The 66115-nt window shown below is 67.8% G+C and overlaps 4 protein-coding genes across 8 annotated transcripts; 1 reads left to right on the forward strand and 3 right to left on the reverse strand.

Annotated features, from left to right (window-relative positions):
- Positions 1-12504: 12504 nt before the first annotated feature.
- LOC123351614 (cell surface glycoprotein MUC18-like) lies at positions 12505-19540 on the forward strand. Its single transcript, XM_044991085.1, has 8 exons — positions 12505-12657; positions 13092-13219; positions 13936-14137; positions 14525-14667; positions 15316-15481; positions 15564-15696; positions 18528-18641; positions 18739-19540. Exons 1-7 carry the CDS (start codon positions 12597-12599, stop codon positions 18616-18618), a joined length of 924 nt encoding a protein of 307 aa, XP_044847020.1. The 5' UTR covers positions 12505-12596; the 3' UTR covers positions 18619-18641; positions 18739-19540.
- A 1341-nt stretch (positions 19541-20881) lies between these two features.
- LOC123351607 (cell adhesion molecule 4-like) lies at positions 20882-46290 on the reverse strand. 5 transcript variants are annotated; one of them, XM_044991071.1, is made up of 9 exons: positions 46160-46290; positions 29025-29171; positions 27883-28035; positions 27423-27557; positions 26636-26797; positions 25584-25674; positions 24675-24847; positions 23272-23400; positions 20882-22280 (listed from the first exon to the last, which is right to left on the reverse strand). In XM_044991071.1, the coding sequence occupies exons 1-9, from the start codon at positions 46230-46232 to the stop codon at positions 22171-22173; spliced, it is 1173 nt and encodes a 390-aa protein (XP_044847006.1). In that variant the 5' UTR covers positions 46233-46290; the 3' UTR covers positions 20882-22170. The 5 variants fall into 5 exon arrangements, with proteins under 5 accessions (XP_044847006.1, XP_044847008.1, XP_044847007.1 ...); XM_044991073.1 differs by lacking the exon at positions 46160-46290 and adding an exon at positions 32328-32643; XM_044991072.1 differs by lacking the exon at positions 46160-46290 and adding an exon at positions 30663-30822.
- An 8892-nt stretch (positions 46291-55182) lies between these two features.
- Positions 55183-58347, reverse strand: LOC123351632 (40S ribosomal protein S19). Its single transcript, XM_044991119.1, has 6 exons — positions 58260-58347; positions 57326-57396; positions 56963-57063; positions 55881-56064; positions 55586-55640; positions 55183-55246 (listed from the first exon to the last, which is right to left on the reverse strand). The coding sequence occupies exons 2-6, from the start codon at positions 57394-57396 to the stop codon at positions 55220-55222; spliced, it is 438 nt and encodes a 145-aa protein (XP_044847054.1). The 5' UTR covers positions 58260-58347; the 3' UTR covers positions 55183-55219.
- Positions 58348-59683: 1336 nt separating this feature from the next.
- On the reverse strand, positions 59684-61065 carry LOC123351872 (adenosine receptor A1-like). Its single transcript, XM_044991556.1, has 2 exons — positions 60740-61065; positions 59684-60413 (listed from the first exon to the last, which is right to left on the reverse strand). Exons 1-2 carry the CDS (start codon positions 61063-61065, stop codon positions 59684-59686), a joined length of 1056 nt encoding a protein of 351 aa, XP_044847491.1.
- Positions 61066-66115: the final 5050 nt, after the last annotated feature.

The following is a 66115-nucleotide window of genomic DNA, read 5'->3' on the forward strand; positions in this document are numbered from 1 at the left end:
AGCACCAAGAATCGTTTTCTGGGGGTGCAGCTTAAAGGTTACAAGCAAAGCAAGAGCACCAGGGTTAGCACTGGGGAGCTCACGAGCCATGAAGAAATAAAAGGGACAAACCTGATTGCGTCAGCCTAGACCAGGGGTCGGCAACCTTTCAGCAGTGCTGGGCCGAGTCTTCATTCATTCACTAATTTAAGGTTTCGCAGGCCAGTCATACATGTTAATGTTCTTAGAAGGGCTCTTTCTATAAGTCTATAATATAGAACTAAACTATTGGTGTGTGTAAAGTAAACAAGGTTCTTAAAATGTTTAAGAAGCTTCATTTAAAATTAAATAAAATGCAGAGCCCCCCGGCCCGGTGGCCAGGCCCCAGGCAGTGTGAGTGCCGCTGACAATCAGCTCGCGTGCCGTCTTCGGCCCCCGTGCCATAGGCTGCCAACCCCTGTCCTAGCCGTTCCCTGAGCTACTCACATCTCTGGGGTTCAATGAGCAGTTTCTAGGTGTGACGCCGGGGACTTTTCATACCTGCCTCCAGCTTCTTACAGCATCAATGGCCTTGGCCCCTCTCCCTGGAAGAACAACAACAGACAGACCATAGAGGAGTCTTTGTTCAATTTTAAAAAGTTCGAGCCTTCCCATTGGCTCGTTCGGCCAGGTGCCCACACCCGCCTTCGGTCACGGCGAGGCCCCTTTCCCCAGCGAGCCGCTTCTCATCTCCTGAGCCACGTCCCGAGCTTGGCACCCTCCCCAAAGCCTGTCCTGCTGGGTCTGTTCTTTTCCAGGCCTTCCCGGGGCTGCTACACCCGGCTAGTCGCACCAGGGGGCAGCAGGGCCCAGTGCTGCCGACGCTCATGAGTGGAATCGTTTTCCTTAAAGCCCCAGCTCCTGGAGTCAGGTGGGTCTGGGCTGGTTTCAGCCTTAAAGAAAAAGGAAGCTTTGAACCCTCGTAGCTGTGGAGAAAGCTACAAAATGTGACCCCCCGGGGATCCTAACGACTCAAAGATCAGACAGCAAATAACAAGCTCCCCAGATCTCGTATCTTTACATAATCTCGTGATTTTAAAGCCAATCTCATGATTTCTGGGGAGCCTGACTCGCGATTAAGGATACGATTCTCTCACAGGCAGAGGTCACAAATTCCGGGACTTTCCGGGACCTCCAGGACATCTTTGGGGGCAGGGCTGGAGCAGCTGTCAGACCCGGAGCAGCGGCCAGGGTTGGGTCAGCCCCCCTGGGCCTGGAGCAGTGGGGTGGCTGGAGCAGCTGCAATCCCGGCAATGCTCTCACAAGGGGTGACCCAGGGAATTCAGACCGTTAATCCGGGGAACTGCAGGCGCCAGTGAAAAGCCCCTGGCCAGTCGGGTTCAGGACCACAAGCCCTTGTCACACATCTCAGGACTAACCGAGATCCCAGCGCGGGCGCAGCCGTTACAGGCCTGGCTGGGAAAAGCCTCACGAGGGACGCGGCGAAGGCAGATGGGTTCGGTGAATGTTCCTGCCCTGGATCGGAAGGACGTGGGTCGAAACATTCGGCTCTAGCAGCGGTACCAGGCTTTCTGTTCAGCCAGTGACTGGGGGCGGATGTTAAATACCAGATGCTAAAGTTACACATCTCTAAATCGGCAGGACCGGGTACCCTGTACGGAAGAGTCGCAAAAGAATTGGCCAAGGAGCTCCCTGAACCATTGATGTTGATATGCAACAAATCTTGGCATTCAAAGGAGGGCCCAGAGGACTGGAAAAAGCTCTTATACCAATATTTTTAAAGGGTGGAGAGGGCGACCCAGGAACCCCTGGGCAGTAAAACCCCTGCAGGAGGGGGTGAGCCCTGTGCGGGAGGGTCGGGTCGTGTTTACTCCTCACTTTCTGGGGTGGTGCCGCCCCTTTTCCCCACAGTTTAGCGTGAAACACAAGACGGGCTTTGTGTCGCGTGACGCTGAATTCCCGGCATCAGCTCCTGTTACATGAAGGGCAGCCGCTGGCCTGGCCGCTTTCAGTTTCCATTTGACACAGGGTGGGGGGGGAGGGGGTTTCGGGCCCAGCCACTTCCCCATGCCCGAACTCCGTCGCCTGGAAGCTGTTAAAGGGAATCAGTGTCCTGGTGCAGAAAGCGGCGGCGTGTCCCGGCTCAGAGACAGCGACGAGGAGGAGCCGGTGGTCTGTCTGCAGCACGGCAGAGGGACCCAAGGCGCTGTGCTAATACGGGTGGTTAATAGATCACGTAACAGGCTGGGAAAGAAAAGGGATCAATAGGGTGCTTCAGATTCACAGGAAAGCCAGAGACCCACACATCCCGCTCTGCTCTCCGGCACTTCCTAGTCACCGCCCCCAGCTAAGCTCCCTACCGCGAGCTGCCCCAGTAGCAAATTGCTGAGACACAACATTGGTGTATAGGGTGAAACCCGGTGGGCAGCTGCCTTTCAATCAGGATAAGTATCAAAGAAGCAATTAAGCTCCTTTTATGGAACCAGGCAGCTGAAACTAAAGAAGCCACCACCCAAACTGTGGGACATATACAAAGCCTGTCAGGAATCCGAGCTATATTGGTGTTGTTTTTGGTGGAGGGGGGTGTGTGTGTTTGAGGGGAGGGTGTGGCAGAGAAACAGCAGAATCACCACTGAAGCAGACACAGAAGGAAGCCAGCAAGCCCCAGAGATGTGCTTCTAACATGACCTTGAAAAAGAGAGACCTTTTGGGCAGAGTGCTGTCTGGAAAGAGGCTTGAGATGTAAGTAAAATAACCTGCCTCTTGCTGTGTTCTGGGGAACAGGACTTCGTAAATAAAGACGTAGCAAAGTACCACCTGACCCATCAGTAATGTCCCCCCTGTAACAAACAACACGTGAGACCCCAAATATGACCAGGCACTCAGGCTAAAAACGGCTAACGTTGGTGTGAAGAGTGAGATCCATTCTCCAGGAGGAGACTCGAGATTCCCGTTTGGCCAGGCTCGCGAGAGCCGTTTGACCCTGGGGCAGGGCCAGATTACCACTGGCCTGGCAGCTGACGGTGAGCTCACCTCCTCTCCTAATCGCATGAGCATTTCCCACCCTGCAGGGGCCGGTTTTATACTGTCCATTGCTGTCTTCGAAGGGCTGCTTGTCTGGCCCAGGCACAAAAGAGGAAGCGACCAGCCCCCTGCATAGACCGTCAGACCTGGAGGGCCCAGAAAAAGCCTCCCAGAGTCCTAACCCTCTGCTCCTTTCTCCCCCTCCCAGTGCTCAGCGCCTTGGTGAAAAGCGCCGTGGACACGACACACCCCGGCGGGAACCTGCCCTGCCTGGAGGACGCCGTGACACTGCTGGCGGCTGTGGAGAACGAGGCGGCCGTCGCGGAGGCGCTGGCTCACTACGTGGCTGAGATGGAGACGCGGGTGACGTTCCCGGTGGCCAGGATGGGGCTCTCGGAGCCTCACGGCAGAAGCCTGGTGGCTGCAGCTTTTCATGCCGCGCTCCTTCAAGGCTGAGAAGCCACGGTCTCAGCGGGAGCTCATGATAACGCACTGTCACCGCTCGGGCTTCCAGCTCTAGAGGTCCCTGGTTCGATCCCTGTGGCAGCAGGGCCAGGGCCAGTCTAGGATCGAAACCGCTGTGAGCTCGCACGCTCAAGGCGAGCTTGGCTTGAGCAGAGGGAGTAAGTTACCTGCTGGCGACAGGGCTAGAAACGCCAGGACTGGGGCCTTCTCTCCTGCAGGGCAGGGGCCACCCTGACGCTCTAGGCCAGAGCAGGCTGCGGAGAACAGAAATGAGTTTTTTCCTTTTGTGGGCTAGGCCGGGATAGCAGAAAACTTTGGCGAAGTCTCCGGCAGAGACGAAGCATCTCCAGGGAGCTTTGCCTCGTGCTGCGGGAGGAGCTCTCGGCCGCTGTGCGGAAGCAGCACCCGGACGGGCTTTACACGCAACCTGGCGGCTCCAGAGTCGACCTCCGAGACCAGAGCCGCGGGGTGGAGAATGTCGGGGCAGAACCCAGCCAAGGGGTCCAGGGGAGTGGCTGACGACCCGTCACTGGAAAGGGGGCAGGTGGGCGGAACGGGGGGCCGGGGGAAGGGGTGAAGCGGGGGCGAGGCCTCCGGGGGAAGGGTAGTGCAGGGGGCAGGGCCACGTTTCAGGCACTGGTGGCCCCCCCACTCTTAGGGACCTTCCCTCACCCCTGTAGCCACAGCTGCACTTTCCTACCTCATCCCCCCCAGGTTTGTTTTCAAACTCCCGCAACGGTCCTTGCTCCCTTGCTAAGAGGAAGTGTGTTTTAGTGGGAGAGGAGGGCAATTAGCATATTCATGAGAGCTCATGAATAATTCAACACCGTGTGATCTCGTCTTCCCAGGCAGAAGCGGTACTGGACCGGTTCCTGGCCAGGAAAAGGCGGCAGCAGATGCCATCTTCGGAGCGGAGCAGACAGCCAGGCCGGTGCTCGAGTCTGGAGGATTCCTGATCGAACCGGACCTGAAAGTTCCCTCATTTCCTCAGACGGCTGAGGAGTAAATGGGTCAGTGCCGTGCAGGGAGGCACAAAAGCAGAGACTCACCCCCCATTGCGTGGCGACATCCCCACGCACAGGAATAAATGGGTCCGTGTGTCCCTAGCGTTCCGGTCCCTGACCTAAGGGACTCGCCAGAATTTGAGGTCTTCTGGGTTGTTCCACTTGGGAGGGGAAATTGAGGCTGGAGCGTGGTGCCTTTGGGGCAATCCCGTTCATTTACCAAGCACGGACCAAGTCCAATTTTCCTGAACACAGGACGACTCGGAAAAGAGGGCCCCCTCCCGCCCCCCACAGAAAGGATGTGGATAAATTGGAGAGAGTCCAGTGGAGGGCAATGAAAATGCTTAGGGGGCTGGAGCACATGACTTATGAGGAGAGGCTGAGGGAACTGGGATTGTTTAGTCTGCAGAAGAGAAGAATGAGGGGGGATTTGATAGCTGCTTTCAACTACCTGAAAGGGGGTTCCAAAGAGGATGGATCTAGACTGTTCTCAGTGGTGGCAGGTGACAGAACAAGGAGCAATGGTCTCAAGTTGCAGTGGGGGAGGTCTAGGTTGGATATTAGGAAACACTATTTCACTAGGAGGGTGGTGAAGCACTGGAATGGGTTCCCTAGGGAGGTGGTGGAATCTCCTTCCTTAGAGGTTTTTAAGGCCCGGCTTGACAAAGCCCTGGCTGGGATGATTTAGTTGGGGTTGGTTCTGCTTTGAGCAGGGGGTTGGACTAGATACCTCCTGAGGTCTCTTTCAACCCTAATCTTCTGTGATTCTATGATTCTAACAGGAGACAGTTTCCTTGCTCACAATTCGAAGCCTCTTTCAGCCAGTATTGTGCCCAAAATCTCCTTCTCTGGGCTTCTCTCAGGCCTGTGCTATCAGTTGCTTGTTCAGGCTGCATCTCGCTTTCTGCTCCTTCTGTCTCTGAGTGTCTCTCCCCTTTTGCCGTGTCTTACACACAGACTTTTAAGCCAAAGCAATATTCAGTGACGCCCCTCCGCCCAGATGTTTGCAATTGCAATGTCTGTGAGTTGCTTGAGGCAATGACTGGTGCTTATCTGTCTCCTGCAGCTTATCTGAAACAAAGGGTAGCAGTTAAGCCTCTAATAACATGCTAAAAAAACCCTGCAGCTGGAATGAAGAGATTAAACACGTGTGTGTGTGTGTGTGTGTGTGTGTGTGTGTGAGAGAGAGAGAGAGAGAGAGAGAGAGAGAGCTCCCCATCACTTACCCTCGATTCGGTCTCTTAGGGGTCGCTGACCCAGTCTTTTCCACCCATGTGACATTCACTTACTATAAATCAATACTGCGCTGGATTTAAATCTCTCTTCATCCTTGAATTATTTGCTGCCTGTCACAAGGCAGCCGAGCGTGTGTGAACTGTGGGGCATAGATTCAAATACCGTGAAGGAGACGCAAAAACCAAGCAAACCTCAGGAAGATTTAAAAGAAAAGTAGGGGGAGAAAATATCCTTGTTTAATGTGAGGCCCCCCAGGAACTAATGGTGCGAGGTTCCCGTAGCAACTTCAAACGCTGCTCACTTGGACAGGGAACAAATCAAAACCAGAATTAGTTCTGGGGTAAGATTTTTCAAAAGCATCTAAATGATTTAGGGGCCTAGTTTGATCCCCCAGCCCAGAGTCTGATAAACCCCAGCCAACCGGCAACCGCTCTCAGGGCCAGACCAAGCCATCCAACCACTACCGGCAACATGCCCCAGGCAGGCCGGTCTCGGGGCTTAGTCCTGCGTGTTACATCATCAGCTGAACCCCCGGTCACGGGCTGTGGCAGGACGCTGCAGTGAGAACACGTCAATGTTTAGCTCCTTTGTCGCCCCTTGGAGCCCAGGGGTTCGCCAGGATTCCCCACCTTGCGGGGTTTGCTGTGGCGTCATCTGGCTGATTTATAAAGGATTTTCACAGTTCCCTTCCTCAGAAATCCCCACGCCTGCCTCTCCAGCAGGCTCTGTGCCCAAGAAAATCTCTCCGTGTCGAACTCCCTACGGCAGCTAGGGTGACCAGATGTCCCGGTTTTATAGGGACAGTCCCAATTTTTGGGTTTTTTTCTTGTATAGGTTCCTATTACCGGCCCCCCCCGGTCCCGATTTTTCACATTTGCTGTCTGGTCACCCTAAGAGCAGCCAATCTCCTGTCACCGGCGACCAGGGAAACCCCCACTCTTGCTAACAGACATTAGTAGCGTTGGAAGAAATTTTTGGTGCAATGTTTTTTTCCACAGATTCAGGGCAACCAAAGCTATTGGTATTTTAGGTCAATGTGTGGCCAGTCATTCTGGTCAATGACAGGATCTATTAGACGTGGGAAGCGTGCAGTGAAAGGCAGCGTGAGCGATGGGGGGGATGGAAGAGCTTCCATGCGAGGAAAGGCCTGGGACAGCTCCACCGGGCAAAGGGACAATGGGGGGATGTGACTGAGGTCTGTAAAATCTTGACGGCTGTGGAGACAGCAAATACGGAAGTGCTAGTTACCCCTTCGTGTAACACCCAATGAAACGAGCGGGCAGCAGGTTTCAGACAAACAACAGGAAGCATTTCCTCACGCAGCGCTTAGCCAGCCTGTGATGCTCGCGGCCGGGGGTGTGGTGAAGGGTTCAGCAAAGCACTAGAGCAGTTCCTGGAGGACGGGTCCATCAATGGCTACCAGCCGAGATGGGCAGGGACACAACCCCCTGCTCTGGGTGTCGCTAAACCTCTGAGTGCAGATGCTGGGACCTGACAACGGGATGGATCACTCGATAATGGCCCTGTTCTGTTCACTCCCTCTGGGGCGCCTGGCACTGGCCACTGTCGGCAGCAGGACACTGGGCTGGCTGGACCCTTGGCTGCTCTTATGTTCTTAACAAGAAGAAGAAGTCTGGAAATGTTAAAATATTTCAGAAAGACATTTTGTGCTGGGCTGACATTTTATTTTTAAAAATAATTTAAAACCACACGAAACAAAAAAGAAACAGGGACAAACACTTGTTTCGGGTTGAATGAAATGTTTCGTTTGACCCAAAATAACTATTTTCATTTTGCCGGGAAATCTGAACGTTTTTCGTTCCACTTTGATGCAAAACAAACATTTTTCTTTTGATTATTTGGTTGGGCCCCTGACCCAAGAACGTAGCTCGTCACTCGGTCCAGGCAGCGGCAGCTCCATGCCCGACAGGCCATAGGCAGGAAATGGGGGGGCTTCATGTGCCTGAGAATCGGACTCTGGCAGATCTGCTCCAAATGCCGCCTGTTCTCGTTTAAATGCGTCTCAGGCATCATGTCTGCGATGGGAGGGCGGCGCCGTTTCACTGACCTTTACATCAGAATTGTTCCTTTCAACCCTTCTGCCCAATGTGCAGAGGAGCAGAAGGCTGAGATGCTGGAGCAGCAGCGGAAGGCGGCGGAGGAGAAGCAGCTGCAGACGGAGCAGCTGCTGAAGGACCAGGAGCGCAGCCACCAGGAGAACGTGAAGCAGCTAGAGGCCAAGGTGGCGGAGGAGCTGGCCAGTGCCCGGCAGGAGGCGGAGCGGGCGCTGCAGAGCAAGCTGAAGGAGCAGGAGGCCATGATTCAGAAGGGCTTCGCGGAGAAAGCCAGGCTGATGGAGGACGAGATCTCGGGCCTCAGGGAAGATACGTTCAGCCAACACCTCCCATGCCAATGGCCCCACTGTTCCCTTCTGTGCCCGACTCCTCTGCCCCTGGGCCGCGATCGGCCTCTTCCTCCCACCCGTGTCTATAGCCCCTGTTCTCCCGTCTTCAGTATTCACCGGGCCAGACTCTCCATGTGCCACAGCGACCACAGGACCTGCTGCTCCAGTGACAGCGACAGCGACTGTCTTTCACACACACCAGCTGGGCCAGGGCAGATCGGCAGCTGCCACCGCGACCCAGCGCCCCATCCCCTCGCCAGCCCTCAGCCTTTGGCTTGTCTGAGCTCAGTCCCCCTGCGCTGTGGGTCTTTGGGGGGTTTTTACGGGAAAGAAAATCCCCAGTAAATAACGTAGCATGAGCTGACAGCCTGCGGCGGGGGTGGGGGGGGTTAGGGGATCGGGGCCCAGGCTTTGGCGGGCGGGGGGTGTCTCCAAAGCTGTTGGGTGGGTTGGGAGCGGGGGAACCACTGGCGCTCAAGGCAGGATGAGGCTGTTTTCCTTCCCGTTGGCCAGGGCCGGCGCTGCCATTAGGTGATGCTAGGCGGTCGCCTGGGGTGCCAGGATTTGGGGGGTGGCATTTTGTGCGCTCCCCACGGGGCGTGCGGGAGCTTCCGGTTCCGCTCCCATCACGCCGCCAGAGAAGGACCTTCTGCCGACGTGCCGCGGAAAACAGCGGCAGGCAACTGAGCAGCTCAATGACTGTCGCTGTCGCCTGCGGCATTTCGGCAGAGGGTCCTTCTTCGGCGGCGCGATGGGACTGGAACCGGAAGCTCCCGCGCGCCCCGTGGGGAGCGCACAAAATGCCGCCCCCCAAATTCTGCCTAGGGCGCCAGAAACCCTGGCACCGCTCCTGCCATCGGCCCTTGCGCCCCGGTTCCCAAGTGACCTGCCTGGCTCGGTACCAGGGCCGTGTCCTCGTCAGGGTTTCCCGCTCCCCCCGTTTAGGGGTTGGCTGCCAACTTTGTGTGTTTTCAGGGCCCAGCCCGGAGGCACGGGAAACGCCCGGCTCGGGCCGAGCCCCCGGTTACAGCTCCGTTATCTGGGGCACTTGGGAGACGGCTGCAGGCCAGCACCCTGGCTCTGGCCCGGCCACCGAGCGCGGCTGCGTGGCCGTGTTCTCGCGTTAGTGCCAGGGCGGCCCCTGCTCGACTTCATCCGTCTGCCAGCCGCTGAGGCCCCCTGACGACTGCACTGCTCCTTGGGCCCGTGCGCCCGGGGGGGGGGGGGCGGCAGAACCCCCCTGGCTGGGCAGTAGCTGCCCCGCGTTCAAGGGGTTCACACAAGCCCGAAACCAAGGACACAGTTGGGGGGGGCTTGGCTGGGCCCCTCCAGGCAGGTGGGTCCTGAGGGAGCCCAGTGGGGCTGATCACACCACTCCCGAGGGGCCGGAGCGATTCCCGGCCCCAGGCCCAGCCTGGCTCAGCCCGGCAGACACAGGCCCCTCCCAGCAGGGCCGGTGAGTGCGGCCGGGAGGCAGCAGGTGGGGAGTGGGATTCTGGGGGGTGCTGGGCTGGGGGGGGGGGAGGATCTGTGTGTGTTGGGGCACTAGGGAGTGGGGGGTGCTGGGCAGTCGTGGGGGGGCTGGGGGTGCAGGGCAGGGGTGGGGTGCAGGGCGCTGTGCATGTGTGGGGGGGTAGTGGGCATGGTGGGTCCGGGGGGCTCTGGCCATAGGGAATTGGGGGGGGTGTCCCGGGGGGGGGGCTGTGGGGCACGGCATGGACCCACCCCCAAGGGAAGGGGCAGGCTGGCAGCACAGGGCTGGCTGGGCCAGTGTGTGTCAGGCGGCTCCCGTTGTAACCAGTGCCCTGGGCTGGGCTGGGGGGATCGGGGCCGCCCCTGCCAGGCCCCATTGCCCCTGGCCGGCCCCTCGCTCTGGGGACCGACCTCCCCACACCAGGCCCCATTGCCCCATGGGGGCCCACAAACAGGTGTGGTGCCAGTTCCACAAAAGGTTAATCCGGCCCTGGCTGTGCCGTAGGGAGTGTGTGTGGGGGGAAGGGGGGCCCTCCCCTGGCTGCTGTGGGGGGGAATGGGGGGCCCTCCCCCGGCTGGGGTGTAGGGAGTGTGTGGGGGGGTGGGGGGCCCTCCCCTGGCTGTGCCGTAGGGAGTGGGGGGGACTGGGGGGCCCTCCCCCGGCTGCTGTGGGGGGGAAGGGGGGCCCTCCCCTGGCTGCTGTGGGGGGGGGGGAATGGGGGGCCCTCCCCCGGCTGGGCTGTAGGGAGCGTGTGTTAATCCAGCCCTGCACCCGCCCAGCTCCGGAGACCCTTGGGGGGGGGCGTCTCTGCCGCAGGGCAGCGTGTGGGGAGCCCTCGCTCCAGCCCCCTCGATGGATCCATTTTAATTTCCCGTTTGCTCCATTAGCGGGTTGGACGGGGCCGGACGCGGAGGAGACGGGAGCGAAGCTTCACTCAGCCGTCCAGGCCTCTGCCCCCCAGCTCTGCCCTGCCCCCCGCTCCCCCGGACCCGCCGGCGCAGACACGCAGCCGCCTCCGGGTTTGGCTGGTTCACAGAAACACGCCAGTTTGCCAGGGCGTGGAGAGAATCCCCAGTCTGGTCATTGAGCCCGGCTCTAACCACTCGACCCCACTCCCCTCCCAGAGCCAGGGAGAGAACCCAGGAGTCCTGGCTCCCAGCTCCCCCTGCTCTAACCACCAGCCCCCACACCCCTCCCAGAGCCGGGGAGAGAACCCAGGAGTCCGGGCTCCCAGCCCCCCCCCCCGCTCTAACCACCAGCCCCCACTCCCCTCCCAGAGCCGGGGAGAGAACCCAGGAGTCCGGGCTCCCAGCCCCCCCTGCTCTTACCGCTCGCCCCCACTCCCCTCCCAGAGCCAGGGAGAGAACCCAGGAGTCCGGGCTCCCAGCCCCCCCTGCTCTAACCACTCGTCCCCACTCCCCTCCCAGAGCCGGGGAGAGAACCCAGGAGTCCGGGCTCCCAGCCCCCCCTGCTCTAACCACCAGCCCCCACTCCCCTCCCAGAGCTGGGGAGAGAACCCAGGAGTCCTGGCTCCCAGCCCCCCCCCCCACCGCATCCGGGTCCCCCATAGTGAATTTCACCCTCTTCCCCAGCCCCCATGGACCCCCCCCTTTGCTCTTGTCACTTTAAGGCGGGGGGGTCACCCGGCCCCCACCGCTGCACTGTTGCGAGCGGAAGGCCTCAGCCAATCAGCGGGCCGGGGGCGGCGTTCCAGGGACCGCAACGGGCGGGGGGGGGGCGCTTGAGAGTGTCCCCTCCTCAGGCCCCGCCCCCAGCCGGCCCCGCCCACAAAGATCCCCCCCCGGGGGGGCGGGTCCCCGCTGCCCCACAGGTGCCCAGAGAGCAGGTGTGAAATCGGGAGGGGGGGGGGGCGATAGGTGCAGATAACCCCCCCCACCCCCGACGGGGGGTGTCCGGTCCCCATTGCAGCCCCCCCGCCCGGCGCCCCCCCCCGCTCAGCCCCCCCCCCCCCCGGTCTCTTGTTTGAGCAGCTCGCGGCTTGTCCCGCCTCTGCGCCCGCAGCCCCCCCGGCCCCGCCCCCCACGGGGCCCGGAACCGGCCGGACCGGTCCAGCCGCCGCCCCGCCCGCGATGGAGGTGGCTGGGGGAGGGGAAATTTACACCCACCCCCCCCCGCCAGTGCTCAGCAGGGGGTGACCGCAGCTGCCTAGTTCCCCTTCCCCGGGTCACCCCCGCACAGATCTTCCCATGGGGGGGGGAGGCCTAGGATTGCCCCAAATGCATGGGTCAGCGGGTGCCCCTCACTCCTGACCCGCAGCCCCTGCCCCCCCCCCCTAGCTCTGCCGGTGCCCCTCACTCCCGACCCGCAGCCCCTGCCCCCCCCAGCTCTGCCGGTGCCCCTCACTCCCGACCTGCAGCCCCTGCCCCCCCAGCTCTGCCGGTGCCCCTCACTCCCGACCTGCAGCCCCTGCCCCCCCAGCTCTGCCGGTGCCCCTCACTCCCGACCCACAGCCCCTGCCCCCCCCCAGCTCTGCCGGTGCCCCTCACTCCCGACCCGATGCCCCTGCCCCCCCAGCTCTGCCGGTGCCCCTCACTCCCGACCCGCAGCCCCTGCCCCCCCAGCTCTGCCGGTGCCCCTCACTCCCGACCCACAGCCCCTGCCCCCCCCCAGCTCTGCCGGTGCCCCTCACTCCCGACCCGCAGCCCCTGCCCCCCCAGCTCTGCCGGTGCCCCTCACTCCCGACCTGCAGCCCCAGCCCTGCCCTGCCCCCCTCCCGCACACACTTTGTGTGTTGTGTGTTGTGTGTTGGAATTGCACCATCACATGCAGTTGCTGGGAGTCAGTTACAGGCGGTTTTTTATTGACTTTCCGCCCCCGGGAGGGGCCTGGGCCCTGGCGTCTCTGCTCGGTTCCCCCCCTCCCCCCCCGCAGGTGCAGGGTTCGAGGCAGGCGGAACCCCGGCTCCCCCCCCCCCCCCCACTGCCTTCCTGCTTCTGCTGCGACACGGAAGCCGGACGCCAGAGTCTGCCTGGAGCCCTCGCCCGCTGCCATGGCCCTGCCAGGCCCCCTGCTCCTGCTGGCCGCCCTGGCCCTGCGTTGGGCCCACGGGGGTGAGTGGGTCAGAGCCTGGCCCCGTCTGCGGCCTCCCTTCCTCGGGGGGGGGGGGGGCTCCTCCCCCCCCCACCCGCCCTGTGACCCTGTTCTGCCGAAGGGGCCCAGTCGGGCCAGGGGGGCCTCTGGGATTGGGGGCAGCAGGGTGGGGGGAGCTGTTCCCGCACCAGCTCCCACCCGGCCCCAGGGCAGGGCCTGGCTGGTTAAAGGGGGGTGGGAATGGGGCCCATCCCCTCTAGGGGGGGAGGCTCCCCCCTGGCCCCAGGGCAGGGCCTGGCTGGGTCAGGGGGGCGGGAATGGGGCAGGGGCCTGTCCCCTCTAGGGGGCGCCGGCTCCCCCCGGCCCCAGGGCAGGACTGGCTGGCTCAGGGGGGCGGGAATGGGGCCTGGCCCCTCTTGGGGACGCTCACACTGTGCCCCATCGGCTGTTCCAGAGATACCCACCGTCCGCCTGATTGACCAAGAGGGCCCGATCCTGGAGGGCAGCTCCGTGACCCTGGAGTGTCTGACGGACGAGGCCGGAGCTGACATGAGCCAATTCACCTTCCAGAAATACAGTCGGGTCAGGACGCCCCCCACCCCCCCAAGCCCCACCGGGGACGAACCTGCCCCTCACCCGACACTGAGGGGTGCCAAGCTGCAGGGGGCGTGGTGGGGAGTCAGCAGGGGTGCCATGGGGCAGGCAGGGACTCTGTGCCACAGAGGGGAGGGAAGGGGGTCAGCAGGGGGTGCTGTGGGGCAGACAGTGGGTCTGTGCCTCAGGGGCAGGGGGTGCATACGGGGTGCCATGGGGCAGGCAGGGGGTCTGTGCCGCAGGGGCAGGGGGTGCATACGGGGTGCCATGGGGCAGGCAGGGGGTCTGTGCCGCAGGGGGTGGGGCAGGGCAGGTGGTCCATAGGGGGCACCGTGGAGCAGGCCAGGGGTCCGTGCCACATGGGGCAAGGCAGAGGGTCCATGGGGGCACCGTGGGGCAGGCCGGGGTCCATGGGGGCGCCGTGGGGCAGGTCAGGGGTCTGTGCCACAGGGGGCAGGACAGGGGGTCCATAGGGGGCTCCGTGGGGCAGGCCGGGGTCCATGGGGGCGCCGTGGGGCAGGTCAGGGGTTCGTGCCACAGGGGGCCGGGCAGGAGGTCCATAGGGGGCGCCGTGGGGCAGGCCGGGGTCCATGGGGGCACTGTGGGGCAGGCCGGGGGTCCATGGGGGCTCCGTGGGGCAGGCCGGGGTCCATGGGGGGCAGCCAATCGGGGTTTAACGGTGACACAGGGGCGTCTCTCCGCAGTGGCTCCACTCCTGGGTCTCGCTGGACAATCCCGACCGGCTGCGCTGCTGGTTCTTCGACGTGAACGTGACGCGGGCGGACGGGCGCCTCCTGCTGGCCATCGCGTCCCTGCAGTCCTGGCACGCCGGGGCCTATCGCTGCGTGGCCGCCAACAGCACCGGCACCGGCAACGCCTCCGCCGAGCTCAGCCTGCGCGTGGAGTGTGGGTGGCGCCCGCCCGGGCCCCTCGGCACACTCAGGGGGGCCCACCCACGTCTGTCTCTTGGGGGGCCGGGGGGGGTTACCCCTGGTTATATTTGAGCACAAGCCCCCCAATTTGCCCCTTGCCCCCCCAGGCTGGGTGGGAGGAGATGGACGGGGGGTGCTGCAGGGAGCCCAGAGTTTGGGGGTGCGTCTGTGGGGCAGGCAGGGAGGGGGCAGTTTGGTGGGGGGGTCTACTCCCCACAGCTAGAAGTGGGGTACAGAGGGACACCCCGATTGTAACCCGGGGGCGGGGGGGCGGTTACTCTCCGGCAGCTGGGCCGGCGGGGGAGGAGGAAGGATTTCGGGGTGCGGCGCCCGTGGGGCCTGACGCAACGTGTCCCCCCAGATCTGCGCAGCGTCTTCGTGACCCGGGCCCACACCTGGTGCGGGACCGTGGGCGACTCGGTGGCCGTGATGGAGGGCGAGGACGTGGAGCTGCAGTGCTCGGCCGACGCCTCCCTGCCCCCCGAGTACGAGTGGAGCCGCCAGGTGAGGGGCTGGGCAGGACCCCTGGGCAATGGGGGGGGATCATACCCCAAAATATCAGGGATGGATGTGGGGTGTCACACAGTAGACACAGCAGGGGGCGCCGTGGGGCAGGGAATGGGGCAGAGGGTCAGCGGGGGGGGGCGCTGTGGGGCAGGGAGCAGGGCAGAGGGTCAGCGGGGGGGGCGCCATGGGGCAGGGAGCAGGGTCAGCAGGGGGTGCCATGGGGCAGGGAATGGGGCAGAGGGTCAGCGGGGGGGCACCATGGGGCAGGGAATGGGGCAGAGGGTCAGCGGGGGGGCGCCGTGGGGCAGGGAGCGGGGGCTCAGTAGGGAGCACCGTGGGGCAGGGGGTCAGCAGGGGTGCCATGGGGCAGGGAATGGGGGCTCAGTAGGGAGCACCATGGGGCAGGGGGTCAGCAGGGGTGCCATGGGGCAGGGAATGGGGGCTCAGTAGGGAGCACCATGGGGCAGGGGGTCAGCAGGGGTGCCATGGGGCAGGGAATGGGGGCTCAGTAGGGAGCGCCGTGGGGCAGGGGGTCAGCAGGGGTGCCATGGGGCAGGGAAAGGGGGCTCAGGGAGCGCCGTGGGGCAGGGGGTCAGCAGGGGTGCCGTGTGGGTCCCCGCCCCCTAAGCGGTGCCCTCGTTGCAGGGGGCCGACTGGGTGGTGGCGTCCAGCGTGCTGACCCTGCCCCACGTGAGCCGGGAGCAGGCCGGGACCTACGAGTGCCGGGCCCAGCACCCCAGCCTGCCCCACCTGGCGCGCAGCCGGGCCGTGCGGCTGGACGTGCAGGGGCCGCAGAGCAGCTACCAGCTGGGTGAGTCGGGGGCTCCCCCACCACGTCCCCCCCACGGGCTGTGACCCGCCCGCCCCGCACTGACCCCTCTCTCTGCCCCCAGAGCCGGGCCTGGGGCTGAGCACCCCCGTGCTGCTGCTGGCCGTGGGGCTGCCGGCCCTGCTGCTCCTGCTGCTGGTGCTGGGGCTCAGCGTCCTCGTTCTGCGGCGCCGCCAGGCCGCCAAGATCCCGGCCGGGTGAGTGCGGGGGGCCGGGCGCGGGGTCTGATCCGCCCATGGGGCCGGGGTCTGTCCTCCGGGGGGGGGGGGGGCGGGCGCGGGGTCTGTCCTCCAGGGGGCACCAGGCCTGAGCCTCCCATGGGGCCGGGCGCGGGGCCTGCCCTCCAGGGGGCGCCAGGACTGAGCCTCCCAGGGGGCGCCAGGCGGGGGGACTGGGCGGGGGGTCTGCCCTCCAGGGGGCGCCAGGACTGAGCCTCCCATGGGGCCGGGCGCCGGGCCTGCCCTCCAGGGGGCGCCCTCCAGGGGGCGCCAGGCGGGGGGACTGGGCGGGGGGTCTGCCCTCCAGGGGGCGCCAGGCGGGGGGACTGGGCGGGGGGTCCGCCCTCCAGGGGGCGCCAGGCAGGGGGACCGGGCGGGGGGTCTGCCCTCCAGGGGGCGCCAGGCGGGGGGACTGGGCGCGGGGTCTGCCCTCCAGGGGGCGCCAGGCAGGGGGACCGGGCGGGGGGTCTGCCCTCCAGGGGGCGCCAGGCGGGAGGGCCGGGCGCGGGGTCTGCCCTCCAGGGGGCGCCAGGCGGGGGGACTGGGCAGGGGGTCTGCCCTCCAGGGGGCGCCAGGCGGGAGGGCCGGGCGCAGGGTCTGCCCTCCAGGGGGCGCCAGGCGGGGGGACTGGGCGCGGGGCCTGCCCTCCAGGGGGCGCCAGGCGGGGGGACTGGGCAGGGGGTCTGCCCTCCAGGGGGCGCCAGGCGGGGGGACCGGGCGCAGGGTCTGCCCTCCAGGGGGCGCCAGGACTGATCCAGCCCCATAGCGGGAGCTGGGGGGGGGCAGGGAATGTGACACGGGTTTGGGCCCTTTGGTTTATTGAATCCCCGGCCGCTGGCGCCCGACTCCGGCGCCTCAGTAGCTCGTGGTGTAGCGGGGGGGGGGGGGGGGACAGACAGTCCCCAGGGGGATCCGGCTGTTCACAGCGGGGGGGGGGTGGTCGTATATCTTCATTTCCTCTCCACCAGGTCGGTCCCAGGAAGATTCGGGGGCTGTGGGGGAGCTAATAGGGGTCTGCCCACAGGAAAAGTGGAATGGGGGATGGGATCCCGGGGGCTAGCTGTGGGGGTCTTTCCCCCTGCCTGGAGGGGGCTCGCTGGGGGGGTCTCCCCCCTGCCTGGGGGGGGCTGGCTGGGGGTATCACTCACCCCGGCTCTCCCCCCCTGCCTGGAGGGGGCTGGCTGGGGGTTCTCTCCCCCCCTGCCTGGAGGGGGCTGGTTGGGGGGTCTTTCCCCCTGCCTGGAGGGGGCTGGCTTGGGGGCTCTTTCCCCCTGCCTGGAGGGGGCTGGATTGGGGGGCTCTCCCCCCCTGCCTGGGGGGGGCTAGCTTGGGGGGGGTTCTCCCCCTCCCTGGAGGGGGCTGGCTTGGGGGGCTCTCCCCCCCCTGCCTGGGGGGGGCGGGCAGGGGGGGCTCTCCCCCCCTGCCTGGAGGGGGCTGGCAGGGGGCTCTCCCCCCCTGCCTGGGGGGGGGCTGGCTGGGGGGCTCTTTCCCCCTGCCTGGAGGGGGCTGGATTGGGGGCTCTTTCCCCCCTGCCTGGAGGGGGCTGGATTGGGGGCTCTCTCCCCCCTGCCTGGAGGGGGCTGGATTGGGGGCTCTCTCCCCCGGCCGGGGGGGGGGGCTGGCTGGGGGGCTCTCTCCCCCTGCCTGGAGGGGGCTGGATTGGGGGCTCACACCCCCCTGCCTGGCGGGGGCTGGATTGGGGGCTCTCTCCCCCCTGCCTGGAGGGGGCTGGATTGGGGGCTCTCTCCCCCCTGCCTGGAGGGGGGCTGGCTGGGGGGAGCACACCCCCCAGCCTGGAGGTGGCTGCAGGGGGGGATCTCCCCCCCTGCCTGGAGGGGGCTGGCTGGGGGTATCACTCACCCCGGCTCTCCCCCCCTGCCTGGAGGGGGCTGGATTGGGGGCTCTCCCCCCCTGCCTGGAGGGGGCTGGCTGGGGGCTCTCCCCCCCTGCCTGGTGGGGGCTGGATTGGGGGCTCTCCCCCCCTGCCTGGGGGGGTCTGGCTGGGGGCTCTCCCCCCTGCCTTGGGGGGGCTGGCTGGGGGGCTCCCCCCCAGCCGGGGGGGGGGGCTGGCTGGGGGGGGTCTCTCCCCCTGCCTGGGGGCTCTCCCCCCTGCCTGGGGGGGGCTGGCTGGGGGCTCTTTCCCCCTGCCTGGAGGGGGCTGGCTGGGGGGGGTCTCCCCCCGCCTGGGGGGGGCTGGCTGGGGGCTCTCTCCCCCCTGCCTGGAGGGGGCTGGATTGGGGGCTCTTTCCCCCTGCCTGGAGGGGGCTGGCTGGGGGGGGCTCTCTCCCCCCGCCTGGGGGGGCTGGCTGGGGGGGGTCTCTCCCCCTGCCTGGGGGGTCTCCCCCCTGCCGGGGGGGGGCTGGCTGGGGGGGGCTCTCTCCCCCCGCCTGGGGGGGCTGGCTGGGGGGGGTCTCTCCCCCTGCCTGGCGGGGGCTGGCTGGGGGGGGCTCTCTCCCCCCGCCTGGGGGGGCTGGCTGGGGGGGGTCTCTCCCCCTGCCTGGGGGGTCTCCCCCCTGCCTGGCGGGGGCTGGCTGGGAGGTCTCCCCCCGGCCTGGCGGGGGCTGGCTGGGGGCTCTCTCCCCCCGCCTGGGGGAGTCTGGCTGGGGGCTCTCCCCCCCCGCCTGGGGGGGCTGGCTGGGGTCTCTCTCCCCCCGCCTGGGGGAGTCTGGCTGGGGGCTCTCTCCCCCCGCCTGGGGGAGTCTGGCTGGGGGGTCTCCCCCCCCGCCTGGGGGGGGCTGGCTGGGGGGGTCTCCCCCCGCCTGGGGGGGCTGGCTGGGGTCTCTCTCACCCCGGCTCTGTCCCCGGTGCAGGGAGGAGCCCGGCCAGCGCACCCCCATCTACAAGGGCAGCCTGGAGTCGGTCCCGTCGGTGGCGGGGGACCAGCAGCCCCTGGTGCTGTGAGCTGGGCCCGGCCCCCGGCACAGGTAGGGGATTCGCTCCTCCCATGAGCCTTTGGGGACTGCAGCCGCCCCCACCCCGATTTCTACCCCCCCCCATTGAAATCTCTTTTCTCCCCCCCAGGCAGAACCGCACCGGCCGTCACAGACGAGATTCAGCCACTTCTATAATCAGCGGGGGGGGGGGGGTTATGGGAGGAGATTATTGGGGGCTCAGCTGCGTTTTCTGAGGGGGGGGCTTATTCTGGGGTGGTTTCTATAGGTAGTTGATGCAGATACAGCCACTGTGGGGGGTGGGGAGATACTCTGGAGGGGGGGCTGGTGTTATTTTGGGGGTGGGGTGGATCTTGGGGCGCTGTTTGACCAGCCCAGCTCCCCCCCCAGGTGGTCTCTTTTGGGGGCTCTGACTTAGGGGGCTGGGAGCTTGGTTTGGGGGATATCAGCATTCGGGAGCCAACCCCCCGTTTTGTAATGGGGGGGGGTTGTTCATGGAACCCTCCCAAAATGCAAACCTCCCGCCACCCCCAGATTCACTCTGCAGGGGTCACCGGTCCAGAGACCCCCAATCTCCAGAGGCCTGATCCCCGCCCCCAGCTAAACGGAGTTAATTTGCTTTGTTAACGGGGAGACTGTAATCAGTGTAGTGGGGGAGGGGTCAGAGCAGCCTGGGGGGGTCCCCCTGGACTGGGACCCCCCAGTGCTGATCCCCTGCGATCTGCTCTCGCCCCTTTGCTTTCCTCGGCCCTGCATGTCAGTGCTTGCGGGGCTGGGGGCTGAGCGTTATTTCGGGGGGGGGGATTTCTTAGGGCTGTTGCTTAAAATCTGGGTATTGTAGTTCTGTGGGAGGGGCCTGGCCCTTTAAATGGGGGGGGGCATGGGCCAGCCCCCCGGCTTAAACGGGATTAAAATGACACTTTTAAACTCTGGGTGCGAGTGCTGGCGTTGGAATCCCCCCCCCCCCCGCCATCGGGCCGGGATTGAGGGGCACCAGCAGGGCTGTGGGGCAGCCCTGGAGTCTGTCGTTGCCCCTAAACCCCACTTCCCTCCCAGAGCCGGGGAGAGAACCCAGGCGTCCTGGCTCCCAGCCCCCCCCCCAGCCCCCCACTTCCCTCCCAGAGCCGGGGAGAGAACCCAGGCGTCCTGGCTCCCAGCCCCCCTCAACCCCCCACTTCCCTCCCAGAGCCGGGGAGAGAACCCAGGCGTCCTGGCTCCCAGCCCCCCCCCAACCCCCCACTTCCCTCCCAGAGCCGGGGAGAGAACCCAGGCGTCCTGGCTACCAGCCCCCCCGCTTCCCTCCCAGAGCCGGGGAGAGAACCCAGAAGTCCTGGCTCCCAGCCCCCCCCAATGCCCCACTTCCCTCGCAGAGCCAGGGAGAGAACCCAGGAGTCCTGGCTCTCAGCCTCTCCCCCCCCCCAACCCCCCACCTTCCCTCCCAGAGCTGGGGAGAGAACCCAGGAGTCCTGGCTCTCAGCCCCCCCCAACGCCCCACTTCCCTCCCAGAGCCGGGGAGAGAACCCAGGAGTCCTGGCTCCCAGCCCCCCCCCCCCCCCCACTTCCCTCCCAGAGCCAGGGAGAGAACCCAGGAGTCCTGGCTCCCAGCCCCCCCAACCCCCCACTTCCCTCCCAGAGCCGGGGAGAGAACCCAGGAGTCCTGGCTACCAGCCCCCCCCTTTCCCTCCCAGAGCCGGGGAGAGAACCCAGGAGTCCTGGCTCTCAGCGCCCCCCCCCCCCCGCTCTCTGGGGCCCTGCCCTCTGTCCCAGCCGTGGGGAGGTTGCTGGGGGGTGGGTCCCGCTGCTCCTGTTCTCAGCGGCGAGTCTGGTGGGGGGGGGGTCCCTGTGATTGGGGGGGGGTGATTTTTCTTCAGCCCCCTCGGTATCTCACTCAACCTGCCTCCCACGTGTCTCAAGCCCAAGCTGTGATTTTTAGGCCCCTGAGTGACACTTTCTGAAGGGGGGAGACGCCCCCCCCCCCCGGGACGGCCCCACAAACCAGGTCTCTGCCCCCACTCGGGTTAAAAGAATTAATCGGGGAGTTTATTGAAGTATCAAAGGCGGTTAAAAGGCGACAGATATTTACATATATATTAACGTTCAGGCTGCGGCGGGGGCGGGGGCACAGTCTCGGGGTGGGGGGGGCCTGGCCCCCCCACAGAGCCCCCTCCCCGCACCCCGGTTATATATTAATTATTATATCTCCCATTCGTTCCCCCTGTCCCCTCCCCCGACACACACGCTAGAAAATAACCTCGAGCCAGAGACGGGGCTGGGACCCACGGGGGGGGGGGGGTCTTCTGGACAAAGGGCGGGCCGGGGGGGCAGTCAAGGAACTGGGGGGGTCAGAGGGGATCAGGGAGGAGATGCCCACACTGGAGATGCGGCCTCTCTGGGGTGGGGCGGGTTATGGGGGGACCCCTTGCCTGGTGCAGGACACGGCCCATCTGGGGTGCGGCGGGTTATGGGGGGACCCCTTGCCCGGTGCAGGACACGGCCCGTCTGGGGCGGGGCGGGTTATGGGGTGCAGGGAGGGGGAGGGGGTCCCCGCTCTCCAGCAGGCCGTGATGGGGAAGCTCTTTCCCAGTTTAACGGGGGGGGGGGAGGGAGTTCAGGGTCTGGCTTCTCTAATGCCCAGGGTTGGGGGGTGGCACTGACTACGGGGGGCGAGCGAGCCCCACCCCCACAGCACCCCCAGTGCTGGGGGAATCTGAGGGGCTGGTGCATTGAGGGGGCAGGAGGGTGAAATCTGGATTTGCCCCATTCACCCCCTCTGGGCCCGCGAGAGCCCCCAGGCAGGGGAGTTCTGGGGGGTGGGGGAAGACGCCCCGGCCCCCCCAGCTCCTCCGCCCCCCCCCCCGCCCCGTCTCAGGCTCTTGTGCTTGGTGAGGACGTCACATGACGAGGACGGACAGACACTGATGGACAGAGATACCCCGCCCCCCCCAACAATCATGGCTTTAAAGAGTCCAACCTGCTTTTAAGGCCCACAGCAGGAATTCGGGAGCCCTGGATGGAACCCAGGAGTCCTGGCTCCCCGCCACCACCCTCCACCCCATTAACTCCCATCACCCTCCCGGAGCCGGGGAGAGAACCCAGGAGTCCGGGCCCCAGCAGGCCCATCCCCCATCCAGTCACGGCCCAGTTAAGCTGTTTACAAAAGCACCCCACGGTCTCCACCCCACCTCCCTGGAGCCCCACCCCCATCAGAGGGGCGTGGTCCCCCCAATTGTATGGTGGTGAGGCCTGAATCCCCTGCTTCACCCCCCCGACCCCCTCCTCTGCCTGGGCAAAGGGCACCACCTGGGGACCCTGGAGGGGGGACTTTCATGGGTGGGCGGGGCCTCAGCCCAGGGGCGTGGTCTTACTACACAGGGGTGGGGCTTCTTGTAGGAGGCGGGGCCTCAGCCCAGGGGCGGGGCTTGAACCCCAGGCTGCTGGCACATAGGCCTTGGTTTCAAAAATTAAACCAACCCCCCCCCCCCCCCCAATCCTGTGGTTCGGCCGCTGCTCGATGGGCTGGTCCAAACTCTCCCCTGGCTCCGCCCCTGGCTCCGCCCCCGGCTCAGATGAAGAATTCCTCCTTGCGCTTGTGGCCGTCCCCGCCGTTGAGAAACGCCTCCCGCGCCTCGCCGTGCTCGTCCAGCCCGCTGGCCTCGTGCGTCAGGTACGAGCCTGGGGGGCGGGGGGGAGGTGAGGGGCTGCCCCGAACCCTGCTGCCCCGCCCCGTGCGGCCCCGGCCCCTCCGCCCCCTGCTGCCCCGCCCCCTCCGCCCCCTGGTGCCCCGCCCCCTGCGGCCCTGGCCCCTCCCTCCCCCTGCTGCCCCGCTCCTGCAGCCCCGCCCCCTGCTGCCCCGCCCCCTCCGCCCCTGCGGCCCCGCCCCCTGCGGCCCCGCCCCCTCTGGCCCCTGCTGCCCCGCCCCCTCTGGCCCCTGCGGCCCCGGCCCCTCCCTCCCCCTGGTGCCCCGCCCCTCCGCCCCCTGCGGCTCCGCCCCCTGCGGCCCCGCCCCCTCTGCCCCCTCTGCTCGGCCCCCTGCGGCCCCGCCCCCTGCTGCCCCCCCCCCCCACCCCCTGCGGCCCTGCCCCTCCGCCCCCCCACCCCCTGCTGCCCCCCCGCCCCCTGCTGCCCCGCCCCCTCTGGCCCCTGCGGCCCCGCCCCCTGTGGCCCTGGCCCCTCCGCCCCCTGCTGCCCCACCCCCTCCGCCCCTGCTGCCCCGCCCCCTGCGGCCCCGCCCCCTGCGGCCCCGCCCCCTCTGCCCCCTCTGCCCCACCCCCTCTGCCCCCTGCTGCCCCGCCCCCTGCGGCCCCGGCCCCTCCCTCCCTCCCTCCCCCTGCTGCCCCACCTCCTGTGGCCCTGGACCCTCCCTTCCCCTGCGGCCCCGCCCCCTGTGGCCCCACCCCCTCCAGCCCTGGCACCTCTCCCACTGCCCCTCCCCCCCAGTGTCCTGCCCCTCCTCTGGCTCTGTCCCCAACCCCACACTGCCCTGTCCCCTCCCCTCCCCTCCCTGCTTCTGTCCCATCCCCCTTCATCCTCCCCCAGCCCCTCCCGCCCTGTCCCCTGCTCCCCACTGCCGCACACCACACCCCATCCCCCCCTGTGCCCCCCCATGCACCTTTCTGCCGGATGGAGCACCACACCCCATCCCCCCCTGTGCCCCCCCATGCACCTTTCTGCCGGATGGAGCACCACACCATGCCGATCAGGACGCAGATGACGCTGAAGACCAGCAGGGCGAGGATGCCGCCCACGATGGCGTAGGGCACCGAGGTCTGGGCCTCCACAATGGCCCCGGGGTCTGGGGGCGGGAAGGAGGGGTCAGGGGGGGCCGGGCCCGGGTGGACACCGAGTGGCCACGTGGGCTGGAGCTCCCAGCTGCCCCGCCCCTAGGGGGCTGCGGGTCGGCAGTGAGGGTCCCCGGGAGACAGGGGGCTGCGGATCAGGAGTGAGGGGCGCCGGGGGGTGGGAGTGAGGGTTGCTGGGGGGGACAGGGGGCTGCGGGTCAGCAGTGAGGGTCCCCGGGGGACAGGGGGCTGCGGGTCAGGAGTGAGGGGCGCCGGGGGGTGGGAGTGGGGGTTGCTGGGGGGGACAGGGGGCTGCGGGTCAGCAGTGAGGGTCCCTGGGGGACAAGGGGCTGCGGGTCAGGAGTGAGGGGCGCCGGGGGGCGGGAGTGAGGGGTGCTGGGGGGGGACAGGGGGCTGCGAGTCGGGAGGGAGGGGCGCCGGGGGCTGTGGGTCGGGAGGGAGGGAGGGGCGCCGGGGGGCAGGGGGCCGTGGGTCGGGAGGGAGGGAGGGGCGCCGGGGGGCAGGGGGCTGTGGGTCGGGAGGGAGGAAGGGGCGCCGGGGGGCAGGGGGCCGCGGGACAGGCGGAAGGGGCGCCGGGGGCCGTGGGTCGGGAGGGAGGGGCGCCAGGGGCCGTGGGTCGGGAGTGAGGGGCACTGAGGGGCAGGGGGCCGTGGGTCGTGCGGGAGGGGGGCAGGGGGCCGCGGGACAGGCGGGAGGGGCGCCGGGGGCCGTGGGTCAGGAGGGAGGGGCGCCGGGGGTCAGGGGGCCGTGGGTCAGGAGGGAGGGAGGGGCGCTGGGGGGAAGGGGGCCATGGGTCGGGAGGGAGGGGCGCCGGGGGCTGCGGGTCGGGAGTGAGGGGCACTGAGGGGCAGGGGGCCGTGGGTCGGGAGGGAGGGGCGCCGGGGGCCGTGGGTCAGGCGGGAGGGGCGCCGGGGGGCAGGGGGCCGTGGGTCGGGAGGGAGGGGTGCCGGGGGCTGTGGGTCGAGCGTGAGTGGCGCCGGGGGGCAGGGGGCTGCGGCTCGGGAGGGAGGGAGGGGCGCTGAGGGGCAGGGGGCCGTGGGTCGGGAGGGAGGGGCGCCGGGGGCCACGGGTCGGGAGGGAGGGGCGCCGGGGGGCAGGGGGCCGCGGGTCGGGAGGGAGGGGCGCCGGGGGTCAGGCGGGAGGGGCGCCGGGGGCCGTGGGTCAGGAGGGAGGGGCGCCAGGGGTCAGGCGGGAGGGGCGCCGGGGGCCAGGGGTCAGGCGGGAGGGGCGCCGGGGGCCAGGCGGGAGGGGCGCCGGGGCTCCTTACCGTACACCACCAGCACATACTGGTCGGAGGCGCGCCCGTGTTTGTTGGCCGCGTGGCAGGCGTAGGTGCCGTTGTCGCCCGGGCTCAGCGCCGGCAGCGTCAGCTCCGCGCCCTCCATCTGCGCCCGCTCGGGCAGCGAGTCGTTCGCCCGGCTCCACGTGATCTCCGTGGGGCTGCGGGGACACACACCGGGGAGGGGGTGAGCGGGGCCAGGCCCTGCCCGGCCCACGGCCCTGGGGTCCGTCCCCTGGCACCAGCGGGCAGGGCCGGCCCAACACCAGGGGGATGGGCAGCAGCACGGCTCCCAGGGTGACACCCCCACCCCCCGGCACTGAGACACGCAGCCCCCCATGTCCCAGCCTCTGGGCACATCCGGCGCTGGGAGCAGGAGGCCTGGTGTGACGCTGTGTGAAATATGGGGGTGTCACAGCGTGTGGGGGGGTCCGGGCCCCGCACCCCCCCCCGCGATTCCCCGGGGCTCTCAGCCAGCCAGGAAGCCTGAGCCCTGCTGCCCTGGGCTTCGGCTGGGACCCAGGCCCTGACCTTGGTGCTGCGAGCTTCCCCCCAGCAGTGCCCCAGCCAGGGACCCTGGCGCTGCGAGCTTCCCCCCAGCAGTGTCTCCAGCCAGGGACCCTGGCGCTGCGAGCTTCCCCACAGCAGTGCCTGAGCCGGGGACCCTGGCGCTGCGAGCTTCCCCACAGCAGTGCCCTGAGCCGGGACCCTGGTGCTGCGAGCTTCCCCACAGCAGTGCCTGAGCCGGGACCTGGCGCTGCGAGCTTCCCCACAGCAGTGCCTGAGCCGGGACCTGGCGCTGCGAGCTTCCCCCCAGCAGTGCTCTTGGCCGTGACCCTGGCGCTGCGAGCTTCCCCCCAGCAGTGCCCCAGCACACGGCCCATGGCCCCCACTCACAGCGGGTTGCCGTTGACGACGCAGGTGAGGAGCAGGGTGTCACCCTCCCGCAGCACGGCCTGGCTGGGCTGGATCCGCGCCGTGGGCGAGTCTGCGGGGACAAGACCAGGCGGCTGCACACAGAGCCCAGCGGCCGCGCAACCCGACAACCCAGCAACCCCACAACACGACAACCCAACCCCCCGCACACGCTAAAAACAGCCCAGCTCTCCCCGGCCAGACAACCCCACCACACACCCAGTGCGCCCCCCCAGCACGACAACACCACAACCCAGCAACACAATGCCGCCATGTCCCCCCAGCAACCCGACACCACCACAACCTGAGAACCCAACACCACAACCCAACACGATGCCCCCTATGTCCCCACAGCAATCCAACAACACAACCTAACACCACACCCCCATACCCCCGCCAGTAACCCATCAACACCGCAACCCCGTGACCCCCAGCATCACAACAACCCAACACCACTGCAACACGATGCTCCCCCCAAAACAGCACAGCTCACCCCAGCACACGCCCAGTGCGCCCCCCAGCACAACAGCACAACACGACAACTCACCACCTCCGCCAACAGCCCCCGCACTCCCTCAGCAACATGACAGCCTATGACCCCCACACACAACCCCCTGCCCCCTGCAGCACCCAACACACACAGCACAACACAACACAACCCCCAGCCTCTCGCAACTCAGCCCCAGCCCCAGCCCCCCCTCGCCCCGGCAGGACATGCCCTCCACCCCCCCCCGTGCACCCACAACCACCCCCCATCCCGGCCCCCTGCACACTCACAACCCAAAGCAGCCCACGGCCACACGCCGCCCCCAACCCACTGCCACAGCCCAGCCCAGCCCCACACGCGACTGAGACATGAGGAACACCCCCCCCCCCCCGGGCAGCCCCATCCACAGCCACTTCCTGCCCCCCAGCCCTAAACCCTGCCCCGCAGCCCTCCCTGTCCCCCCTCACCCCACCCTGCCCCAACCCCCCGTTCCCCTCACCCCCACCCCCATCTGCTCCCTGCCCCCCGCCCGGCCCCCCGCACTTACACTGCACGTCTAGCACGTACTGCGTCTGCTTCCGCTGCCCGCGCAGGGCGGGGTGCGTGGCCTCACACGTCACGATGGTGCCGTGGTCCCGGCGCTCGACCCGCAGCCGCACCGATGTGCTGACCCGGAAAACCTTCCCCAGCTGCTCCCGGCTGCTGAGCCCTGCCACGGCACGCCCGGGGGTGAGCGACCCGCGGTGACCCCCGCCGGCCCCCCACCCTGCCCCACCCCTGACCCCAGAGGGGACAGGCCCCCTGCCCCATTCCCCGCCCCCCTGAGTCAACCACCTCCCTGCCCCCCAGGGGGGACAGGCCCCCTGCCCCATTCCCCGCCCCCGAGTCAACCACCTCCCCGCCCCCCAGAGGGGACAGGCCCCCTGCCCCATTCCCCACCCCCCTGAGTCAACCACCTCCCGCCCCCCAGGGGGGACAGGCCCCCTGCCCCATTCCCCGCCCCCTGAGTCAACCGCCTCCCCACCCCCCCCAGGGGTCAGTCCCCCCGTGCCAGGAGCCCCGCCCCTGAGTCAACCCCCACCCTGCCCCCCAGGGGGGACAGGCCCCCTGCCCCATTCCCCACCCCCCTGAGTCAACCACCTCCCCGCCCCCCACGGGGGACAAGGCCCCCGCCCCATTCCCCGCCCCCTGAGTCAACCACCTCCCCGCCCCCCCGGGGGGACAGGCCCCCTGACCCATTCCCCGCCCCCCAGGGGGACAGGCCCCTGCCCATTCCCCAACCCTCCAGCCAGCCCATGCCCCCTAGGGGGAGTAGGCCCCTTACCCCACCTCACCTCGCAGCTCCCGCCGGTCCCGGTACCAGCGCAGGGTGGCCGCGGGGCGCGACCGGGGCACGACGCACGTCAGCTCAACCTCCCCGCCCTCCACCGCCTGCTCCTTCACCTCCACCGTCGGGTTCTCGGGGGCCACTGCAGAGACACGGGGGGGGGGACCAGGGCAGGGGGGTCACTGGGGCTGGCCCCTTGTCCCGTCCCAGAATCCCCCGCGACAGCCAACCCCTCATCCCTTCCCAGAATCCCCTGGGGCAGCCATCCCCTTGTCCCTTCCCAGAATCCCCCGCGACAGCCAACCCCTCATCCCTTCCCAGAATCCCCTGGGGCAGCCACCCCACATCTCTTCCCAGAATCCCCCCCGTCCCTTCCCAGAATCCCCTGAGACAGCCATCCCCTCGTCCCTTCCCAGGATCCCCCAGCCACATCCCCTCCCGCCCCAGCCCCCGGGGACCCCGCGCACCCAGCACGGTGAGCGAGGCGATCTGGTGGTGCGTGTCGTCGGTGTAGAGCTGGCAGAAGTAGCCGCCCTCGTCCTCCAGCCGGACGTCGGAGAGCAGGATTCGCACCTGCCTCTGGGTGAACTCCACCAGCTGGAACCGCTCGTCCTTCAGCGCTGGGGAGACAGGGACGGGCTCAGCGGCTGCACCCCCGCCCGGCGGCCCCTCACCCCACGTGCACAGACCCCCCCCCACCCGGCAGCCCCTCACCCCGCGTGCACAGACCCCCCCCGCCCGGCGGCCCCTCACCCCGCGTGCACAGACCCCCCGCCCGGCGGCCCCTCACCCCGCGTGCCCACCCCGCCCCCCGGCGGCCCCTCACCCCACGTGCACAGACCCCCGCGCCCGGCGGCCCCTCACCCCGTGTGCCCCCCCGCCCGGCGGCCCCACCCCGCGTGTGCACACCCCCCCCGCCCGGCGGCCCCTCCCCCCGCGTGCACAGACCCCCCGCCCGGCGGCCCTTCACCCCGCGTGCCCCCCCCCCGCCCGGCGGCCCCTCACCCCGCGTGCACAGACCCCCGCGCCCGGCGGCCCCTCACCCCGTGTGCCCACCCCCCCGCCCGGTGGCCCCTCACCCCGTGTGCACAGACCCCCCGCCCGGCGGCCCCTCACCCTGTGCACAGACCCCCCGCCCGGCGGCCCTTCACCCCGCGTGCCCCCCCCCCCCCCCCCCGCGGCCCCTCACCCGCGTGCACAGATCCCCCGCCCAGCGGCCCTCACCGCGTTGCACAGACCCCCCCGCCCGGCGGCCCCTCACCCCGCGTGCACAGACCCCCCCGCCCGGCGGCCCTTCACCCCGCGTGCCCACCCCCCCCGCCCGGCGGCCCCTCACCCCCGCGTGCACAGACCCCCCCGGCCCGGCGGCCCCTCACCCCGCGTGCACAGACCCCCCCGCCCGGGCGCCCCTCACCCCCCCGCGTGCACAGACCACCCCCGCCCGGCGGCCCCTCACCCCGCGTGCACAGAACCCCCCGCCCGGCGGCCCCTCACGCCGCGTGCACAGACCCCCCCTGCCCGGCGGCCCCTCACCCCGCGTGCACAGACCCCCCCGCCTGGCAGCCCCTCACCCCGCGTGCACAGACCCCCCCGCCCGGCGGCCCCTCACCCCGCGTGCCGTTGAAGAAGAGCGTCTGCCGGGCCGGGTTCTGGATCACTACGATGGAGCCGTCGTATCGGTGCAGCCGGCAGTTGATCTCGGCCACGCCACCCTCCACCACTGTCATGTTCTCCGTCTGCACCTCCTGCGCCAGGGCTGGGCGGGCGAGAGCAGGGGTCAGGGAGGGACCGGGGGGGGGTCAAGCTGCCACACGGACCCCCCCACGGACCCCTGCAGCACCGAGGGCGCTCATCAAACCTCCCAGCGTCACAACGACCTCGACGCATTGGAGAATTGGGCTCAAAGCAACTCCCTGAGGACACGTGGGGTCAGGGAAACGGAGATGATTGACCGGGAGCCCACGGTGCCAAGCCGCCAGAGCCAGGCTGAGACTCCTGGGTCCGGTTTGGGGGGGTCGCACTTTAGGGAGGAGCCAGACAGACCTGGAGAGGGTTCTGAGAAAGCAACACAACCCCAGGGCACATCTGGCTGAGCGGGCGGCCTGACTGGTCTGCCAAGGCCGGGGATCACGGCAGGACAAGCCAGGCAGAGCGCAGGTCGGCGTTAGCAGAAACCCTCCCACTCCCGGGTCGTTCAGCCCGGTGCAGGCTCTGTGAGACCCCGGCCAAACCCCTGCCCGGCTGGTCCAGGGTGCCCCGGTCCCGCCCGGTGTCTGGCCCGACGCGGCGATGACCGTACGGGGTGTGTGGAGAGGAACAGATGGACACGGGCCCTCTGCACAACTGAGCCGCCCCTGGAGCCGGCGCCGCGCCAACCGTAGCTGGTAAACGGCCCGGGAAGGACACGCTGCCGGCAGCGTCGGGGGAACCAAGCCTGGGGCTGGCTGGGGGGGGGTGGCACCTCCTGGTTTGCAACGACCCCAACCCCCAGGGAGACGATCTCCCTCAGAGCCCCCCCCCAGACCCAGACCCACCAGATCTCCACCCCCCGAGATTTGGTAGTGACTTGTCACATGTGGCATGGAAGTAGGGGGCGTGGCTTGTTGGAACAGGGGCGTGTCCTATGCAGATAAGGTGGGGCTAAAACATCCTTGGTCCCCATTGGCCCATAAGCGGCCAGGGCCAGTTCATGCTATTTCCGCCGCTTTCCCATCCCACCAAACAGGCCGACGGTGACTGTCACGTGACCTTTGACCTCTGCCGTGAGGCCACTTCCTGTCTTTGGCTTAACCCAGGGGTTGGCACCCCACGGCACAGGTGCCGAGGGCGGCGCGCGAGCTGGTTTTCAGCGGCACTCGCACTGCCGGGTCCTGGCCTCCGGGCCGGGGGCTCTGCAGCTTAATTTAGTTTTAAATGAAGCTTCTTAAACATCTGAAAAACCTTATGTACTTTGCAGACACCACGAGTTTAGTTCTGTATTACAGACGTATAGAAAGAGCCCTTCCAAAGCCGCTCACGGGTCGGACCGGCCGTGGCACCTTAAATCAGGGGGACTCAGTGCAGGCTCGGCCCAGCGCTTGGGAAAGGGGCCGACCCCTGGCTTAACCGCTCCCCCCCGTGCGTAGCCAGGAAGCCACGGCTCGCGTCACTTCCTGCTTCACTCCCACCCGTGGCTGCGTGCTGTGCTGTGTAAATCACGTCATCACCTAGCAACAAACATGGCCGCCCCTTGGCAACGCGGACAAACCTGGCCGCCCCTTGGCAACGCGGACAAACATGGCCACCCCTTGGCAACGCGGACAAACCTGGCTGCCCCTTGGCAATGCGGACAAACCTGGCCGCCCCTTGGCAACGCGGACAAACCTGGCTGCCCCTTGGCAATGCGGACAAACATGGCCGCCCCTTGGCAACGCGGACAAACATGGCCGCCCTCTCCTACATAAGAACATAAGAAAGGCCGTACTGGGTCAGACCAAAGGTCCATCCGGCCCAGTATCTGTCTACCGACAGTGGCCAATGCCAGGTGCCCCAGAGGGAGTGAACCTAACAGGCAATGATCAAGTGATCTCTCTCCTGCCATCCATCTCCATCCTCTGACGAACAGAGGCTAGGGACACCATTCCTTACCCATCCTGGCTAATAGCCATTTATGGACTTAGCCACCATGAATTTATCCAGTCCCCTTTTAAACACTGTTATAGTCCTAGCCTTCACAACCTCCTCAGGTAAGGAGTTCAACAAGTTGACTGTGTGCTGCGTGAAGAAGAACTTCCTTTTATTTGTTTTAAACCTGCTGCCTATTAATTTCATTTGGTGACCCCTAGTTCTTGTATTATGGGAATAAGTAAATAACTTTTCCTTATCCACTTTCTCAACATCACTCATGATTTTATATACCTCTATCATATCCCCCCTTAGTCTCCTCTTTTCCAAGCTGAAGAGTCCTAGCCTCTTTAATCTTTCCTCGTATGGGACCCTCTCTAACCCCCTAATCATTTTAGTTGCCCTTTTCTAAACCTTTTCTAGTGCTAGAATATCTTTTTTGAGGTGAGGAGACCACATCTGTACACAGTAGTCGAGATGTGGGCGTACCATGGATTTATATAAGGGCAATAATATATTCTCAGTCTTATTCTCTATCCCCTTTTTAATGATTCCTAACATCCTGTTTGCTTTTTTGACCGCCTCTGCACACTGCGTGGACATCTTCAGAGAACTATCCACGATGACTCCAAGATCTTTTTCCTGACTCGTTGTAGCTAAATTAGCCCCCATCATGTTGTATGTATAGTTGGGGTTATTTTTTCCAATGTGCATTACTTTACATTTATCCACATTAAATTTCATTTGCCATTTTGTTGCCCAATCACTTAGTTTTGTGAGATCTTTTTGAAGTTCTTCATAATCTGCTTTGGTCTTAACTATCTTGAGTAGTTTAGTAACATCTGCAAACTTTGCCACCTCACTGTTTACCCCTTTCTCCAGATCATTTATGAACAAGTTGAATAGGATTGGTCCAAGGACTGACCCTTGGGGAACACCACTAGTTACCCCTCTCCATTCTGAGAATTTACCATTAATTCCTACCCTTTGATCCCTGTCCTTTAACCAGTTCTCAGTCCATGAAAGGACCTTCCCTTTTATCCCATGACAGCTTAATTTACGTAAGAGCCTTTGGTGAGGGACCTTGTCAAAGGCTTTCTGGAAATCTAAGTACACTATGTCCACTGGATCCCCCTTGTCCACATGTTTGTTGACCCCTTCAAAGAACTCTAATAGATTAGTAAAATGATTTCCCTTTACAGAAACCATGTTGACTATTGCTCAAGAGTTTATGTTTTTCTATGTGTCTGACAATTTTATTCTTTACTATTGTTTCAACTAATTTGCCCGGTACCGATGTTAGACTTACTGGTCTGTAATTGCCGGGATCACCCCTAGAGCCCTTTTTAAATATTGGCGTTACATTAGCTAACTTCCAGTCATTGGAATTTAGCTGTACAACACGGATGAAAACCAGTCGCCCTGGGGACCGTTGGCCCCTCAGGGACACTCCGTGGGGTTTGGTTGCTGGCTCCCGGTACCAACAGAAAGGGGACGGGCTGATGGGACCCAGACTGACAGGCGCCAGGGCCAATGGGGAGAGGCCAGCACTCCAGGTCAGCCTGATTGATAGGGCAGGCAGGCCAATGAGGGAGTCAGGAGGCCGGGGGGTCCTGGAGTCGGGAGTGGGGGGCGCCAGTTGAGTTGGGGGGCTGCGGGTCGGGAGTGGGGGGCACCGGTTGAGTGGGGGGGCTGCGGGTGGGGAGTTGGGGGGGCTGCGGGTCGGGAGTGGGGGGCGCCGGTTGTGTTGGGGGGGCTGCGGGTTGGGAGTGGGGGGCGCCGGTTGTGTTGGGGGGGCTGCGGGTCGGGAGTGGGGGGCGCCGGTTGTGTTGGGGGGGCTGCGGGTCGGGAGTGGGGGGCGCCGGTTGAGTGGGGGGGGCTGCGGGTCGGGAGTGGGGGGCGCCGGTTGTGTTGGGGGGGCTGGGGAGTTGTGTTGGGGGGGCTGCGGGTCGGGAGTGAGGGGCTCCGATTGTGTTGGGGGGGCTGCGGGTCGGGAGTGGGGGGCGCCGGTTGAGTGGGGGGGGCCGCAGGTCATGCTGCCCCTTTAAGTCCCTGGATGTTTTGTCTTCTCCTCCTTTGACATCTTAATGGGTTGTCATGGGAACGGCTCTGATCAGCTGGTGCAGTCAGTGGGGGATGGGGGGGATGGGCAGAGCAGGGGGTGAAAGGCCGGGGGAGGGGTGGCGATGGCAGGGGGGGGATGGGAGAGAACCCCCCAAATAACCTCACCCCCGGGCCCATCCCCCCAGCAGTGAAGGATTGTGGGTAACCCCCAGCCCTGTCCAGAGGGGGCGGCGGGCTCCCTGGGGCAGTTCCCTTCACGCCCTCCAGGGGGCGCTGGGCGGCATCACCCGCCTCATCCCCACCCCCCACGGCGCCATTCAGCTCCAGCTAATCAGGCGTTGCCATGGCAGCCGGCCACCGCGATTTGCATATCCGAGTCCTTAAATATTTGGCTGAGAGCTGGAGATGGGGGGGGCTGGAGATGGGGGGGCAGAGAACTGGGGCCTGGGACCCACATGGCCCCTCCCCCCACAGGTTAATGCCCCTCGGCCCCTGACAGGATGGGGGTGACGGAGGCCAAGCTCGGCCTCATCTCTGGCTTTGGGGTACCCGGGGTGGGGGCAACTGAGGGGGCCTGGCACAGGGGCTGGCTCCCCAGGGGGCAGTGGGATGGGGGGTAATCGGAGGGGGGTTGGGATGGGGCTGGCTCATGGGGGGCAGTGGGGTGGGGGTAATTGGAGGGGGGTTGGGATGGGGCTGGCTCATGGGGGGCAGTGGGGTGGGGGTAATCGGAGGGGAGTTGGGATGGGGCTGGCTCCCCGGGAGAAGTGGGGTGGGGGTAATCGGAGGGGGGTTGGGATGGGGCTGGCTCCTCGAGGGCAGTGGGGTGGGGGTAATCAGAGGGGCCTGGCACAGGGGCTGGCTCCCCGGGGGGCTGCAGGCCGGCGAAGGCACCAGAGCAGAGAAAGGGGGCGCAGGCCGCGGAGGAGGAGGGGGAGAAGGGGGAATGGCAGGTAGGGGGTGGGCGGGGGGGAAATGGGGGCAGGGCGGGGGGGGGGAAATGGGGGGCAGGGGGGCAGAAAGGGCTGAACGGAGAAATCGTGGCCAGTTCCTCGCTCCCGCTGCTCGCTCATTCCTCCGCTCCGGCCGGGGGTCCCGCGGGCTGGGGCCGGAGCCGAGGGGCAGCGGCTGGAAGCGAGGGGAAGGGAGGGGTGGGGGGGCTGTGGCCGAGGGGAGTCACCGAGGGGGGGGGCAGAGCCCCCAGGCAACCAGCCGGCAAATGGAAACCACCACCCGGGGGGGGAGGGGGGCGGAAGGGCTGGACCCGGAGGAAAGGAGGCGACACAACGCAGGGAGCCTGGGGTCTCAGCCCCCCAACGAGCGTCTGCCCCCCCCACCCCTGGGGGTGCCCCTCACCGCGCCCGCCTGGGCCTGGGCTCTGACCAGAGGGACACAGAGAGCGGGGAACCACCAAGGTCTGGGAGGGGAGTGGGGGCTGGTGGTTAGAGCAGGGGGGGCTGGGAGCCAGGACTCCTGGGTTCTCTCCCTGAGGCTGGGAGGGGAGTGGGGGCTGGTGGGTCAGAGCAGGGCACCCCGGGGCCATAGTTCTCCCCACGGCGGGATCCCCCAGCCAGCCCCTCCCCCCCGCACCCTCCGCTGGGCGGGACCGGACCAGCACAGCTGGGCCCCCCCATGCAGCTGTCTCCTCACCATCCCAGCCATGCCAGCCAGGGTTGCCGTAGCAACACCCCCATCGCCCGTTGCTAAGCACCAAGACTGTAGGACTCCCTGGTGTGTGGAGGGGGGCGGTTTATTGCTGTGTCAGCTCCTTCCCCAGCCCCCCTCCCACCTCCGGCAGGGTCTCCACGGCGACCGTGGCGCAGCCAGCTGTGACTGTCAAGGTCACTCGCGCCACCAAGGTCACCGGTTCCCCCCCCGCGCCAGCTCCGCCGGTGCCACTCACTCCCGACCCGCAGCCCCCCCTACTCCACCGGTGCCCCTCACTCCCAACCCGCAGCCCCCCCTACTCCGCCGGTGCCCCTCACTCCCGACCCGCAGCCCCCCCTACTCCGCCGGTGCCCCTCACTCCCGACCCAGCCCCCCCAGCTCTGCCGGCGCCCCTCACTCCCGACCCGCAGCCCCCCCACCTCAGCCAGTGCCCCTCACGCCCGACCCGCAGCCCCCCCAGCTCTGCCGGTGCCCCTCACTCCCGACCCGCAGCCCCTCCAGGTCCGCCGGTGCCCCTCACTGCCTACCCCCCCCCCCCCAAGCTCTGCCGGTGCCCCTCACTCCCAACCCACAGCCCCTCCCAGCCCAGCCCTGGGCTCCCCCCGAGCTCCGCCGGTGCCCCTCACTCCCAACCCGCAGACCCCGACCTCCGAGCTCAGCCGGAGCCCCTCACTCCCGACTCGCAGCCCCTGCTAGCCCAGCCCCGGGCTCCCTCTGCCCCAGGTTAACTCCGCGCTGCTGGCCCAGCCCCCCCGGGGATGCAGCACTGCATTCCTGGCATATTTTGGGCCATGCCCCCTCGGCCAGTGCCAACAATGGGGCCCATTTTTCTGCCAGCTCGACCCCCTTCCACACAAGGAGGGAGAGGAACTGCTGGGTGGGAGAGGCGCAGTTCGGCCCTGGTGACCCAGGGGGGCAAACCCTCCCGCGGCCAGTGTAACCCCCTGAAGAGCGGCCCCCCATTCACCTCCAGCCACTGCCCAGCACTGCCCCCTGGGTGGGGAAACTGAGGCACATGGCGCTAAGATCATGGAGTGAGGCAATAGCAGGAATAGAACCCAGGAGTCCTGGCTCCCAGCCCCCCCCGCTTTAACCCCCCCCCACTCCCCTCCCAGAGCCGGGGAGAGAACCCAGGCGTCCGGGCTCCCAGCCCCCCCTGCTCTAACCCACCAGCCCCCACTCCCCTCCCAGAGCCAGGGAGAGAACCCAGGCGTCCGGGCTCCCAGCCCCCCCTGCTCTAACCCCCCCACTCCTCTCCCAAAGCCGGGGAGAGAACCCAGGCGTCCTGGCTCCCAGCCCCCCCTGCTCTAACCCCCCCCACTCCTCTCCCAGAGCTGGGGTGAGAACCCAGGCGTCCGGGATCCCAGCCCCCCCGCCAGGGCCAGTCCGGCTCTGGCAGCAGGTCCAGGCTGCTGGATTCCATCCAGCCCTGGTGCCCCAGCAACCCCTGGGGGGAGGGGAGACAGTGACCAGCCACCCCCCATGGGCCCATATAGAGGCCTGGGGCCCAGGGGTATCAGCCCCCCCTCCGGGGCAGATTCCTGGGGGGACAGCAGGGCGGACGCTGCCCCCCATGGGTGCGGCCCTGACCCACAGATTCCTGCCAAGCCAGGAGCGCCCGCCACTGCCCACGGTGCCGCCAAGCTGGGAACGGACAAGGGGCTTTTGTTCCCCTGCCAGCGAGCTCCCAGCACCCCACCCCCACTCCGGACGCCTGGGTCCCTCGGACTGGCTCAGGCTGCTGCGCTCCCCATCAGATCCCTCCGTCCCCAGGACACCTGGGTCCCTAACTCCAGCTCAGGCTGCCCCCCGGCACACACAGCCCACCTCTGCCGGTGCCCCTCAGTCCAGACCCACAGCCCCCGGCTAGCTCTGGGAGGGGAGTGTGGCCTAGTGGGTCAGACCAGGGTGGGGCTGAGAGCCAGGACTCCTGGGTTCTCCCCCAGGCTCTGGGAGGGGAGTGGGAGCTGGTGGTTAGAGCAGGGGGGCTGGGAGCCAGGACTCCTGGGTTCTCCCCCCGGATCTGGGAGCGGAGTGGGAGCTAGTGGTTAGAGCAGGGGGGCTGGGAGCCAGGACTCCTGGGTTCTCTGCCTGGCTCTGGGAGGGGAGCAGGGTCTGGTGGTTAGAGGGGTGGGTGAGGCTGGGAGCCAGGACTCCTGGGTTCTCTGCCTGGCTCTGGGAGGAGAGCAGGGTCTGGTGGATAGAGAGGGCGTGCGGCTGGGATCCAGGACACCAGGGTTCTCTGCCTGGCACTGGGAGGGGAGCAGGGTCTGGTGGTTAGAGGGGTGGGTGAGGCTGGGAGCCGGGTCTCCTGGGTTCTCTGCCTGGCTCTGGGAGGGGAGCAGGGTCTGGTGGTTAGAGGGGTGGGTGGGGCTGGGAGCCAGGACTCCTGGGTTCTCTGCCTGGCTCTGGGAGAGGAGCAGGGTCTGGTGGTTAGAGGGGGGGTGGGGCTGGGAGCCGGGTCTCCTGGGTTCTCTGCCTGGCTCTGGGAGGGGAGCAGGGTCTGGTGGTTAGAGGGGTGGGTGGGGCTGGGAGCCAGGACTCCTGGGTTCTCTGCCTGGCTCTGGGAGAGGAGCAGGGTCTGGTGGTTAGAGGGGGGGTGGGGCTGGGAGCCGGGTCTCCTGGGTTCTCTGCCTGGCTCTGGGAGGGGAGCGGGGTCTGGTGGTTAGAGGGGGGGGTGGGGCTGGGAGCCGGGTCTCCTGGGTTCTCTCCCCGGCTCTGGGACGGGAGTGGGGGGCTCATGGTTAGAGTGGGGGGGGTTGAGAGTTCAGGGAACGAAGGGTTGGGCTAGTGGGGGGCCGGTTGCCATAGCGAGGGGATGGGCCGGGGCTGGGGGAGGGGCTAGTGCCCGGGGGAGCTGGCGCCGTGGGGTGACAATGGCCTTTTCTCCGCTGCCTGGCAGGGATAAGGGCCCGGTGTGCGGGGCACAGAGCCGCCTGTCAGCCCCGCGGCCTGCACGGGCCGGCTCCTCCTGGCACAGCCCCCGGGACACGCCACTGGGGGGAAACTGAGGCACAGACCGGTCCAGGGGACCCCCAGGAGAGAACCCAGGAGTCCGGGCTCCCAGCTCCACCTGCTGTAAGCAGCCAGCTCAGTGTCATCCCAGGGGTTAGGTGGTTTCACACAGACACAATATTCCCTTCGGACCAGCCCCCACCCCCCCCCCGAGGGGCCGCGTCCTGCGCCAGGCGAGGGGTCCCCATATAACCAACCCCAACCCACCCCAGCAGGGCCGCATCCTGCGCCAGGCCAGGGGTCCCCCTATAACCAGCCCCCGCGCCCCAGCGGGGCCGCGTCCTGTGCCAGGCCAGGGGTCCCCCTATAACCAGCCCCCACCCCCGAGGGGCCGCGTCCTGCGCCAGGCCAGGGGTCCCCCTATAACCAGCCCCCGCCCCAGCGGGGCCGCGTCCTGTGCCAGGCCAGGGGTCCCCCTATAACCAGCCCCCACCCCCGAGGGGCCGCGTCCTGCGCCAGGCCAGGGGTCCCCCTATAACCAGCCCCCACCCCCGAGGGGCCGCGTCCTGCGCCAGGCCAGGGGTCCCCCTATAACCAGCCCCCCCCAGAGGGGCCGCGTCCCAGCCCCCCGAAGGTGGCAGACGTGTTAGGAGCTGGTTGTATCTGGCCCCCCGGGCGCTGACAGGCCGAGCGAGCGTCTCTTCAGGCCTGGTTCCCAGGAACGCCTCCATCGCCATGCACCGGCGGGGAGAGGCTGCCGGGCGGGAGCCGGCGCCGGGGGTGGCACAGGTGTGGGGCTGGCACGGGAGATAATTGGGACGAGCTGGCCCCACGCGCCAGGAGCTGCCAGCGAGCCCCACGCCCCCCTCCCCCCCAGAACCAGCGCCCCACTCCCCACAGCAAACCCACCTCACCCCCCCACAGCACCCCCAGAGCCAGTCCCCCCCCAGCCCCCCCTGTAGCCGGAACCCCCACCTGCCACAGCACCCACACACACAGCCAGCGCCCCACCCCATCCCTCAAAACACCCGGTGCTGGGACCCCCCCACCCCCACTCCCCGCAGCGCCCCCTGCCAGGAGCCGCCCCATGGGGGCTGGAGGAGGAACTCTGATCGCCGGCACGGGGGCTGGGACACAAAGGGGGGAGGACGACACCCAGGGGGCCCACAGCTGGTCCCAGGGGTCAGCATCAAGACTGGCTGCTGGGACCCCCACCCTTCAGAGACACCCCCCCACCGGCCCCTGACGCCTTGTGGGATCCAAGCGGGGGAATCCCAGCACCCCAACCCTGGCCCAGCACCTGTGCCGGGGGCCACCCCCCCTGGCTCACCCCAAACCCGGCCCAGCGCCTGTGCCGGGGGCCACCCCCCCTCACTCACCCCAACCCCGGCCCAGCGCCTGTGCCGGGGGCCACCCCCCCTCACTCACCCCAAACCCGGCCCAGCGCCTGTGCCGGGGGCCAGGGGCCACCCCCCCTCGCTCACCCCAACCCCGGCCCAGCGCCTGTGCCGGGGGCCACCCCCCCTCACTCACCCCAAACCCGGCCCAGCGCCTGTGCCGGGGGCCACCCCCCCTCGCTCACCCCAAACCCGGCCCAGCGCCTGTGCTGGGGGCCACCCCCCCTCTCTCACCCCAAACCCGTCCCAGCGCCTGTGCCGGGGGCCACCCCCCCTCACTCACCCCAAACCCGGCCCAGCGCCTGTGCCGGGGGCCAGGGGCCACCCCCCCTCGCTCACCCCAAACCCGGCCCAGCGCCTGTGCCGGGGGCCAGGGGCCACCCCCCGTCGCTCACCCCAAACCCGGCCCAGCGCCTGTGCCGGGGACCAGGGGCCACCCCCCCTCGCTCACCCCAAACCCGGCCCAGCGCCTGTGCCGGGGGCCACCCCCCCTCGCTCACCCCAACCCTGGCCCAGCGCCTGTGCCGGGGGCCACCCCCCCTCACTCACCCCAAACCCGGCCCAGCGCCTGTGCTGGGTGCTGGGCGCCACCCCCCGTCGCTGACCCCAAACCGACGCCGGCTCAGCAAGATAAGTCCCCCCCCGCCCCCCCCCCATCGCTGTGTCGCAGGCCACCCCCCCTCGCATCTCCACCTGCCGCTGGGGGCGGCTGCGTCTTTCAAACGCCCTTCTGGGCCACCAGGATCCCCCCCCCCCGGGATCTTGCAAACCTCCCAAGGGGGGGGGTCTCCTCTGAGCCCAGCCCCCCACGCTGCAGCGCTGACCCCGGAGCAGCTTCCCCGCCCCCCCCCCCTGGTTTCCCCTTCCAAAGCGAAACCGGAGCCTTGGAAATTCCCGTCCCCTCGCCAGCAATTTATGGCTTCACATAATCAGTTTCCCCCACACAAGGGCAGGGGGGGGGGGCAGGGATCAGAGCCCCTCCCCCCCCCGCAGCCCCACTGGGGCTCCCAGCTCCAGCTGACACCGTCCGGGGGAGGGAGGTGACGGAATGTCTTGGGGGAGCCGGACCCGGACACCTGGGTCCCACGTCCCCCCAGGCCCCGCCAGGGGATGGGAAGCAGGCAAAGATGATCCCCCTAATCGCTAGCCCCCCCCCATCCTGGAGCCGCCCCACAGCTGCAATGGGGCGGGGGGAGGGATACCAGCCGGGCCCCCCAGCGCTGGGCCGGTGGCTGCAGGGGGCAGGGCCGGGCCAGGCCAGAGGCACCGAAACGCCACCGCGGGCTGGGGAAGCTGGGCCCAGCGGGCCGGGCAGAAGCTGGAGCCGGTGCCCACGGCCGGGGGCTGGGCCCTGCCGGGAGACGCGTCTGGTGCCCAGCGCTGGGCCGGGAGAACAAAGGCTGGAAAACTGCAGCCAGCGGGATGGGGGGGGGGGGCACAGACGCGCCATTTTCCTCCCGCTCTTTCTAGTCCGAGTCCCCGTTAATCATGTAGGAAAACAACCCGAGGCCCAGCGCTTGGGCTGCCCGGCTCCGGCTCCCCGACCCCGGCTCCCCGACCCCGGCTCCGGCTCCCTGACCCCGGCCCCGGCTCCCCGGCCTGATCCCGACTCCCCGACCCCGGCTCCCCGGCCTGACCCCGGCTCCGGCTCCCCGACCCCGGCTCCCTGACCCCGGCTCCGGCTCCCCGACCCCGGCTCCCTGACCCCGGCCCCGGCTCCCTGACCCCGGCTCCCTGACCCCGGCTCCCTGACCCCGGCCCGACCCCGGCTCCCCGACCCCGGCTCCGGCTCCCCAGCCCGACCCCGGCTCCCTGACCCCGGCTCCGGCTCCCTGGCCCCGGCTCCCTGACCCCGGCTCCCTGACCCCGGCTCCGGCTCCCTGACCCTGGCTCCCCGACCCCGGCTCCCCGGCCCGACCCCGGCTCCCTGACCCCGGCTCCGGCTCCCCGGCCCGACCCCGGCTCCCTGACCCCGGCTCCGGCTCCCCGGCCCGACCCCGGCTCCCTGACCCCGGCTCCGGCTCCCCGACCCCCGCTCCCCGACCCCGGCTCCGGCTCCCTGACCCCGGCCCCGGCTCCCCGGCCTGATCCCGACTCCCCGACCCCGGCTCCCCGGCCTGACCCCGGCTCCGGCTCCCCGACCCCGGCTCCCTGACCCCGGCTCCGGCTCCCCGACCCCGGCTCCCTGACCCCGGCCCCGGCTCCCGGACCCCGGCTCCCTGACCCCGGCTCCGGCTCCCCGGCCCGACCCCGGCTCCCCGACCCCGGCTCCCCAGCCCGACCCCGGCTCCCTGACCCCGGCTCCGGCTCCCTGACCCCGGCTCCGGCTCCCTGACCCCGGCTCCCTGACCCCGGCTCCCTGACCCCGGCTCCGGCTCCCTGACCCTGGCTCCCCGACCCCGGCTCCCCGGCCCGACCCCGGCTCCCTGACCCCGGCTCCGGCTCCCCGGCCCGACCCCGGCTCCCTGACCCCGGCTCCGGCTCCCCGGCCCGACCCCGGCTCCCTGACCCCGGCTCCGGCTCCCCGACCCCGGCTCCCCGACCCCGACCCCGGCTCCGGCTCCCCGGCCTGACCCCGGCTCCCCGGCCTGATCCCGACTCCCCGACCCCGGCTCCGGCTCCCCGACCCCGGCTCCGGCTCCCTGGCCCGACCCCGGCTCCGGCTCCCTGACCCCGGCCCCGGCTCCCCGGCCTGATCCCGACTCCCCGACCCCGGCTCCGGCTCCCCGACCCCGGCTCCGGCTCCCTGGCCCGACCCCGGCTCCGGCTCCCTGACCCCGGCCCCGGCTCCCCGGCCTGATCCCGACTCCCCGACCCCGGCTCCCCGGCCTGACCCCGGCTCCGGCTCCCCGGCCCCGGCTCCCTGACCCCGGCTCCGGCTCCCCGGCCCGACCCCGGCTCCCTGACCCCGGCTCCGGCTCCCCGACCCCGGCTCCGGCTCCCCGACCCCGGCTCCCCGGCCTGACCCCGGCTCCCCGGCCTGATCCCGGCTCCCCGGCCCCGGCTCCGGCTCCCCGACCCCGGCTCCGGCTCCCTGGCCCGACCCCGGCTCCGGCTCCCTGGCCCCGGCCCCGGCCCCGGCTCCCCGGCCTGATCCCGACTCCCCGACCCCGGCTCCCCGGCCTGACCCCGGCTCCGTCTCCCCGGCCCCGGCTCCCTGACCCCGGCTCCGGCTCCCTGACCCCGGCTCCGGCTCCCCGGCCTGACCCCGGCTCCGGCTCCCCGGCCTGACCCCGGCTCCCCGACCCCGGCTCCCTGACCCCGGCTCCGGCTCCCCGGCCCGACCCCGGCTCCGGCTCCCTGACCCCGGCTCCCTGACCCCGGCCTGACCCCAGCTCCCCGACCCTGGCTCCGGCTCCCTGACCCCGGCTCCCTGACCCCGGCTCCGGCTCCCCGGCCTGACCCCGGCTCCAGCTCCCCGACCCCGGCTCCCCGACCCGATCCCGACTCCCTGACCCCGGCTCCAGCTCCCCGACCCCGGCTCCCCGACCCAATCCCGACTCCCCGACCCGAGCTCCCCGATCTGACCCCGGCTCCGGCTCCCCGGCCCGACCCCGGCTCCGGCTCCCCGACCCCGGCTCCCTGACCCCGGCTCCGGCTCCCCGACCCCCTGACCCCGGCTCCCTGACCCCGGCTCCCCGACCCCGGCTCCGGCTCCCCGGCCCGACCCCGGCTCCGGCTCCCCGACCCCGGCTCCCTGACCCCGATCCCGGCTCCCCGACCCCGACCCCGGCTCCCTGACCCCGGCTCCCCGACCCCGGCTCCGGCTCCCCGGCCTGACCCCGGCTCCGGCTCCCTGACCCCGACCCCGGCTCCCCGGTCTGACCCCGGCTCCGGCTCCCCGGCCTGACCCCGGCTCCGGCTCCCCGGCCCCGGCTCCCCGACCCGATCCCGACTCCCCGATCTGACCCCAGCTCCGGCTCCCTGGCCCAACCCCGGCTCCGGCTCCCCGATCTGACCCCGGCTCCGGCTCCCTGACCCCGGCCCCGGCTCCCCGGCCTGACCACGGCTCCCTGACCCCGGCCCCGGCTCCCCGATCTGACCACGGCTCCGGCTCCCTGACCCTGGCCCTGGCTCCCTGACCCCGGCTCCAGCTCCCTGACCCCGGCTCCGGCTCCCCGACCCCGGCTCCCCGACACCGGCTCCCCGACACCGGCTCCCCGGCCTGACCCCGGCTCCAGCTCCCCGACCCCGGCTCCCCGACCCCGGCTCCCCGATCTGACCCCGGCTCCGGCTCCCTGGCCCAACCCCGGCTCCCCGGCCCCGGCTCCCCGATCTGACCCCGGCTCCGGCTCCCTGACCCCGGCCCCGGCTCCCCGGCCTGACCACGGCTCCCTGACCCCGGCCCCGGCTCCCCGATCTGACCCCGGCTCCGGCTCCCTGACCCTGGCTCCCCGGCCCGACCACGGCTCCCTGACCCCGGCTCCGGCTCCCTGACCCGACCTCAGCTCCCCCATCCCGGCTCCGGCTCCCCCATCCCGGCCCAACCCCGGCTCCCCGGCCCTGGCTCCCCGACCCGACCCCAGCTCTCCGACCCCAGCTCCCCGGCCCCCCGACCCTGGCCCGACCCCGGCTCCAGCTCCCCGACCCTGGTTTCTCCACCCCGGCTCCGGCTCCCCAACCCCGGCCCAACCCCGGCTCCCCAACCCCAGCTCCGGCTCCCCGACCCCAGCACAAATCACTCGCCAGTTCCCGTGCCCCCGGAGCCAGGCCGGGATAAAAGCAGGAACAGAACAGGAGAGAGGAATAAAGGGGGGTGGGGGTTGCCAGGGGACGGATGCCGCAGCCGGTCGAGACCCCCCCTCCCAGCAGCGAGCCGGGCACAAGCAGGTCGGGTGCAGAAATACAAGGGACGGGCGAGGCCGGAGCAGCGGGACAGGGTGACCGAGGTCCCAATTTTATAGGGACACTCCCGATGTTTGGGGCTTTTTTTATACAGGCTCCTATTACCCCCCACCCCGATTTTTCACACTTGCTGTCTGGTCACCCTACAGCAGGGGGAGGTGCTGGACTGAAGCAAAAAAAGGGGGTGCATGGGGGATACAAAGGGGAATGCATGGGGGATGCAATGCAGAGGGTGCAGGGGGGCATGCTGGGATGAAGGGGGGGGCACAGGGGTGGATGGATACGGGGGTGCAGGGCATGCTGGGATGAAGGGGGGGCACAGGGATGGATACGGGGTGCAGGGGATGCTGGGATGAAGCGGGGGCACAGGGATGGATACGGGGTGCAGGGGATGCTGGGATGAAGGGGGGGCACAGGGATGGATGGATACGGGGTGCAGGGGATGCTGGGATGAAGGGGGGGCACAGGGATGGATACGGGGTGCAGGGGATGCTGGGATGAAGTGGGGGCACAGGGATGGATGGATACGGGGTGCAGGGAATGCTGGGATGAAGGGGGGCACAGGGATGGATGGATACGGGGTGCAGGGGATGCTGGGATGAAGGGGGGGCACAGGGATGGATGGATACGGGGTGCAGGGGATGCTGGGATGAAGGGGGGGCACAGGGATGGATACGGGGTGCAGGGGATGCTGGGATGAAGCGGGGGCACAGGGATGGATGGATATGGGGTGCAGGGGATGCTGGGATGAAGGGGGGCACAGGGATGGATGGATACGGGGTGCAGGGGATGCTGGGATGAAGTGGGGGCCCAGGGATGGATACGGGGTGCAGGGGATGCTGGGATGAAGCGGGGGCACAGGGGTGGATACGGGGGTGCAGGGGATGCTGGGATGAAGCAGGGGCACAGGGATGGATACGGGGGTGCAGGGGAGGGGGGGATGAAGTGGGGGCACAGGGGTGGATACGGGGTGCAGGGGATGCTGGGATGAAGGGGGGGCACAGGGATGGATACGGGGTGCAGGGGATGCTGGGATGAAGGGGGGGCACAGGGATGGATGGATACGGGGTGCAGGGGATGCTGGGATGAAGGGGGGGCACAGGGGTGGATACGGGGTGCAGGGGATGCTGGGATGAAGCGGGGGCTCAGGGATGGATACGGGGTGCAGGGGATGCTGGGATGAAGGGGGGGCACAGGGATGGATACGGGGTGCAGGGGATGCTGGGATGAAGCGGGGGCACAGGGATGGATACGGGGTGCAGGGGATGCTGGGATGAAGCGGGGGCACAGGGATGGATGGATTCGGGGGTGCAGGGGATGCTGGGATGAAGCGGGGGCACAGGGATGGATACGGGGTGCAGGGGATGCTGGGATGAAGCGGGGGCACAGGGATGGATACGGGGTGCAGGGAATGCTGGGATGAAGGGGGGGCACAGGGGTGGATACAGGGTGCAGGGGATGCTGGGATGAAGGGGGGGCACAGGGGTGGATGGATACGGGGTGCAGGGGATGCTGGGATGAAGGGGGGGCACAGGGATGGATGGATACGGGGGTGCAGGGGATGCTGGGAGGAAGGGGGGGCACAGGGATGGATGGATACGGGGTGCAGGGGATGCTGGGATGAAGGGGGGGCACAGGGATGGATGGATACGGGGTGCAGGGGATGCTGGGATGAAGGGGGGGCACAGGGATGGATGGATACGGGGGTGCAGGGGGCACTCTCAGGAAGCGGGGGGCCGGGGGGAGCTGGCAGGGTTGCTCTGGGCTCTGCATGCTGAGCTGGCGAGAGGGGGGGGGGTTGGGGGGGGACACGGGGCTCCGAGCCCAGGCGGGGGGCGGGGGGAGGCTAATCCCACAGACCCGCATTTGAATGGGGGGGGGGGAGAAGATCTAACAAAGCCAGAGGCGGCATCGCTGCAGAATGGCAGGCGCGGGGGGGCGGGCATTGTTCCCCCCCCCTCCGCCGCAGCAGCTGCGCCCGTCCTAGGCCCCGCACAACGCAGATCGGGGGGGGGGGGGGGCGCTGAGCCAAGAGCCCCCCTCAAATCCCGCGGCTGCCGGGCCCCCCCGGAGCCGACTGGGGGGCAGGAGACCCGCGCACCTGGCAGGGTCCGGGGGGGGGGCGCGCCCCAGTGCGCAGCCCCCCAGCCCCCCCCAGCTCCCCCCGCGCCCCCCAGCCCAGCCCCCCCGCGCCCCCTACCTCGCCCCCTACCTCGCCCGGCTGCCCAGAGCAGCCCCAGCGCCGCCAGCATCGCCCGGCCCCGGCCCCACCGCGCCGGCCCCATCGCTCCCGCTGCGCCCGGCCCGGCTGCACCTGCACTGGGGCCGCTCCCGCCGGCACGGCTGCTAATGAGATGCTAATGAGATGCGAGGGGCCGGGCCAATGGCAGCCGGGCGGGGCCCCGGGAGCGGCGGCCGCGTGTTTACAAGCCCCATGCGGGAGTGGGGCGGGCGGGGATTTAAAGGGACAGGACCCCCCCCCCCCCGCACCACAGCAGCGCGCAGGGATTGGCTGGCAGGTCGCCCCCCACCGCTGGATTGGGGGGGCTGTTCTGCCCCCCAGGGGAAGGCGAAAGGGGGCCTCAAAGCCAGAGCAGGGGGACCCAGGGGCTTCTCCAGACAAGGGGGGAGGGTCATTGGCAAGAGGAGAAACTGAGGCGCAAAGAGGGCTCAGGTCAAGTAGCGAGGCAGCAGCAGGTCTGGGGTTCGAACCCAGGAGTCCTGGCTCCCTGCCCCCGTCCTGCTCTAACCACTAGACCCCACTCCCCTCCCAGAGCCAGAGAGAGAACCCAGGAGTCCTGGCTCCCTGCCCCCTTCCTGCTCCAACCACTAGACCCCACTCCCCTCCCAGAGCCAGAGAGAGAACCCAGGGCCCCCGTCACCCCAAGCGCTGCCCAGACCCCACACTGAGCTCAGGGCCCCCCTTGTGCCAAGCACACTGCACTGTGGCCATTCCCTGCCCCCCAGGGCCCATAGAGGCGGGTCGGGGCGGGGACCGCAGGACCCAGGGGAAGCACAGCGTACGTTACAGCAGCCTCGAGGTTGCTCTCATGTGCCCCAGGGGCCGGGCAGTGAAGCCAGGGAACCCGAAGCCACCTTTGTGCCCTGGTCCCCGGCCCGGTTCCAAGCTTGGGGCCGAAGCGACTGAGGATTGGGCCAAGTGCCCACCTGCCGGGGGCACTGAGGCGTCTCTGATCTCCCCCAACCCCACCCCCAAGCTCCCACGCCCTTCAGCAGCTCCGAGCCTCTGGGGGGACCCGCACAGCCACGGCGCAGGTGTCACCCCAGCACAGGTCTGTCCCTGGCTGGAGGCAGCCCCCAGCCAGGCTCGTCCCTGGCGAAAGGGCCGCGGTTGGTGGCAGCGCCCGGCAGGGGCAGGAGCAGGAGCAGAGCCGCAGCCCGCAGGGGGTTGCAAAGGCCACGTTCCCACGGCCGCTCGAGACGGCGAACGAGGCACCAAGTCCCGGCCTGTTCCCGTGGGCGGCGTCTCTGCGCCACCCGGGCTGGCAGAACTCGCTAGGCAGCTCCAGGCCCTGGGGCTGGGGCTGGGGCTGGATTCCTCGCCCTGCACCCAGGGGCCCTGGGCCCTGCCGGAGGAACGGGCGGGGGCTCGCTGAGGCCTGGAGGGAGACGTGCCCCTCGGGCTCTGGCGCGTCGAGCAGCCGGGCAGGGGCGGCCTGGAGCCAGGGGCCAGAGAGCAAATCCCAGGAGCCCCACAGGGGAACTCGGTCCCCAGCCGAATGCATCCCAGGCCGTACAGACGGGGGGGGGGTCTGCAGTGGGAGGGGGTGGGGACACTGCTGCTGGGCCCTGGCTCTGGGGCACCCGGTCAGCCGGGGAGGGGCCGGAGCAGAGCCCCGAGGACGATTGGCGGGTTCGAAGCCCCGGGCCGAGGCGCGAGACGCTCCCGGTTCAGCTGAGCCCAGGGCGGCTCCGGGCGCCTGCTCCCCGTCTGTCCGTCCCTACGCGGGAGCGAAGGTCTCCGAGCCCGGCCCAGCCGCCTTGGCCTGGACCCTGGACTCCCGGCGCCCAGCCCCGCACGCTGCAGTGCATCGGCGCGGCCCCAGGCCCGGAGGGAAGGACGGGGGCGGGGGCACGTTCTGCGGCCGGGGGGATCTGGGCACCCGAAGGGGAACAGGACGTCAGCCTGCGGGGAGGGGGAGGGGCACGGGGAGGCGGCTGGCCCAGGCCCAGGTCCACAGAACGGCGGGTTGGCAAGCGGGGAAGCAAAGGGCAGCAACTGCAGCGGAGGAGGGGGAAGGGGCAGAGAAGGGGTCGCGTCCCCGCGTTTCACACAAGGTGGCGGCAGGGGGGAAGGGGCAGAGGAGGGGGGGAAGCAGCAGAGGGGGGGGAAGGGGCAGAGGAGGGGGGAAGCAGCAGAGGGGGGGGAAGGGGCAGAGGAGGGGGGGAAGCAGCAGAGGGGGGGGAAGGGGCAGAGGAGGGGGGGAAGCAGCAGAGGAGGGGGAAGGGGCAGAGGAGGGAGGGGGAAGCAGCAGAGGGGGGGGAAGGGGCAGAGGAGGGGGGGAAGCAGCAGAGGAGGGGGAAGGGGCAGAGGAGGGGGGGAAGCAGCAGGGGGGGGGAAGAGGCAGAGGAGGGGGGGAAGCAGCAGAGGAGGGGGAAGGGGCAGAGGAGGGGGGGAAGCAGCAGAGGGGGGGGAAGGGGCAGAGGAGGGGGGGAAGCAGCAGAGGAGGGGGAAGGGGCAGAGGAGGGGGGGAAGCAGCAGGGGGGGGAAGGGGCAGAGGAGGGGGGGAAGCAGCAGAGGAGGGGGAAGGGGCAGAGGAGGGGGGGAAGCAGCAGAGGAGGGGGAAGGGGAGGAGGAGGAGGGGGGGAAGCGGCAGGGGAAGGGGCGGAGAAGGGGTCGCGTCCCCACGTTTCACACAAGGCTGCGGCAGGGGGACACCAGCCACGCGAACGTCCCGTCACCGAGCCCATGAGCTGGGGCCCCCGACGGGATTAACAGGCAGCAGGTGCAAGATGAGCCCAAGGACGTCATTTCAGCCTCCGCACAGCGACCTGGGGAACTCACCGCCGGGGGATGCTGCGGAGGCCAAAGGGCGGGTCCATCCGTGGCTACTAGCCCAGGTGCTCAGGGCCACGACCCCTTGCTCGGGGGGTCCCTGAGCCCCCGACTCCCAGGCGCTGGGAGCGGCCGCCTGGGCCGGGCGCACTCGATACCTGCCCTGTTCTGTTCAATGCCCCGGCGCAGCCGGGCTCGAGGGACCGCGGGGCGAATCCTGCGCCCAAAATTACAAACTCTTCACACAATACCTGGGAATTCTGCACATTTCCTATGTCAAAGTAACACACCAGCATCATGCCGGTGTCAGTGATTTTGGTCATTTATTTCAACATCTCCAAAGCAGTGAGAAGGCAGGGGGGAGTCGGGGGAACGGAGGAGCTGAGGGAGGGGGAAGGAGCCTGGGAGTGAACCTGGAGGGTGTTGGGTGTGGGGGCGAGAAGGGTTTTTTGTTAGGGAGTTGGGGAACCTCCCCCTGCAGACCCGCCTGACCCCAACCCCTCCCGTTCAATCAGGCACCTCTGCCCCAGTCCCTGCACCCCCATCCCCATGGGTCTCTGCAGCCCCCCCAGGCTCAATGCTGTCCCCCCACTAGATCCTGAGCCCCAGGCTGAGACCCCCAGCACCCCTGGGTGCCCCACTCTGTCCTAGCCTGGCTCCGCGGGCAGGGGTGGTGATGCACCCGGCTCCGGGGGAACGTGCAGCACTGAGCATGCACAGATGTTCTCCCCCCCCCCCCCCCACACACACACCCAGCTCTGTCCAGGTATCTATTCCAGGGACACCATCACAGGACCTGATCACATCAGCCACATGTCAGGGGCTCGTTCACCTGCACATCTACCCATGTGATCTGTGCCATCATGTGCCAGCAATGCCCCTCTGCCGTGTACATTGGCCAAACCCGACCGTCTCTGCGCAATAGAATCAATGGACACAAATCTGACATCAGGAATCAGAACATTCAAAACCAGCGGGAGACACGTCGACCTCTCCAACCACTCAGCGACAGAGCTGAAGGGGGCAATTTTGCAACAAAAAAACTTCAAAAACAGACTCCGAAGAGAGACTGCGGAACTGGAATTAATATGCAGACTAGATACAATTAACTTAGGTTTAACCAGAGACTGGGAATGGCTGGGTCATTACACTAATGGAATCTATTTCCCCATGTTACGTTCTCCCCACACCTTCTATGGGGCATCTCAGTTATCACGTCAAAGGCTTTTTTCTCCTGCTGACGACAGCTCGTCTCAATCGCTCGGACTCTCCCGGTTGGTTCGGGTACTGCCACCTTTTCCCGTTCCCTGTGTGTGTCACTAGCTCCTGTCTGTGCTCCTGTCTGTGCAGCCGGGGAAGTGGCTGTAGCCCAGGGAAGCTCAGGCTCAGATAAACGTGTTAGTCTCTACGGTGCCACAAGGATCCTGTGCGTCTTACACCCCGAAAACACAATCTGCCCTTTTGTGCTGCAGTTCCGCCCTTTTCCCACCAGGGGACGCTGTGGCGCCAGAACCGCCGGCTGTGTCCTGGTGTCCCAGCGGCCCCTGGTGGGCAAAAGGCGGAACTGCAGCACTGCTGGGGCTGGGATGGTTTTTATGCGGGAAAGGAGGAAATGCTGCGGGGCAGATGGATTCTGCGTGTCCCCCCGGGCGACAGGCGGGAGCCGGGCTCCCCAGACTGGGACCCCTCGGCTCTTACATGGGGGTCAGAGAATCTCAGGGTGGGAAGGGACCTCAGGAGGTACTAGTCCAACCCCCTGCTAAGAGCAGGACCAACCCCAACTAAATCATCCCAGCCAGGGCTTTGCCAAGCCTGACCTTAAAAACCTCTAAGGAAGGAGATTCCACCCCCTCCCCAGGGATCCCATCCCAGTGCTGCACCACCCGCCTAGGGAAATATCCACCCTAGAGCCCCCCCCCCCCCCCGGGGTGCGAGCTGCCAGCCTCCCCCCAACCCCGCTTTGCCTCCAGCGTTTATAATGGGGTTAAATGTATAAAAAGTGTTTTAACTGATAGGGGGGGGGGTCGCACTCAGAGGCTTGTCACCAGGGCAAAAGTTTGAGACCTGCTGGGCTAGAGGGACCGTTGGTTCCCCCGTAGCAGCTCCGGGGGGGTCTGAATTCTCCCCCGCTCAGGCACTGGCTCGGCCCCGGGTCTCCGGGGGAAGCACAGGCTGTAGCTGGTGCTTTCAGCGCCGCTCCGGGGTCGGGACTGGCCCCGTCGCCCCCGGGAGGAGCTGGTCTGGACGGTGCCAGCTCCTCCACTGGTGGACGCTGGCCAAGAACCCAGCCGGGGCAGAGAGGGACGGGGGATGTGGAGGGAGGTTAAGGTGCCTTAGAAGAGCCGGCTGCATGCAACTCCCTGCTGCACCACGCTCCTGCCGCCGCCGCGTGCCTCAGTGTCCCCCCTGTGGTCGCAGAGCGGTGCCGACTCCAGGGAGCTCTGGCCCTTGGGGGCTCACCGATGATCTGCCCCCCCCCCCAATCCAGGCTGATTACAAAGCAGGAGGAGCGGGGGAGGGTCAGATGCTCCTTTCTATTTCCCTCCCCGGGATTTAACTTCCACTTTTTAAAGGAGCCGTTTCGCCTCCCCTGCTTCTCACTTGTCGTTTAGCCCCAGTGGCTCGTCGCTGGTTCTCTCCCGCTGGGTTTTGAATTTGGGGGACACATTGAAGTTGAGCCTCTGTTATGGGGTCTAAAAACCTTTCCCCGCAGCGTGCAGAGATTTCACGTTTGGGGCTGAACCTTTTCATTCCTGTCTCACCAGCCTCCTCCTTTTTGGGTCGTTCCCCTTTCGGAAATGAAATGCTGCCGCGTGGGGCCGCCGGGGTGTCCCGCCCCGGGGATGTTACATGGAATTATATTATGGTCACTGTTACCAAGCGGCCCAGCTCCAGTCACCTCTTGGACCGGATCCTGGGCTCCACGTAGGACTAAATCAAGAACTGCCTCCCCCTTGGGGGTTCCAGGACTCGCTGCCCCAAGAAGCGGACGTTTAAGGTGTCGATAAACTTCATCTCTGCGTCCCGTGCTGGGGTGAGGCACCCAGGCCATATGGGGGAGCTGAAATCCCCCATTGTTATTGAGTTTTTTTATCGCCTCTCTAATCTCCCCGAGCATTTCACAGTCACTGGCGCCTGGCCAGGTGGGCGGTAACAGGTCCCCACCGGGATGTTCTTCTCGCGCGGGGTTACTAGCCGCAGAGACGCTCTGCTGCAGTTTGGTTCATTTAAGATTTTTACTCCATTTGATTCAGCTCCTTCTTTCCCATCAAGCGCCGCTCCCCCACCAGCACGACGGGTTCTGCCCTTCCGCTGGGTTTGGACCTGGGATCAGCGTCCCACTGAGCAGCCTCATCCCCCAGGTTTCTGTGAGGCCCGTTACACCAACCTCCTCCCTGAACACGACACACTCCAGCTGCCCCAGCTCAGTATTGAGACTCCCAGCAGTGGTAGAGAAGCACTTTAAAAACTTGTCTCCTTTTCGCTCTCTGCCGGGGGTTACAAGATGAATTTAAATGGGCCTCTCGTTTATGGGTTGTTTCTGATCAGAGCCTGCCGGCATTTGATCATTTGCCATCCTCTGGGCCTCACTCGGACACAGATTCTCCATGAACAGACCCTCCCTCAGGGCTGTCTCTGTCCCAACCAGGGGCTCCTCAGCACCTGCAGGGTTCCCCCGGCCCTTAGCTTAAAAACTGCTCAACGACCCTTTTAATGTTACGTGCCGGCAGCCTGGTCCCCATGCGGTTTGGGTGGAGCCCAGCCTTCCTGTCCCGGCTCCCCCTTGCCAAGGCTCCCACCTTCCTAGTGAATCTAAACCCCTCCCGGGGCCAACCTCGGAGCATTCAGCCCCCTGCTCACCCCAGGAGCTCCCCGCAGCAAGTCCCTCTGGGCAGGGCCCCTGGGGAGCCTCACACCCCCCCAAAGGGCCCTGCCCCCCCACCAGCAAGTGACACTAATGGCTTATTAGTCACGGGGAGCAGGGGGGACCCCTGGCTGGGAGCTGTCTCTGTGCATCTCGCGTCCAGGGGGGTGTCTCCATCACTGACCCTTGGAAAATCGCCGTGTTTGGCCAGCAGAGGTTGGGATTAGACCCCGGCCTGGCGCCACGTTGGCAGAGGGAGCCAGGGCTCCTGGCCCAGCAGCGCTCGGCTCACGCAGCCTCGGCCCAGCCGTGGAACCGGGGCAGCGGAGCGGAGGCTGAACGGCGGAGCTGGGCTCTGAGTGGCAGCGAAGACACAAACGCCCGCGCTGCCAAACGGAGCAGCCGGAGCCCAGCGGTGCCCGAGTGCAAGTGGCCGCCCGGGGCTCCTCCTCCAGAGCGAGCGACTGGGGAGAGTCCCAACCCGCTTTGCAACCTTGGCCAGGGGCCGAGCCAGCCCGGCGGGGCCCGTGTCCCTGTGTTACGGCCGCTAAGACCAGCTCTGGCCCAGGCCGAAGCTGGGCGTGGACAGGGCTCCCGGCCCCCAGGGACGAGGAATCCCTCCGTGCTGCTCCCCCCCGGCACCCGGCTTCCTCCACAAGCCACCGCTCCAGACCAGGGAAGAGCGGCAGGCGGGAAGGGACCCTGAGGTCACTGCACCCAGCCCCCTCGCAGGGAGACGGGGCCAAGGGACCCCAGACCAGCCCTGACTCCTCCAGGGAGGGGATCCCGCACCCCCGGGGCACCCGCTCCCGGCTGAAGCGGCCGTGGAAAGCTCTCCCCAACGTCCGGCTGAGACCCCCCCTTGCGCCCGCAGACGCCGGCCCCTCGCCAGGGACTCGGGAACATTTGCTCAAAGCCGGTTGGTCTAAGATGGTGAAGACCCATCAGGCCCCCACCCCGTGTGCTGCAGGCTGAACCCGCCCAGCTCTTCCCGCGGCTCCTCCGAGGCCGCGAGCTCCATGGGTCGTTGTGTAGCCAATGCCGGGGGCCACAGCGCGGTGCCCACACCCAGCCCGGGGACCAGCGCCCATAGAGCAGACTTGTTACCAGCCCCCCTGGGCTCAGCACCGCCCCCCCCAGCCCCCCGAAACCAAGGGAGCCGAGCTCCTGGCAGCTGGACGAACACAACAGCTGCCGTGTCTCCAACCTGTCCCTGCCCCCCAGCCCAAGGCTCCACCCCTGCCTGCCCAAAGCGCCGCAGCCCCCTCCCTCGGGGGCTGATTTCCCCTTTCCGGGGGCTCCTCTGGGGAAGGGGCGACAGGTGGGGAGACTCAGCAGCTCCTGGGAGAGCCAGAAGGGGCCACCCAGGGGGGCTGGAACCATCGCAGCCCATTAAATGAGTCCCAGGCCATTTCTCCCAACCCCCACCCCGGAAACCTCCCCCCGGCCCCATGCTGCCAGCCCCTGCTTCTCCCCCCACCCCCCAGAAACCTCCCCCCGGCCCCGCGCTGCCAGCCCCTGCTGCCCAGAACCTGGGACAGGCGAGAGGAGCCTGGCGCCAGCCCCCGGGACAGGCTACATTCCCGCTAGCCCAGGAGCTGGCGGGACGGGGGGATTACGAGCCAGAGGGTCGAGGGACTCAGACAGCAGGTTTCTAGGCCTGGAACTGGCACAAACCAGGCCCTGTGCAAGGCGACGCTCCCCTCAGGGCAGCCCCGAGGCCGGGAGCCCCCACAGGCAGCCGAGAAGCCAAGTGCCCGGGGCGCACTGGGGTTTCCACACTCCCACGAGGGCAGCCTAGACCCCCCCCACGCCTGCAGGGCGGCCGGGTCTCGGCGCTGGCCTGGAGCCGGAGCGAGCGGCCGCCCCCGGACACCCCCGCCCTGCGCCTCGGGGAAGCAGCAGGAGTCTCTGCGGAGACCCCGGGGGGGAGAGCGGCCCAGGTTGCGGTGACATTGGTGCTGCAGCGATGGCGGTGCGGTTCCTACACACTCCCTTGCCCTGCTGGGGATCCCCCAGTCTAACACACAGCCCTGCTTGGGGTGGGGGAGGGGGACGCTCTGCAGACACCCAAGATGGTGACATCTCCCCGCCCACCAGAAAACACCCTGGGACACACACACCCCCAACTCACCCCCCAGGGCCACCAAGTGACGGGAAGAAGGGGACCAACTTTTGGCTACCTGGGGACTTCACACAAGCGCCGGAGCAGAGATCCCCCCGCCCGACAGAAAGCACCAGGCCTCCGGTGCTGATGCGCCCCATCCCCAGAACGGGCCGGCTGCGAAGCCCACGTGGTGCCCCGCTGCCGGCCGCCCCAGCGCGAAGCCTCGCAAAGGAACAGGCGCAGGCGTGAAACAGGAACCGGGTTTTATTCTCTGACGCTCATTTTAATGTTTCTTGTTTGCAGCTGCCACCTGGAAGAGAGAAGGCGGATGAGAGCCATGCCGGAGAAGGGGGGGAGAGACAGCCTAGGTGCACCCCCCACCCCCAGACAGGTTGTGGGGGTCACACGGCCACTTCGCGCAGAGCCCAGCAGGGAGCGAGGGAGGAATGGGGACACTCAGCACTATGCGGCCGGGGCTGCTAGCCAGGGCACCAAAGGCAGCGGCTGGCTCTGTCCTGGCCGTGGGGCTGGGAGAACGCCCCTCGCCATGCTGCCATGGGCTGAACTACACCCGCTTTCAGGGACCCTGAACGCACGGGCGGGGTCCCCGGGCCCTACCCAGCACACGGGGGTGGGAACGCAGCCTTACCTGGCCGGCGATTCTGTCCAGATCTCTCTGTCCCTGGGGGGTGAGTTTGCGACCTCTGGCAGGAAACAGGAAGGGTAAAGAATCTGCCACTGTGGACTAACGCTCTCCCAGCGCCCCGGCCCCTGGAGCCGGCTCGGCTGCTGCCCGTGCCCACCACGCATTGTTCAGATCAGGCTCCGATGCCCGGCGCGCTCAGTGTAAACCCGACAGGCTGCTCCGAAACCCGCCTCCCCTCCCGCCCAGCAGCCACGTCCGTCCCCGTCACGAACGGCCGGCCAGGCCCCTCGACACTCACCCGTCCTGATCCTTCTCCACCATTTTCAGCCCCTCCAGGGCCTGCAGCACCCGCCTGGCCACGCTCTTGGAGCCGCGGCTGAAGTGGCTGGGCATGACGCCGTTGCGCTGCCGGCCCCCATAGATCTTGGTCATGGAGCCGACGCCGGCACCACCACGGAGGTACAGGTGCCGGGCTGTGGAAGCTGCAGAACCACAGGCAGAGCCCGTTAGCCTGGCATCCCAGCGGCTGCTTCCAAGCCAAAGCATTAACACGCCCCCTCCCCCACCGCACAGCCTCTCTGAGCAGCCGCCACGGCGGGGGAGCGAAGGCGCCAGGGATGGGTCCAGCTGCGACCAGGAGACTCACGGGGGTCAGGGCTCCAGCTAGGAAGCCGGAGGTGCCGGAATCGCCGCACAGGGCAGAGTTCCTCCCGCCACCACCCGCTCGGGGTTCCCTGCACGACTCCCGCAGGCTGCAGGGCTGGTGAAATCAGCGCACACCCCCTGGCAGCGAGCTGACCCCTCACTCACAAACCCAGGGCAAGGGGGGCTGGGATCAGAGCCCTGGAGGGTTCGGGGCACAGGACGTGTTCGAGAGCCTCTCGCCAGCCAGAGGAGGCTCCCAGCCAGGCAGGAAAGGCTGCGGCGCAGAGCTGAATTCAGAGCCCGTTCCTTTGCCCTTCGTGGTGCGTTCACAAGCCAAGCCAAGAGTCACAAACGAGCCGGCGCCCGGAGACTCCAGAGGAACCGCGGCGGCCATGCCCATGGATCAGAGGCACAAGGCCACAGTCCCTCACTAGCAACGCAGGGTGATCGCGAGTCAGGGCATCTCCTCCCACACACCCAGCAGGACCGAACACAACCCACTTTTCAGTGCCTAGCGCTCAGATTCCGGGTTCAATGGGCGTTTGCTGGCTGAGGCGCGCGGCCGCCCCTCCCCAGGACACACCACACGAGCCGAAGCCCCCGAGAAGAGGCGGCAATGCCAGCCGCGTGGGAGGGACGTGGGCTGTGACTCCCCAGCCCATTCAGGGGTCACTGCTCCGCTGGTTCGGGGGGCAGACGTGCCCCTGGTGCCATGGGCAGGGCTGGGATTCTTACCTGCTCTGGTATAGAACCAGTTCTCGTCGTACGGGGCCAGCTCCTTGTGCTTGGCCAGCTTGACCGTATCCACCCACTCGGGCACCTTCAGCTTCCCTGACCTGGAAGCAAGGCAGAGACAAGTCAGCCCAGCTCCCGGGCAGCCCAGCCGGGGTAGCGCTGCGTGTGGCCGGCGAGGGGCGGCCAGGCCCGCAGAGGAGACTTCCCGGGGCCAAGGAGCACAGGGACCCACAGGCCCCTCCGGATCCAAAGGGGCATTTGGGGAGAGGAAACGTAGCCTGGGCCGATCCGCGGCAGCGGCCTCCCCGGTGCGAACGAGCCGCGTCCGGCCGCTCCACCCGCCCCCGGGGAAGGGAAACTCACTTCTTGAGGAAGGCGGCCAGGGCCCTGACGAACTCCTGCTGGTTCACGTCTTTCACCGTGACCCCGGGCATCTGCGAGACAGGAGACCCGCTCAGCGCTGCGCGGGGACCCGGCGGCAGGACCGACCCGGCTGGGACGGGGGGGGGAGACCCCGCCCGGGGGGACCCCACCCCGCCCTGCACCCCCCCGGCCCTGCACCCCCCAGCAGGGAGCGGCCCTGGGACGGGGGGGGAACCCCGCCCTGCACCCCCCCAGCAGGGAGCGGCCCTGGGACGGGGGGGGACCCCGCCCTGCCCCCCCCAGCGGGGAGCGGCCTCTCCAGCCAGCCGGGGCGGGGCCCCCCGACCCCCCGCCGTGCGCACGGGCCGAGCCGGGTCCCGCCCCGCCAGGCGCTGCGGAACCCAGCAGTTACTGCGGGGGCCGGGCCGGGCCGGGTTACTGGGACCCCCCACGGGGCAGCGGCCGCACAAATCCGGATCCGCTCAGCCCGGCCCCGGCCCCCCCCCCGGCCCGGCCCGCAGGGCAGATCGGAGCCCCCCCCCCCACGGGGCCGCCCCCCCCAGCGCCTCTCCCCGCTCCGGAGCGCCCCCTCCCACCCCCGGGGTGAAGCGGGGGCTCCCGGGGGGGGCCGGGGCCGGGCGGGGTCCGGGGGGGGCCATGGGGGGGGGGTCCCGCGCCCGGGGTGAAGCGGGGGCTCCCGGGGGGGGCCGGGGCCGGGCGGGGTCCGGGGGGGGCCATGTGGGGGGGGTCCCGCGCCCGGGGTGAAGCGGGGGCTCCCGGGGGGGGCCGGGGCCGGGCGGGGTCCGGGGGGGGCCATGTGGGGGGGTCCCGCGCCCGGGGTGAAGCGGGGGGTCCCGGGGGGGGCCGGTGCCGGGCGGGGGGGGCCATGCGGGGGGGGGGGTCCCTGGCCGGGCCCAGCCCCCCCGCTCCTCACCTCGCTGCTGGCTCCGCGCTGCCGGGCTCGGAAAGGGCCGTACGGGGCCGCCCGCCCTCAGAACACGGGGCCCCAGATCCCGCGAGAGCCGCTCGCCCAATCGCGCCCCGCGAGAGCTGCGCCCGGCCAATCGCTGCCGAGCGGGAGAGGGGAGGGCGGGGCCCCGCGGGGCGGAAGTCAGGGGGCGGGGAAATCAGTGAGGGGCGAAGCGCCGTTTCGTCACCCGCTGCGGGGCGGAAGCGGGGCTTGTCCGGAACAGCGGGGCGGAAGTGTGACGTCACATCGGTTCGTCGTGACATTACAGCCTCGACGTGTGATGTAACCGCATCCAATCCCATGACATCACAGCATCCAAATGTGATGTAACCGCGTTTGATCACAGTCTTGTGACGTCACAGCGACTCATTGTGACATCATCTCAACTTATCACAGTCTCATTGTGACATCACAGCGACTCGTTGCCATGCTGGGGAGTTTCATTGGGTCACTTTCACTGTTGCCGGGTGGCTCGAGCCAGCCCCTCCCCCCCACCTGGGAATGGCCTGCGCTGGACCGAGCCACGGCCCAATCCCCCTCCCCCCCCGCCAAGCCCCCCCCCCAGCCAGCCAGTCCCCCCCACCCCACCCCCACCTGGGAACAGCCTGTGCTGGATGGGAGCCGTGGGACGTCCCCCCCATCCAGCCAGACCCTTCTGAGCCCCCCACCCCCCAATCCGGAAACATGCTGCCTTTGATGGAGCCGTGGCCTGTTCCCCACCCCAAACCAGCCCCCGCCCCAGCCAGTCCTTCCCAACACCCCCCGCCAGCTGGGAACCATCCCCTCCCCCCGAGCCAGCCAGTCCCTCCCAGCCCCCCCCGCTTTCTCCCCCCACCCAGCTGGAAGGGAGCCCTGGCCTGTTCCCCCCCCCCCGAGGCAGCCCATGGCCCCGCTCCCCTGCCCTTTCCCAGAATCGATTTAACAAACATTTGGTAAAAGCAGGAGGCCAGTCACGGGACGGTTTTATTGCCCGGCAGCAGGGTCCATTATCCGCCCGACAGCTGCGTGATCGATCCCTGCCACCACTTCTTCAATAATTGCTCCGTGAGCCGGCGGGAGCCCCCCTCCCCCCGTTTTCCCTGCTCGCGCTGGCTGGCGGGGCTGGGTGCCTCCGACTCGCCCAGAGAGCGGGAACCCATGGCTGGAGCTCAGCGTAAGCCAAGCAGCTCAGCACCGTCCAGGATGGGGCCAGTATTTAACAGACAATAACCCCAGGGACACAAAGCCAGGAGAAGAAAACCCAGCCCCTGCTGGGGGGTTGCCGAGGGGGCAGGCACCAGAGATTGGGGGGGAGCGTCACCCCTTCCCTTTACCAATAGGACAGGGAGCTCGGCGGGGCGCTACGCCGGGATCGGGGAATAAGGACCAGGGTTGGGCCTTGGTCCCTCTTATCTTCGGCCGCTGCGGCCCTGGGGCTGAACCTTGGCGCCGGAGCAGCAGGGGACGTAGCGGAGGAGGACGGACCTGAGCGCCCGCCCGAAGTCCTTCTTCCTCATGGCGTAGACGAGCGGGTTGGCCAGGGAGTTGAGGTGGGACAGCAGCACGGCCAGGCGGTCCAGGGCCGCGTAGCTCCGGCAGCCGGGGCAGAGGAGCCGCACGCAGTAGATGACGTGCAGCGGGATCCAGCAGAGGCAGAAGATGCCGAGCAGGAGGAGGAGGGTGCGCGCCATGTGCAGCTCCCCGCGCCTGGCCGCCCGCAGCGGCTGGGCGAGGAAGTGCTCGCGCACCAGCCGGAAGAGGTCGGCGTAGATGCCCAGCAGGGCGCCCAGGGGCAGCAGCGTGCAGGCGAAGAAGACGAAGTAGACCAGGTATTCGGGGGTGAAGACGGAGGTGAAGGAGCAGCGCCCCAGGTGGTCGTCGTGCAGCTGGCTGTAGGGGGGCGCCGCGCGCACGCCCGGGTACACCTTGGAGAGGAAGCCGCCGTAGGGCTGCTCGCGGGCGATGAGGACCACGGGGACTCGCTCGGCGGCAAAGCTGGCGGCCAGCGTCCGGTTCCCCTCCACGTAGCGCCCCAGGCGGTTCCAGCCCATCATGGGGGAGAGGCCGATGAGCAGCGAGAGCAGCCAGCACAGGCCCACGGCGCCCAGCACCCGGCCCTTCCTCACGTGCACAGCGTAGCTGCAAGGAGAGAGCGGGCTCAGAGCCTCGGCACCCCCCTGCTGGCCCCGGTGGGCTCCAGCTGCCCGGCAGCCTGGGCAGAGCCACTCCCGCCGGGATGGCCTGGCGCGCCCTGGAGCCCATGTGCCAGCGCTGCCTGCCGGATGGGCGGGTGCCCCCCGCGGCCTGCTAGGAGCCGCTCAGCCCCCAGACCCACCGGGGGCCACAGACTGGCTTGCCCGGCCCCGGAGCCAGCCAGCTGGCGTGTCCCGCTGCCCCTTGGCTGGGGAACTCCCCACGCCCCCACCCCCGGGAGGCCCTGCCCCAGGGGGCCCCGTCTCTCTTGCCTGCTGGGCAGCCGGATTTTCAGGTGGGCGTTGAGCGCGATGAGCAGCAGCAGGAGGACGGAGAACTGGGTGGTGACCAGCGGGAAGCAGGCGAGGAAGAGGCAGGTGTAGAAGCAGAGGGTGAGCTCCAGGCTGAGCACCATGGAGAAGGGGATGGCCAGGGCGCCCACGCCCAGGTCGGCCAGCGCCAGGCAGGCCACCAGGCAGTTGGTGACGCTCCGCAGCTCCCGGTGCAGGCAGAGCGCGGCGCACACCAGCAGGTTGGTGCCCACCACGGCCAGGGCCAGGAGCCCCTCCAGAACGACGAAGCCGAGGGACAGATCCATCGGGGCAGGGGCGAGGGGGCACCCGCCAGCCCTGCTGCCGAAGGGAGCGTCCCCTGCAGCCCGGGGATAAGCGGCTGCGTTTGCCAAGCGATCCCTGAGCAAACAGATCGGGGCGGTGGAGAGCGGGTGCCGCGTGGATCGATCCGGCTCCCACGCGGGTGTCAGGCGCCAGCTGGCGGCGGGAGAACGGCAGGGACCAGCGAGGTGCCTGTGGGTTTGGGGAGCAAGCGAGGGAGCGGGCAGACTGAGGCGCTGCTCGCGTGGGGGTGGGGCGCTGGGGGGGCCCCGCTTGGGGGGGCAGGGGTCCCCTCACCAGAGGTTCAGATAAACGCCTGACTTCCAATTCTGGCACTTCAGCGGTTCGCCCCTCACAATGAATGCAGGGCTGGGAGCACCCTGGGGCAGGGCCCGGCTCTGGGTTCTGTGTGTGTGCAGCCCCTGGCGCGCTGGGGTCCTGGGCCAGGACGGGGGCTCCTGGGCGCTACCGTAATACACCTAATAGCAACCGTAACGTGCAGCCCCTGGCGCGCTGGGGTCCTGGGCCAGGACTGGGGCTCCTGGGCGCTACCGTAATACACCTAATAGCAACCGTAACGTGCAGCCCCTGGCGCACTGGGGTCCTGGGCCAGGACGGGGGCTCCTAGGCGCTACCATAATACACCTAATAGCAACTGTAACGTGCAGCCCCTGGCGCGCTGGGGTCCTGGGCCAGGATGGGGGCTCCTGGGCGCTACCGTAATACACCTAATAGCAACCATAACGTGCAGCCCCTGGCACGCTGGGGTCCTGGGCCAGGACGGGGGCTCCTGGGCGCTACCGTAATACACCTAATAGCAACCATAACGTGCAGCCCCTGGCGCGCTGGGGTCCTGGGCCAGGACGGGGGCTCCTGGGCGCTACCATAATACACCTAATAGCAACCGTAACGTGCAGCCCCTGGCGCGCTGGGGTCCTGGGCCAGGACGAGGGCTCCTGGGCGCTACCGTAGTACACCTAATAGCAACCGTAACGTGCAGCCCCTGGCGCGCTGGGGTCCTGGGCCAGGATGGGGGCTCCTAGGCGCTACCATAGTAAACCTAATAGCAACCGTAACGTGCAGCCCCTGGCGCGCTGGGGTCCTGGGCCAGGACGGGGGCTCCTGGGCGCTACCGTAATACACCTAATAGCAACCGTAACGTGCAGCCCCTGGCGCGCTGGGGTCTTGAGCAAGGATGGGGGCTCCTGGGCGCTACCGTAATACACCTAATAGCAACTGTAACGTGCAGCCCCTGGCGTGCTGGGGTCTTGGGCAAGGACGGGGGCTCCTGGGCGCTACCATAATACACCTAATAGCAACCGTAACGTGCAGCCCCTGGCGCGCTGGGGTCCTGGGCCAGAACAAGGGCTCCTGGGCGCTACCGTAATACACCTAATAAATACCAACCGTAAGATGCAGCCCCATCAGAGCCCAGGGGAGCGGCTGCTAGTGCGGGTGGCAGAGCAGATGGCCCCGGAGCCCTGCGGGTGGCAGCCGAGGGAGGTGCTGGTAGCAGGAGACTGAGGATCCGCCCGCCCTTCCCTGCCCTGCACCATCCGATCCAGTCGCCCCTCGCGAGAAGCAGAGACCTTCGCCTGGCGGGTCTCCCAGCGTCCTCCTGCCACAAGGAGCTACTGGCCGGGGTAGGGGTATGGGGGGACACTGGGGCTGGGTCCCTGGACTAACGGACCTCGGGAGGTGCCCAGACCTGGCACCCTGGCAGCTGCAATACAGACCTCCTGGCTAGAGAGGGGCTGTGACGCGCCTGCCTCCCTCTATGGAGCGACAAAGCCAGGGCGTTAATGTCACTTATTGGACCAACTTCTGCGGGCAAAAGGGCCGAGCTGCCGAGCTCCCTGGAGCCCTGCCCCCGCCCGCCGGGTTTGTCTGAGGAGTGGCCCAAATGGGCCCTGCCGGAGGAGCGGTTATGGCCCCCCGAGCCCGAGGGCAGGAGGGGGCAGGACTAACGTTACTCCTCTCTCAGCTGTGAATGATCTCGGGTGTGTGACGCGCAGGGGGACAGGAGCCTCCCGCGGCCGCGAGGAAGAGTCACCGAATCGCAGCCGGTACAAAGAGGCAGAACTTAGGTGCCACCTTCTCTCTGCCGCTCGAGGCCAGTGCCGGTGTCTGCCCGGCCGGGCCGGGGGTTTCATGCCCTAGCTGAGCCCCAAAGCTTGCGGGAGGCTCCAGGGTGAAAGGGAGCTAGATACGTTCAGGGAGGGCAGGTCCATCAGTGGCTATTAGCCAGGCTGGGCAGGGAGGGTGTCCCTGGCCTCTGTTTGCCAGCAGCTGGGAATGGGCGACAGGGGATGGGTCACTTGGTGATTCCCGGTTCTGTTCATCCCCTCGGGGGCACCTGGCACTGGCCACTGTCGGCAGCAGGACACTGGGCTGGATGGACCTTTGGGCTGACTCAGGCTGGCTGTTCTTATGTTCAGGGAGGGAAGGATTCATTCACTGGGAGGAAAACAAGCCGCCTGTTTCCTCCACCTCCCTATTGCCGAGCCAGCCGGAGCAAACCCGGGCCCGGCCCGCGCCAGTCGGAAGCACCAATGGACACAGATGCAGCGGCCGAAGCGCACAGCCCGCCAGCGCCATTCACACCAGCTGCCCGAGCGCCCAGGGAGCCGGCGAGCGGCCGTGCAGGGCCAGGACCCGCCCCTCGCTGGGCCCTGCTGTGAGCTCTGCAGGCCGGGCCCTGCTGGGGGGCCGGGGAGCCGGCGAGCGGCCGTGCAGGGCCAGGACCCGCCCCTCGCTGGGCCCTGCTGTGAGCTCTGCAGGCCGGGCCCGGCTCGGGGGCTGTGCAGCACCCAGGGGAGCCGGCGAGCGGCCGTGCAGGGCCAGGACCCGCCCCTCGCTGGGCCCTGCTGTGAGCTCTGCAGGCCGGGCCCGGCTCGGGGGCTGTGCAGCACCCAGGGGAGCCGGCGAGCGGCCGTGCAGGGCCAGGACCCGCCCCTCGCTGGGCCCTGCTGTGAGATCTCCAGGCCGGGCCCTGCTCGGGGGCCGTGCGGCGGCCAGGGCTTTGGGAGAGGGGACGCGCTCGCCCCACCGAGGATCCCTGGCGCCTGGTAGCCAACCGACCCCCCGTCTTCCCTGTCCCAGCCCAGGCGCACCCAGCTTGGTGTACGCAGGAGGCTGGGCTGCCCTGGGGATTACGAGTGAGAGACGACCCCAAGTCTGGGGGGAGCAGAGAGCTCGGGAACCACAGTCCGGATGGCGGCTGCTGGCCCGGAGCCCGAGAGCCGGAGCCCGAGGGCAGCTGCAGCTCTGCTCCCCCTCGACAGCCCAGCAAGGCTCCGCTCCAGGCTCCCCGGCCTGCCCGGCTCCCGGCCCCGCGGCGAACTCCCCAGCAAAGGCAGAGGAACTGGGCCGGCTGGGTTCTCCTCCGAGACCGATCACCGAGTCCTCGCCAGGCGTGGGGCGCTCGCGGCCAGCGCTCCCTGGGCCAGGCGTGTTATTCTAGGGGTAGAAACGTTACAGAGAAAACACCCGAGAAGCTGCCCCCCTGCTAGCGAGCTCGCCAGCGAGTCCCCGGCCGGCGCCACCGGGGCTCTGGGGCGCGAGTCCTGCACAGTCCCCCGCAGCAGGCGTCTCCCAGGCCTCAGCCGTAGTTCAGAGCTACCTCCCAGCCCTCCCCAAAGGGCTGGGCCCCCCACGGGCCCGGGCGGGGCTGGTTAAAGGCCCTGAGCCTGCTCAAAGCCGGGCGATTTAGCCCCAACCCCCTTTCTCTGGCTGCTGATCCCTGGGGAATCCAGCGTGAGCCCCTCCCGGGCCGGCTTGTGAGGAGGAATTGCACGAGCCCCCCGTGACACACACCCAGACAATTGCGTTTCAGTGCAGTGCCCCCAAAGGCACTGAACACAATTCAGGTGGTGCAACGATGCTGGTTCTGGCGGGACCCAACTGAGGTGCCAGTTCAGGGCAAATCGCTCCGAGCAGGGCAGTCACAGCCCCAGGCTGGGGTTTTTCCACTTCTGAGGCACCAAACCCGCTGGCCAGAGAGGACTTTGGTCTCACCCCACTGGCTAAGCACAAGTCACACAAGCAATTCCCTCAGACGCTCCAGTTTCCCAGTATCACCACCAGTGCCACTCGTATGGGGACGAATGGTTATGAAAACCAACACCCCAGTAAAAGAAAAGAGGTTCTCCCGATCCCAAAGGACCAAGCCCCAGACCCAGGTCAATATACAGATCAGATCTTACCCACAAATCACGCTGGTGCTGATCCTTTAGCATCTAAAATCTAAAGGTTTATTCAGAAAAGGAAAAAGCTAGAGCTGAGAGCTAGAATTGGTTAAATGGAATCAATTCCATACAGTGATGGCAAAGTTCTTAGTTCAGGCTTGTAGCAGGGATGGAGTAAACTGCAGGGTTCAAATCAAGTCTCTGGAACATCCCCGCTGGGATGGGTCATTCAGGCCTTTGTGCAGAGCTTCAGTTTGTAGCAAAGTCCCTCCAGAGGTAAGAAGCAGGATTGAAGACAAGATGGAGATGAGGCATCAGCCTTATATAGGCTCTTCCAGGTGTAAGAACCTCTTTGTTCTTACTGTGGAAAATTACAGCAAAATGGAGTCTGGAGTCACATGGGCCAGTCCCTGCACTTTGCTGAGTCACAAGGCGGATCTGCCTCCTCTCCATGGGTCAATTGTGTCGCTGATGGTCCTTAATGGGCATCAAGCAGGCTAGGCAGGGCTGACACCAGCTTGTCTGGGGTCTCCCAGCAGCACAGCACATGTGTGACATACAGACAGCACAGAGCCAATACTCATAACTTCACCTACAAAGTGACACACACACCCAGCCAGCAGCATCACACCCAGCCAGCCAGAACCTGGTCTCAGACACCTCATTTGACCCCTTTATACAAGGTTTGGTGCCACTCCAGGCCCTTGGTTGCAACCATGATCTACACGGTCCCAGTTCAAGTCAATGACGTGGCAGGCGGGTGTCGCTGGGCTCCAGCAGGGCCGCCCTGGAGACTGTCGCACGCTGGGGAAGGATCGAGGGTTCAGCCAGCGCCAGACCCGCGACT

The sequence above is a fragment of the Mauremys mutica genome, chromosome 17 (assembly GCF_020497125.1).
Source record: "Mauremys mutica isolate MM-2020 ecotype Southern chromosome 17, ASM2049712v1, whole genome shotgun sequence".
Lineage (NCBI taxonomy): Eukaryota > Metazoa > Chordata > Testudines > Geoemydidae > Mauremys > Mauremys mutica.

Bases quoted from the DNA above. Each gene is read 5' to 3' on its own strand.
- LOC123351607 (XM_044991071.1), bottom strand. From the start codon at position 46,232: ATGGGGCCGGCGCGGTGGGGCCGGGGCCGGGCGATGCTGGCGGCGCTG. The intron at 28,036-29,024 runs GTGAGGGGCCGC...CTGTCTCCCCAG, and splicing joins CTTCTTCAACGGCACGCGGG to CGCTGAAGGACGAGCGGTTC. The intron at 24,848-25,583 runs GTGAGTGGGGGC...GTGTCCCCGCAG, and splicing joins GTCGTCAACGGCAACCCGCT to CCCCACGGAGATCACGTGGA.
- LOC123351872 (XM_044991556.1), bottom strand. From the start codon at position 61,065: ATGGATCTGTCCCTCGGCTTCGTCGTTCTGGAGGGGCTCCTGGCCCTG. The intron at 60,414-60,739 runs GCAAGAGAGACG...CTCTCCTTGCAG, and splicing joins AAAATCCGGCTGCCCAGCAG to CTACGCTGTGCACGTGAGGA.
- LOC123351632 (XM_044991119.1), bottom strand. From the start codon at position 57,396: ATGCCCGGGGTCACGGTGAAAGACGTGAACCAGCAGGAGTTCGTCAGG. The intron at 57,064-57,325 runs GTGAGTTTCCCT...CCTTGCTTCCAG, and splicing joins CTGGCCGCCTTCCTCAAGAA to GTCAGGGAAGCTGAAGGTGC. The intron at 55,641-55,880 runs GTGAGTGTCGAG...GTTTCCTGCCAG, and splicing joins GTGGAGAAGGATCAGGACGG to AGGTCGCAAACTCACCCCCC.
- LOC123351614 (XM_044991085.1), top strand. From the start codon at position 12,597: ATGGCCCTGCCAGGCCCCCTGCTCCTGCTGGCCGCCCTGGCCCTGCGT. The intron at 15,482-15,563 runs GTGAGTCGGGGG...CTCTGCCCCCAG, and splicing joins GCAGAGCAGCTACCAGCTGG to AGCCGGGCCTGGGGCTGAGC. The intron at 15,697-18,527 runs GTGAGTGCGGGG...TCCCCGGTGCAG, and splicing joins GCCGCCAAGATCCCGGCCGG to GGAGGAGCCCGGCCAGCGCA.